At 37.3% G+C, this 72,089-nt stretch overlaps 4 protein-coding genes and 2 long non-coding RNA genes across 6 annotated transcripts; 2 read left to right on the forward strand and 4 right to left on the reverse strand.

Annotated features, from left to right (window-relative positions):
* The first annotated feature begins 5,124 nt into the window (after positions 1-5,124).
* On the forward strand, positions 5,125-6,146 carry LOC115761737 (skin secretory protein xP2). The gene is made up of 2 exons (XM_030703623.1): positions 5,125-5,308; positions 5,367-6,146. Exons 1-2 carry the CDS (start codon positions 5,212-5,214, stop codon positions 6,053-6,055), a joined length of 786 nt encoding a protein of 261 aa, XP_030559483.1. The 5' UTR covers positions 5,125-5,211; the 3' UTR covers positions 6,056-6,146.
* Positions 6,147-6,549: 403 nt separating this feature from the next.
* LOC115761680 (ATP-dependent DNA helicase 2 subunit 1) lies at positions 6,550-9,023 on the forward strand. The gene is made up of 3 exons (XM_030703536.1): positions 6,550-6,716; positions 6,774-7,308; positions 7,560-9,023. Exons 1-3 carry the CDS (start codon positions 6,597-6,599, stop codon positions 8,777-8,779), a joined length of 1,875 nt encoding a protein of 624 aa, XP_030559396.1. The 5' UTR covers positions 6,550-6,596; the 3' UTR covers positions 8,780-9,023.
* Positions 9,024-9,999: 976 nt separating this feature from the next.
* Positions 10,000-10,503, reverse strand: LOC115761392. The gene has a single exon (XM_030703148.1). It carries the CDS (start codon positions 10,436-10,438, stop codon positions 10,109-10,111), a length of 330 nt encoding a protein of 109 aa, XP_030559008.1. The 5' UTR covers positions 10,439-10,503; the 3' UTR covers positions 10,000-10,108.
* A 14,360-nt stretch (positions 10,504-24,863) lies between these two features.
* Positions 24,864-25,236, reverse strand: LOC115761487. The gene is made up of 2 exons (XR_004017742.1): positions 25,137-25,236; positions 24,864-25,082 (listed from the first exon to the last, which is right to left on the reverse strand). It is a non-coding gene; the product is annotated as an uncharacterized LOC115761487 (long non-coding RNA).
* An 824-nt stretch (positions 25,237-26,060) lies between these two features.
* Positions 26,061-26,523, reverse strand: LOC115761376 (male-specific sperm protein Mst84Dd-like). Its single transcript, XM_030703127.1, has 2 exons — positions 26,425-26,523; positions 26,061-26,365 (listed from the first exon to the last, which is right to left on the reverse strand). Exons 1-2 carry the CDS (start codon positions 26,447-26,449, stop codon positions 26,223-26,225), a joined length of 168 nt encoding a protein of 55 aa, XP_030558987.1. The 5' UTR covers positions 26,450-26,523; the 3' UTR covers positions 26,061-26,222.
* Positions 26,524-27,366: 843 nt separating this feature from the next.
* On the reverse strand, positions 27,367-27,927 carry LOC115761413. The gene is made up of 3 exons (XR_004017739.1): positions 27,827-27,927; positions 27,451-27,766; positions 27,367-27,381 (listed from the first exon to the last, which is right to left on the reverse strand). It is a non-coding gene; the product is annotated as an uncharacterized LOC115761413 (long non-coding RNA).
* Between the last annotated feature and the right edge of the window lie 44,162 nt (positions 27,928-72,089).

Here is a 72,089-nt window from a genome sequence, read left to right on the forward strand (position 1 = left end):
ACAACATGCGAGTACTCATAAGTCGACACTCAGCTGTATTCAAAGTGCGGCATGTGAATGCTGTGAATGTTCTCACAGCTATCACAGTTTTTCGACGGCGCGTTGTTTGCTGATTTTTCACACTTGTTCGGGCTCTTGGCCAGCTGTTGTCCAGCGCCCTTGTCAGCCAGCTGGCACGCCCCTTGCTTCGCTTATTTTCATTTTTTTATTAACTTTTTGCCCATTTTGGTCACGTTTGATAAGCTGCAAGCAAATAATTCATGAATGGGCCACGCGCGTTGCTCTGTGGCCAGCTGTTGCGCCTGCTAATGCTGCCGAGCCGAGCCGAGCTGCTGCTCGTTGATTTTTTAAAATATGATTTGAATGAGTTTATAAGTTTTGTTTATTTTTTTAAGCAGCAGCCAAGTGATGTCGCATTCCCCTTACTCTGCCTCCCCCTCCCCCCATTCCACAACAATTGGCTTACGGGGTTGATTCAATACAATTTGATTGATGTCTTTGCTCGCCAGCGTTTGTAGACAGTCATTAGCTGCGCATTCTCAACTGACGTTGTCTGTATTCTATCCCAACCCAGCCACGCCCCTGCCCCTGACAGTGAGTGGCGCTGACAGCTTGCCAAATTGTCTGCTAAAATTTTAACTCACACACTTACTGATATATTACTATAAAGACGCCTCTGAGGTCGTCACAGCACATACGTAGAACTCAGTCTGACAATAGTACATGCATTATGTTTATTTTTATTTGAACCTTTTATATAATTTAGCTACAGGTACTCTTATTATCTTATTATTATTATTATATTATCTTATTATGATAGCTAAAAAAAAGAATATCCCGATATTGAGATTTTCTTTTAAAAAGTTCTTAAAAGATTTTTTAAATTTAGCCCTTAAAACAAAGATGTAATACCAGCTAGAATAATACATACATCAAATAATAAGCTGCTTAAGAAACTTTCGCGTATTTTGTGTATTTCGACTGATTAAAAAAATTAATAAAATAAATACGACAAAGAAAGTTTTGCGTATACAAACTTTTAATACATTATGTGGGGAAATAGAAGGAAAAAGTTAAGCTAAATGTAAAATATATCAAATTAACAATGAATAGAAAATAAAAGCAGAAAAATAACACATTCAAATTTAAGTCATTTTAATTCAGGTAATTCAGGTGTTGTAAGTAATTCGGGCGTACTGTACACACGTACATATATACACAAATTTGATAAAATTTAAACAAATAAAAATTATAGACTAAAAGATATTTGCTCTACAGCCTGGCTCTTAAGTCCGAAGTTTAATATAAATTCAATGTTTCATTTAAATGTAGATATATTTAATTATGTCTGCATAAAAATGTCTATAGCTATTTATAAGGCTGTAAGTATTTTATTCCAAGTTCGCTAAAGTTTATTTTTGGCACTTGAAGGCACACCTTATGAAGGCCATATACCATGTCACAGACTTTTACACGAGGCTGGGCGTTTGATAAACTGTGCACTCAATTCCAGGCCAGTTCAGCTAGGAGCAAGACAAGCTGAGACAGAGTAAGAGAGAGAGAGAGAGAGAGAGAGAGAGAGAGGGAGAGAGAGAGAGAGAAAGAGAGAGAGAGAGGGAGAGCGTAAAAGAAATAAAGTTAAGTCTCTGCCACATGCGGTCGCGGTCATATTTGGCTTATTATAAATGACTGAATGTGAACTGCCTGTCATGTTTTATCTTTATTTTCGTGCATTTCTGGACACATTTCAGTGGAAGTACTAGGCGGAGCAGAAGGATAGAAGGAGTGGGGGTTGGGAGGACTGTTGCTGCCGGCGTGTCTGCACATTTTCCATTTTCCGATGTTGGTTTTTTTTTTTTGTTTTCTTGCCCTGGCACACAATGTGATGATAATGGCGCTTGCAGGCCGACTGACGTTTCTAACAAAGTGAGTCGCATTAAGGATAATCGAGGCAACTAAAAGCAAAGCCAACAACAACAACAACATGAAACAAAGCAGAGACAGCGACAGCAGCGACTGCTGATGGGGCCCGATTTGCGCGTCATTATCCTTGCAGGCAGCAGCGTGTCTGCTGTGTGTGTATGTGTGTGTGAGTCCTATGGCCGCCAGGCCTGAATGTCCATCAAGAGTGAAGACGCTGCAACGCCCGTTGTCCTTGCCGCATCCTGTGCCTGACATTTTCGTCGTCATCGTTCGGCGTTACGAATGATTTATGGCTAACAGCTCGCCCGCAACAAGAGCTCAAGAGCAGCCCACGCCAACCAAACCAACCGCCACCGCACCACCGCACCACTTGCCCCGCTGACAATGTGAAAATAGCTCTGCAATTGACAATTGTCCTCGGCCAGGTCTTTGAGTTTTGGGCACGACTACCCAACTCGATGGCTATACAAATATTTATTAAGCAAATTAAAGGCGCGCTGGCAAATCCCACGAAACAAATGACTTGAGATTTTGTAGGGCATCCCACCTTCTGGATGATCTGGCACTTTCCCTTTGCCACTTGCCATTTACCATTGGCCAGTCGAATTATGCGCTCTAACGCGCCGCTCGTCATTAGTCAATGTTTTAAGCCCAATTTCAGCCATGGCTAAGAAACACTTGGCTCTCGCTTAACACAGGTCCAGTTGTGTGCGTGTCTTGTTCTGTTTTTCTCGTTTTGGTTTACTTGGCCGCAAAATTATCAAAATTAAATGGAATACCTCACGTGCCATATGCAATGTGCCAGCTGCTGCTGTCCTCAGCCGCCTGTCTCGGCTGCCATGTTGCCAAAAAAAAAAGAAAGAGAAAAAAACCAAAAAATTATAAACATCGCCGCTTACACGCACTCGGGAGGAGCGAGCGGGACAGCAGTAGTGAGGCTTGCACTCATTAAATAATTAAAGTTTTTTTTCCCTCTCCTTTCAGTTTTTGGTAATTCTTTTTGGTCTTAAATCACACCACTTTAAGCTGTGGCCTCTATAAATGGAACGTCTGCACGTACCACACATATGGCCCTTATTTTCACATTTCCTTAGCCTTTCCCTCAGCTTATTGTTATAAGTTTTGAAAGAGCGCATTTCTTATGACAGCCATACAATTGAATTGTCCAAGTAAACTCAATTGCTCTTCAGGCTCTGCACAAAAATCACATGCAATAAATGACGAACTCTAGCAGCTGGAGAGGGTCACGTCAAATGTATATACGACACATTGTAGAATTTGTTTTCTTCCAAATGTATACTTGATTTTTCCTTAAGATACTTTTTGTGTAATTAATATGATCTGTTCGGTTAAAATAAAATATTTCATTTAACTTTGTCATATTTTATACATTTTCTTTGAGAAAATATTCGAAAAAATTATTTTTTGTGTCTAATTAAATCATTTTGGAGACCTTAGCACTTGACAGATTTTAATCCATGAGCACACACTTTAGCATATCATTTTGTGGAGAGTGAAGATTCCGAAATATAGTTTCACATCATGCTATAATTTCGTTCAGGTTCGAGGCGTAGAATCGTAAATTAAGTTGCAACTAAACATATTAACTGTACCCAGTTGATCCAGACCGAGCTTAGCTCAGAGCCCAACCAGCTGCCGAGTTGTGCAAACGAAATTCACAATGTCGGGAACATATTGGGGCAAAATACTGCTGATAGCAGCGCTCCTAATGGTCGACAGTCAAGCTCAAAAGAAAAGTGGAATAAGGCGCGAATTTGGTAACCAAACTCAATTAATCCCAGTTCTTGTAATCCCAAATTCTTCTTAGGGGCCTGGCCAGCGCGAGTGACTCAGAACGTGAAGACTGGCGTACCCGATGCCAATGGTTGCTACAAGAAGACAATCACAACATGCCTAGTGCAACCTTTGAGAACCTAGCGCCGCAAAGTAGACACTAAAACTTTGTATAATAGTAATCTGTGAACCGATTTTCAACGTGCTGTTTTATTTGCCAGCAATGATTAATAAATGGCAACGCCATCTAGCGGGCAGTTGGCGCAGTTACCGTTCATTCAGCAATTAGGGAAATATTCATTTTTCGGAAAAATAGGCCCTCCTAAGGGGATAAGCCATGTTCACGTGTCAGAGTAGAAATGAGGGAGCTAAGAGTTTCTAAAAGCAGGCTAAATACTTGCTTGTAATAAACAGTTTAAAATAATATATAACTAGGAAGAATTGCCTTTTTACTTCGCAAATAATTGAAATCTCAGTGTCATAGCAACGAGCTCTTAACCATGCATAGAAGCATTTAATTCTCACACACGCACACGAACACACATGTTGATTTAAGTATATTCATATGGTACCCCCTGAGCCCATTAAAAATGGTTAAATAGAGTATATTATATTTGTGCAAAATGGAAATGTATGTAACAGGCAGAAGGAAGCATCTCCGACCCCATAAAGTATATATATTCTTGATCAGCATCAATAGCCGAGTCGATCTAGCCATGTCTGCTGTCTGTCTGTCTGTCCGTCTGTCCGTCTGTCCGTCTGTCCGTATGTATGAACTATAAGAGCTAGAGACTTGATATTTTAGATGTAAGTACTAGTGCCTGCGCAGATCGAGTTTGTTGCCGATAATCGATAACTTACTCCGTTTCCAAGCAATCGATCAAAATCTATATCGACATCCTATATTTTGAGCAATTTCGGTAAATAATAAGACCTAGAGTCACCAGACTTGAATGTAGCTTCTAGAATAGTATATATATTTGCATTTGGTGTTGGAAGAAGAGGGTTCAGGCTATCCCCTAGTCGGGAGCTCCCGACTAGAACCTCTTACTAGTTTTTACTTGAATTAAGTAAAGCAGAAAAAGCTGATCGAGTCGAGTAAAACCTCCACTCTGAAGATCATACCTGTACTGCATATTAAGGTTTATATAATGCGCCTCAAATTGTGCATTTTCAACTTAGCAGCAAATTGTCTAGTGCTAAAGATTGAATTATTAGTGTGGAGAATCTGAAATACTTTAACTGCAACAAAAAAACAATTTCGTTTTGGTTTCTTCCTCGTCGGCCACTCTAACAAACAACTAATGAGCGTGCGATCGAGGCGTGCAATTTAAAATTAAGTCACAAGTTCTTGTGGCTGTCGCACTCGACGAAAACAACTGGACAAATATTTACAAACACAAAACATCATTTCGACTGTGCCCAGTCGATTGAGCTATTTCTTGGCTCAGAACCCAACCAGCTGCCGAATTGAGCAAACCAACGAATTTAAGAATGTCAAGAGCTCGTCTAGCCAAAATGCTGCTGATCGGGGCGCTGCTAATTGTCGGCTGCCAAGCGAGACCCGGGCGTGGACGGAAGCGCGCCTTTGGTAAGGGATTTCAATCGAAACTATGCCCACAGCCTAATCTCTCTCTTGCTCCGCACAGGCGTGGGTCTGCTGGGCGGCGCTTTGGCGGGCGCTGTCATTGGCAATGCGGTGGCCAAGGCGCCGGGCTCGGCGAACGCGGCTGCGCCAGCGCCAGCGCCAGTGCCAGTGGCTCAGGTGGTGGAGACTGGCGTGCCCGATGCCAATGGCTGCTATAGACAGACGATCAAGGAGCCCGTCCCTGGCAATGGCAAACTGTACACAGAAACGGTTCATCTAGTCTGTCCCCACAATACGGCGCCAGCTAATCCGCAGCCAGCGATGGTGGTGCTACCAGTCGCCCAGGCTCCGGCGGCTGCACATCCAGTGCTGGCTGCTCCGGCGCCAGTTGGCCCAGCTGTGGTGGCAGCTGCGGCACCTGCTGTTGCTTACAATCACACGTCAGCTCTGAACTCGACGCATTTGAATGCAACGCATGTGCTTGCCACTGTCCCGGCGCCAGCTGCAGCTCCCGCATCAGCTCCCGCTATGGTTCCTGTTTCGGGTGCAGCTCCTGCTCCGCATTCTTCGTTAACTGTAGTGTACGCGGCTCCCCCGCAGCAGCAGCATCCGCCGCCTGCACAGCCCGGTACTGCGCACGTGATTCTGCTGTCCAAAACAGTTAAGAAGCAGAAGTCTGCGGCTGGTTCCATAAATATATCGCAGGGTCTACTGATTCTGGTCGTTCTGTACTGCTTAATAAGCAAATAAGTTAAAATTTTTCAACGCTGTTTCTTCAAAAACAAACTATCTGAAGGTACCTAAAACCAGTTTCGACAATAAAGCATATGGTTTTCTTGTAGTTTTTACAGTAGCTTTTCTGATTTTTACTAAACATATTTACCAATTTTTATTGAATGAAATCGTTTATTGCGCATTTTAAAATTGGCGCACAGACAGCTTCACGTGTGTTGAAAAAGTTAAATCGCAGCCAACTTACTGCCTGCCCTCAAATTTGCGCGCAGCTAACTTCACGTAAAGCGCAACTATGTGCGTTATGTAAGCTGGTCCAATATGTAAGTATTTGAGACGTAGATGGCGCCAACTAATTGTAGCTATTTGTGGCGCCACCTATTAAAAGATCTAAATATTAATGGGGGGGAACTCAAAGGGCACTGTTAATCTAACATAATTATGTAGAGTTAAAGTTATGCTGTTGACATTTGGTCACACTGTTTTGCAACCGGCGTCGTCTTGTTATTTGCATTGTGAAATTCCCGCAATTAAAATCAAAGAATAAATAAAATTAAAAATGAGCACTTGGAATCCGGAATACGATGTGGAGCTAACTGACTCCGAGGATGAGATTGCAATGAAACGGGACTTTCACGGACGCGAGGCAATACTCTTTGTTGTGGATGCCAATCTGGAGGTGGGCGAAAATTCCAGCTTAATATAAATATTATTAATAAATAATATAAATGGGCAGACAGAGCGCCTGATGGACGCGCTGAAGCTAATACGCGGCGCCTTCATCTCGGGCATGCTGGTAAATGGTAAGGATCTGATGGGACTGGTGTTTGCCAACACCAAACACAGTCCGCCGCCGCAGGAGCTGCAATGCCTGGAAAATATTGTGGTGCCGGCGAACTGCGCCGTCTTCCTGCCGATGCGACAGCTCACCAAGGCCATAGTGGAACACTATCTGGAATTTATGGCCAGCGCAGAGGAGCTGTTCGCCAGCGAATATGGCCTGGCGGAGCCAGATGGACGCGCCAACTTTGCCTACATGATACGCCTCTGCATTGAGCTGCTGGAGAAGTGCGGCAGGAAGCTTAACAATGCCAAGATTGTGTACCTTACGGACGTCGAGGAGCCGCATCCGTCATCCAGCCGCGAGTTTCAAGCCGCGCTGCAAAAGGCCAGCGATCTGGAGGGCAAGGAGTTCGAATTCCAGGTGGTGCCCATGACCGATGACTTTAACTATGAGCCCTTCTACAAGGAGTTCATAACGCTGTCGAGAGGTAAGCAGCCCAAGCCGGGCCACAGGATGTGCGACATCTGTTCCCCTTGCTGGCGTGCAGTTGTAGCCAAAAAGGTTTTAAGATCTCGCAGAGCAAACTTAGCAAATGTTTCACTCGCAACCAATCGCAGTTGTATTGAGCTGCGCTTTTGTATTTGCTGACACTATTCATATACATATATATTTTGATAAGGAAATTAATTGATTGATGATCAAGAGACTATTTAACTGAACTGCCAATATTATTTCCAGCCATTGAAATAGATTCCTTTCGCGTACCCGATGCGCAGCTGCAGCGCGAGATTCTAGAAGATCGCAAGCTCAGACAGGACTTCCTGCGCCGCTGCCTGGGCCACTTCACACTCTCGCTTGGCCCCAATGTGTCCATATCGGCGCAGTACTACAACTACTTTTATCGACACGTCTATCCAAAAAAGGTGCACATCATGCGGCGCGACAACAGCGTCGTGCAGAAGCGTCGTCAGATTATTGTGCGACAGGAGGACAAGGACACGGAGCAGATAACGCATGAGTATCAAATCAAGATGACGGGCGGCTGGTACGAATGCAAAGTGGGCGGTGAAGTTCTTCGCGTTACCACGGAACAATTGAATCGTGTGCGCAACCTGCATCCGCCTGGCATGATGCTTCTAGGCTTCAAGCATCGCTCCGCGCTGCCAGATGTTATCTACAGCAAGCCCTGCAATTTTATGTATCCGGATGACCAGAACATAATTGGCTCCAAGCGGCTGTTTCGCGCGCTGTGGCAGCGTTGCTTGGAGCGCGAAAAGATCGCCATTTGCCTGTTCCTGTGCAAGCGCAAGTCTGTGCCGCGCTATGTGGCGCTGGTGCCTGTGGAGGCCGCCCAGCCGGATGACAAGAACTATCGGTCGCTGCTATCGGGAGATGGCTTCAAGATTGTCTACTTGCCGGAGTCCAAGCATATTCGTCGGATAGATTTGAGCGACTGGAACAAAATTGACAATACGGCAACGGATGAGGGCGTCGATCTCTTTCAAAAGGTCATCAGGAAACTAAGCGTCGACTACCAGCCCAATCTCATCAACGATCCCAATCTGGAGGTGCTGCAGGCCAATCTGCTGGCGCTCGCCTTAAACTTTAAGACCGAACAGGATGGTCTTACCCAGCTGCCCGATCCAGCGTTACAAAACAAGCGCATCGAAAAGTTTTTGCCCACCTATGAGACGATCTTTGAACCCGAAATTGAGCCAGCCAAAAAGCGTACAGCCAAGCCCAGCTCCGACGAGGGCAGCGCACCAAAAATGCCGAAAGTTGAAGAGTCGCAACTAAGCAGCTACGAATTTGTGGAAAGGCTGATCAAGGATAAGCTTCTGGGCTCCTGCACTGCCCACCAGCTGCGCCTCATACTCGATCAGCATTTTGACGTCAAGCCAGCCAAATCTGCAACCAAGGCTGTGCTCATAGAACGCATCGAAACGCTGAGCGCTTAAATTGCTTTGTTGTAGACATTCGTTAGTTGTTAAATTGAAATATGCTCAATGATAATTAGTCTCAGTATTGTTGATTGCAACATGATCTGGATATCAGTGAATTAATTGTTATAAACTTAAAGTTGTCAAGCTGTGTTATAAGAGAAAAAGAAGTAAAGGAAAAAGTGAGATGAGCCTATATATCCCGGATCAAGTGTATATATATAGTATTTTTATGGAAAATACATTCGAAATTATTTTACAAATTGTTAACTAATAAATTTGTATGCTTTATATTTTTTTCTTCTCACGTTGAAAGATTTATTTTTTGCCAAGAAAACTTTGCTTAATGGTTCTTACTTTTGCAAAATACTTTTAATTAAGATGGATTCTAGTCCATGTAGAGAGTCTTAAGTTGGATTATTTTTGTTGCCGGGCATGGTTTAATTCTTCAGTCAGCGTTAACTACATAATTTGACTCTTAACCCGAATAACACCGAATGAGATGTCCTTATGCAATGAAAATGCGCAACTTTTCGGCGACTTTTGGACCAAAAAACTTTGCACTCGCCTTTGTCCAATTCATGAAACAACCGCTAAAAGGTGAAACGTTGGCGGTAGTTGTGTTCCTCGAGTGCAAAATGAGTTAAAAAATTATAAAATGTGGGCAAAATGAGTGTCAGGTGCCGCAGGGGGGGGGGGGGGGGGGGGGGGGTTGTTGGTGGTACACACGCACAGTACCCAGCAAATAGCAAAAAGTTGCAGCACGGAAGTTGCCGTTGGCTTTGGCCAACTTCAAGATGGCCAACATGAATGTGGCCAGCACTCGCCCGCCTTTTACTTTCTTGGCACTTTATTTTAATTTCTGCGGCGCCGCTGCTCGCGCCAAAGTTTCTTTCTTCAGCTTTTTGCGTTCTGCTGCCAGTTTTCTATGCTGCTCACAGCTAACTTCTAGTTAAGTAGAAATTACTTTAGCATGCGGTTTTCTAATACCCATTAAAAAACAAGATGCCAGATCTACCATTTTGCATAAGGTATATACTATTTTGGCAAAGATAATCTAGTTTCGTTTACTTGTCTGTGCGACCTTAGAGATTGTATTAACCGGAGACAGATATAGAAATCCGTCACAGTACTTTCCCGTCTGAATAATTTTAAAAATAAGTGCAGACCTTCTCAGAGAATCTACCTACGGCTTGTTAAGAGATGAATGAAAAATGATGATGATGTACATCAAGTTCTATTATATCCTTCCACATCCTCCCTTCCTACTAACTTTATTTGGTTGTCATTATGTTTAAATACTAAAAGAAAAATTTGGTTGCTTCTGTGGGTCGGTTCTGCGACCAGTTACTTGGTTGAAACGTGCATGTCTTTCAGGACATCGCCAGCCTGCTGATAAAGCTTACTTTCATTCAGATCGGGATGCGCGTCGAGATATTGCTGCAGCTTGCTGGATTGCTTTTGCAACTGTAAATTGCTTTCGTCCAGCAGCAGTTTATATTCCCGTATGTGTGTTATATGCTCCAGTTTCCGATGGCCTGATGCCGATTTTGAGATCGACTTCTTCAGGCGATTCTCCTCGGTCTTGATCTGATGCAAGTGAAACTCTTGACGACTCAGCAAGAAGAGCAGTGTATTGACAAGCCCTTTCAAGTAATGATCGAGGTGATCAGCCATGTCGTTTTACAAATTACTTTTCTTTTTTTATATATTTTAGTTCCCCACTGTTGAAATGTTGTTTGTATAATGAATGGCAGGCGTGCGGTTTACAGCCCGACAGAAAATGTGACAGAAGAGGCAACGCCAGAGTTCAAATACAATTTGTAGTTTGCGTAAATTGCCGTAACAAAAAGAAAATATATATTTCAGCAAAATCCAAAAACTAAAACGAACTTTTGGCAAACTGCAGCAAAAATAAAGTTAAACCATAATCAAGGTAACAAACAGCTAAATGACATGGCCACAAATGCACAACAATAAAACTACGAACAGTCAAGCCCGACGTGCAACGTGAACTGTATTGAGCTATAGCTGGCATTGCAACGAGCGAAGTTGCAATTCCAAACCGACTTTCCCAACTTTGTTTCCTCCATGTTCAGCTGAATGACAAGAAGAAGAACTAGAATTTGGCACATACGCGATTATTTCCAATCAAGTTCTAAGCATGCGAGTAAGTCGAAGCAGCTACTGCAATTGGAAATCGCTGATTGTGTATTAGAATGAAATTAGATGCTAAATTATTATTTGCAAAGAGGTATTATTTCTAAAAAACAAAATAATCGAATAATAAAAGTATTATAGTATATAATTTGTCCTTTAAAAATATATATGTATGTCTTAATTATTATACATCATTATAATATTTAAATATATTCTAATTGCTTTTAAGCATTTAACATTAATAAAATGTTGAGCTCGTATCATTTATTTTTTAAAATTTCTTTATTTAATAGACTATTTTTTAAAAACCTATCATTATGGCTTACATATATCTTAAAGTTAAGAAGCCGCCGGCGCTGCACTGTAAATTTGGTTGCATTATATTTCGAGCAACTTTCAACTAATTTGACTGAAATATCTGGCGTATAAAATGCTGTATACACGATATAGTGCAAAAATTTCCCAATAGCAGACATTCGTTTTCGATACACGAAATGGTGCTTGTTTGATTTGCCTTTGGGTTAATGTTGAATTGAATTTCAAATGGGAATGGGTGTGTGCAATAATTATTTCAATTAACACATTGGCCCACACACATGTCATGCCAGTGTGTTTGGACTTTGTTGGGGCGCTTTAAATAAAATCAATCCTTAATTATTTTAACGACAGCTTTAATTGCTGGGTGGTGTGGCATGCCCCAAAGAGTTTGCCACCTTTACCGTGAAAAACCGCATAGCACGCAAACTTAAAGCTACAAAAGTTAAATAAATACAAGAAATAAACACAAAAGGCACAAAACACACAATGAGTTTAACTATAATCCTAAATATATGTTTGCATGTGTGTGTGTGTGCGTGAGCGTTTCAATTGGGTCAAGCGGAAGTGGCGCTAAAATTCATTTCCGATTTAGTCACACATGTGGCAAAGTTTGGCATAGTATACGGCAGTAGATAGAAGTAAAAATATTCACATAAATAAGTAAAGAAACGAGAAAAATGAGAAAATAAGACAATAATATTCGCCTCACAGACATAAATAGTAATTAATTCGTTTCTATGGTATTTAGTTAACTTAATCGTAATCAAATTATGAATTGATAAGTATTATTAATTTGATATTCCAATAAAATGTAAATTTTGTATAATAAGAGACTGTCAACATAAATATTTATAATTAGTTTTAAAACGTTGACCTTAAATCGTTTCACTAAAATGCCTAATTATGACTTGTATAATTGTCTCAGACGCATATGGGTAAGTATTTTGTAAATTCTAAAGCAGAGTCAAATAGATTTTGCCATTAATCATCATTTTATTTATCTTTCGAATTTAGTTTAGCATTAATCCCAATGAAAATAACTAAGCAAGCTCTTAGGCTGTTTCCACAGTGTTGCCTTAGATAATAATTTTATGTCAATTAATTACAATTACCCCGTAGCTGGCTAACAATTATGTAACTTTGTCAATTGAACAGGTAAGGCAGAGGCAAAACTACATGCAGCTGCCCGAAGATAGCAGACAGTAGTGTACGTGAGTGTGTGTGTGGTAATGTTAATGTAGTTGAGTTCTGCATTTGCAGTGCGTACTTCAGTGCCTGCTTCCGTAAATGTAACAAAAGGTTAAATATTTGCCAGAAGCCGATTGTCAAGGGTATTTGCCGAGCAGACTCGCAATTGAAAGCCTTCCTCAGTCAAACTGTGCACATTTAAATGTAGAAAATTTAAATTTAATCAACTTGCTGGAACCCTGTGGCGTATGCGTAATAAATGTTGCCATAGCCATAAATGTAATACTGCCTCAAAACACAAACAACGTGGAACTCAGCTGAATCAACTGTCCACAATGCAAACAAACAAAAGTGACAACAAAAGATTTGTCAAGTACCCTCAAGAGGGTGCGTGAGAGTGTGTCCGTAAATTGGTCAATAAACTACAAACAAGCAACAAGAGCCAAAGCTGAAGTATATAGTTAAATAATGCTCTCTAAATTGGCCTGAACTTAAGTTTATTCTCTTATTTATGACAAATATTTGCAAAACTTACTTTAAATGTGCCAGCGCCTAATTCGTTTTAAGCTTAATATTTTAACTGAGCTTCAATTTGGCTCGACTTTAATATATTTTATTTATTTAAAATGTTGGCGAAAAATAAAAAAATCCTATTGCGTCGCTTTTGAGCTGCTTTTCGATTACGGAGACATTGAAAAAAAAAATCATTTTCAGCTTAAATATGCCATACAAATACAAATGCAGTGCATAAGCTGCCTATAGACACCTCAGATTAGATGCGTATTAAGCACGCACAAGCATAAAAGCTTACAGCACGGCTTAAGTTGCGACGAAAGAAACGTTGCCTACTTCTTGGCGCAGAAGAAAGAGCCATATTTAAATCATGTAAGAAATTAAAAAAGATGATTGAAAGTGTTTAAGAAATTGAATCAAACGTGCTTAAATGCTGTCAACTTAAACAATATTTAAATTTTAATATATTTCCTTGGCATTCACGAATTCTATGTGCAGCTCTGAAGTACGAGCTTGGGATAAAAATGCTGTGAATTAGAAATATATAAATATAGCCAGCGGGTATTGCCCGGCCTTGCCCGTGGAACGTTTTGGGCTAACATTTTTCCTTTCCACCAAGTACACGTCCGTGGAAAATTGTTATGTACTTCTTCTATTTGAAAATATGTTTAAAGTGCATCGAATTAAGAACCAAATGTTGAAATCAGAGGTATCCGCCCTTGTAAGTCTTCACCAAAAAATCATTGAATCGCACATTTGAGCTAGGTAGCTTTTGTTTGGCGAAAAATGTTAAACACATCTCAAATGATTCTTCATATGGATATTTGGAAATGAATTTGAGCTCGAAACGTCACCCACCACTTTGACCCCCATTTAAACCAAGGAGGAATGCTTGAATGCAAATGAAATTGAACAAAGATTTTTGAAAATAAGTTTGAGGCTGATCAGATGGTAAGCAAATGTTTCATACAACCGTTTTCGCTAATTAAACACTATTGTGGGTGGAAATACAAGTAAGAAAAGAAAAAAAAAATAGAAGAAGAAAAGTGTGAAACATCCCTCAAATGAATTTGAACAAAGATTTTTGAAATTGAGTTTGGGGCCAATCAGATGGTAAGCAAAAAATTTCATACAAACGTTTTTCGCGATTTTTCGATACTTGCGGGTGGAATTTCTCGAAACCCCTTCTTAAAGTGAAAATTTCTGTTTTTTAGCTCTTACTGTTTGGGCTGTGCGTTGATCACCAATCAGTGGGACAAATAATTTTATATATAGAGATTATTTAACTATATTTTCTTGAGAGTAGGCTCAGCATGTGCTTTATCTTTATAAGTTGTCGATTGGGTAACCCAGGCTCATCGGAAATTTTGTCAGTTGTTGATGCTGCTGCTGTATCATCTGCGCTTACACAGATCCTAATTTGTGCGGTTGGAACAAAAACCAGTCCGCAACCGCACTACCCCAACCCACCCACCGACTTACGACTGTCAGCACAACACCTTCTGCCTAGCAACTGCAAATGACTGATATGTGTGCGTGACTGTGTGTGTGTGTGTGTGCGCTGTATGTGTATAGATGAAAACATGGATAGCACAAGAAAAAAGCGCAGCACAGCGTCAAACCGTTGGCGGTTGCGTTAAGCAACAGCTGCCAGCGACACCTTGCAAGAGTTGCCGTTGTAAAGTGTTGAGCGGAAAGAGAGAAAAGAAGCGCCAGAAGGCTGACGTTGCCAATGCCACAATATGTGAGTGCACGCAGCCGCTGCTGCTGTGTGTGTGTGTGCATACCATGCGACAACACACAGACTGACACTAGCACAAATGCATTGTGGTTAAGCAATTTGTGCGAAACAAAATGAAAGTGCTAAGCGCATTGGCCGTCACATGTATCTGCACCCAAACACACCCGCACACACTAACAACTACCCAGCCACTCTAATGAACCAGCCCACAGAATTCGAAAAACTAATGGAAAATTTAGCCGCTCTTATTATGATTAAATGCAAAAAAATATGAGTGTTGTATAGTTCATCGCATTCTCTTTTCACTACCTTGTCAGGTTAAATATCAGCAAGTCATGCAACTGATACTGCTTTTATCAATTGAATGGCATGCTTTAACTTGTATGTTAGTTCAATAAGCATCGTTCCTTTCTTTGCACAAAGAACTTTCGAAAGGAATATATGCTGCTAGCAGCACTTTTTGTATGCAATCGAGTCCTTTTGGGTGCTATCGGTTCGTGTGCAGCAGGTGCGATATGGCAAAGCTGTCGTATAACTGCTGTGCGTATGTGTGTGTGTAGCAGTCGGTTTTTTTTGGTTGCTGCTATTTTGTGGCTTGCGCTAAATTTCATAATTTTTGCTGCCCCTACGGTTCCTGTTTCTATTGCTCCTCTTCCTGTCCATGGTTGTCTCTCAGTCACGTGTCATTCATATCAGAACGCGCCATAAACAAGAGCGCCGGCAATGGCCGACCAGTCCATGCCGGCGCCCCGCTGACATCCTCTGTCCTGCCACACACTGCTGCTCCTCCCGCTGTACCTTCTGCTGCACCTCCTGCTGCTTCTGCTGTTTGGCGTTGGCAACGCGCATCGGTTGCTCGTCCGTTCGCCTTATTTCGATTTATTTTTATGTGCATTGCCTTGTGCACTTTGCATTGCAACTTTTTTTATATATACATTTTTTTATACCATTTTTTCCTTATTTTTGTGGCCCAACCCTTGGACTTGTTAGCTGAAAATATTTTCTCATGCGTAAAATGCATGACAAGCGATGCAGACAGAGACGTTGACGCATTGAAATCCCAGCTGGGTGGTTACTGAGTGCGGGAGCGTTGTTTAGATTGCCGGCTTTGGCTGCCAAATTGTCTGGCTTTGAAAGGGGTGCCCGGGTCTGGGGGAGTAGAGTCGAGGGTGTTGCTCTGTCAGGTGTGTTTAGCGCGCAGGTGTATCGATTTGTTATATGCGTGAACTTGATGAAGTGCCGGGCAATCGGGCAAATCTTTTATGAGGGGTTGCTGAAAAACATTCTCAAACCATTCACTTTGGGGGTTTCTCTTTGTTGCTAGGTGAGTAAATAACTGCTGAAATAAATTGCAAGTATTAAATTCATATTTACGTGAATTTGTTTGGGGATCTGATTGAATTCTTATATACGATTACCAGTTTCATTGACACTCCCTTTTCTTTTCAAATTTTATATATACTTAAAGGCGAAATATTTATCCACTATTTTGTTTGGTGAGCGAACTTCAGGGCGTTTTATCTACATTCCATAGTCTTTTAAGTGTTTTGGAATCGATTTTATCTCTGATTTTTTCTTGAAGTAATTTGTGCTTAAGTTAAAAATGTATAGTTTTTTGACTACTAAGCCTACATCTAAATTAATCCTCAAAGAAATATTACGAGTAATTGAACTGGCAGCCCCTCTATATAGTACCCAATATCTACTAAGTATACAGAATATCCCCATTTAATTGAGCTCAGGTAAAGTCTCGGCAAAGCTTTTGTTGAAACTTAGTTTTCACAGTAATTGATCGGAAATATAAACAACAAAAAAACGAAAACAAAAATACCAACATTTAATTAAATATGCAATGTGAATTAGCCTACAAAACGAAGGCAAAAAACAAAACGGAAAATCAACAGCCAATTGCCAGCACAATATCAATGGATAAAATATGCAACAACAACAAACACACAATTGAAACTTTGCCACGCTGGGAATATTTAAGCGAAGCTGGCAACAACCAAAAAAATAAATAAATGAAAGTTGCATTGGACTGATATAAACAATTATTAAAAGCTACCCACAGTCGGGTTGTTGGCGGGCGGCTCTGTGAGCCCAGGCAATATGCATAACAATGGCATGGCGGCAGCTGATTGTTGCCCACACACCCGCACACCACACACAACCGCACACCATCCATGCTGGACACACGAGTCCCCTTTGGCCAAATAATTAAGCCTGCCATTCATTAACCAAACTTGGACCGGGGCGTTACAGCACAACTGAGCAAAGTTACGGCTACTTTTCTTGCATTGTGTAATGTAAAACAAAAGTTTTTATAGGGCTGGTTTGCGTGTGTATGTGTGTGTGTGAGAAGAAATCAGCAAATCACAATCGACAGGTCAGACTTGCTGTATGTTTGTGTGAGTATTTGTGCAATGCAAATGCTTTCAGCTTTTAGCTAACGTTAAGCGTTGCATACTTTGAGGCAACTGCCCGTTGACCAGACCGAATTAATTTAGGCCTTCAGCCCTTTGGTCATTTGTGGCCAAGTTGAAGGCAAATTGCAAGCTGGCGCTAAACTTGGTCCACAGCACAACTTTGAATCGCCAGTGAAATAAAGCAAAAATATGCCCACTATATATTCGTATAGATGTGTGTGTTTGTGTTAGAAACAAAATGTGCCGCATTAAAGCAGTCAGTGTGTGTGTGAGTGTAAGAAATGGAATGTGACGCATATTTGCGGCTTTGCGGCACATATCCCTTTTTATAGGACACTACAAGATCGACTAGAGACGAATGAAAAGTATTTCAATATTCAACTTTCAAGTGCAGATAGATCAAAAGCTTAAATACTAATTAAATAATTTGAAGTCTTAATTGAATAGTAAATATATTAAAAGGCTTTTTCTAAATTTGCATAAGTTCGCAGTATAGTTAAAACAGGCCAATTAATATGCAAAGATGTAAAAAAAAATTTACCTGCTGTGTGTTGCATTTCTTTGCCCTATTCTGGCATTTTTTACAACAACTACCGCTCAATTTGGCAACACATTCATATGTTGCTCCTTTTGCCACACAGCAACAACAATCGTTGTAGAGCCAACAAAAAGGGAGAAAGTCGAGAGAGAAAAAAAGGGGGAAACACACAAAATAAATGCAACACTTGACGGTACTTTAAGTAGCCACTGGAGAGCTGACCAACACAAGTTTTTGACTTTTTCAAAAGCTTCACGAACAAAGCGTTGCATATGTAATAGAAGGACCAACTGCAGGACAAGGCCAGTAGCTCTGCAAATGTGGTCGCATTGTCCAAGGGCGGTCAAGAGTTTATCAGGGGCACAAGGTTTATGTAACAGGCTACGGCTGCAACAACTTGACACTTTTCTTAGCTCCCAAATGAGCAACAAATAGTGGGCTGGCACAGTGGAGCGTCGTGTAGGTGGCTGCAAAGATAAGTAAGTGCGCGTTGCAAAATGCTCAATCAAGATCAGAGATGCCCAAGCGGCAGTTATTAATGCCACGTTATCAGCAGCGCGTCTCCAACTGTTGCCCATTACTCGCATCTCCCATCTCCCATTGCTTATAAATTTCAATGTCCCTCATGTTGCACGACCACCAACAACAATATCAACAGCAGCAGGAGTAGAAGTAACAGGGGCAGCGGCAGCTGGAAAATTCTGTTGCATAAAAACCAAAAAATTAGCATAATTTCAGACGCTGCGGCGAGCACTTGCCACACTTGCGGCCACAGATAAAGCGCAAAATGAACGCGACTCTTCTCAGTGTCTGTGTGTGCGCTGAATCTTTGCTTGTATGTGCGGCTCGCTTGTTATTTCCGTCGTGTTCTACTTGCTTCATCCGTCTGCCACTAGCTGCATCTGGGTTTTTTGCGATTGGCCATGAAGTTGTTTTGGCTGCTCGCTCCATGAGGCACAGCTACGAATACTCGCACACTTACACACACTCGTCGTGGCATATGATTTGCATAAATGCACAACGGCGACACATTGCTGGTGCTTGAAGATCCTGGACAATGCATCCTTAGAGGCACCAAAAGGGAAGCAGTCTAAAATGTGATGGTTTGCTGCTATGGCACTTCGACAGAGGCACAGAGAGAGAGAGAGAGGGAGAGAGAAAGAGGGAGAGAGAGAGAGAGAGAGAGAGAGAGAGAGAGAGAGAGAGAGAGAGAGAGCGAACGAGAGAGAGAGCGAGGGAGAGAGAGAGAGAGAGAGGGAGAGAGTGTGTGTGAGAGATAGAGAGTGCGACAGAGAGAGAAGAACAGAGAGGAAGAGACAGGAAGGGAGGGAGAGGCTATCCTAATTCTAATAGAAATTACTATAACAGTACCTAAAGAAAACTAAAAATTCGGTAAGCCCTTTGTGAATTTGGGCAAATCGAATAAAAATGCGTTAAGGAGATGAGCAAAGCAATTAGAAGCAAAAGAAAGAATGAGGATTAGGAATGAGAGAGACAGATTATAAAAGTAGGTCTTTTAATATATTATCCCCACCACCACAACACATTAATACCATTAAGCTATTTTAAAATATATGAAAATCACAAAGAAAGGCGTTATTTTAGCAAGTGAGCGTGAGTGAAAGAAATAGGCAAAAGATGGCTTAGCAACCCTTTTTTTCTATTCATTTGTCTTTCTAACAATATTTCCATGAATTCAGAACAAATTTTTTGGTACAGTAAAAATTTTAACAACTAAACTGCCATGTCCTCGGTAGAAGAATCAAGCAATCCGCTACGTTTCCCCGTTCGCGCTGATCCACTGGCCAGTCCTTTTATGGCCAACATTATGCTGGCAACAACGCCGCACATTGTACAGAGCTTGCTGCCACCTGCAACTACAACTGGCAGGGTGCGGGAGTACAGTCAGGTCGGCGATGGTGTTCACATGAGGCAGCAATCATTGCCGCTGCTGCCGCTGGTGGAGCGCGCCCGTCCACGTCCACATACGCTGGTGCGCAAGGTGTCTGTGGTGGGCAGCCATGTGCTGCGCTATGTGGGTCGGCACAGCAGCTTGTCCACGAGGCGTCCCCAATTTCGAAACTTGCAGCGGATGTCGCCTATCGATCAGCAACTGAACTATGTAAATACCTTTAATTACGATCGGGTGGATGACATCGACTGGGTAGAGCACAATGATGAGGCGCCAACATCCAGCTCTGGATTATTGCATATACAGCCAGAATCCTATGCGGTGCGTCTTATGCTGCCGCCCAATTCCGAGGACAACTCCTTGCTGGGGCTCTTCAATTGGAAAATTTACCTGGGCATGCTCTGTATTATAGCCGTGCAGGCTCTGCTTAAACTGGCATACCAACAGATGTATAGCATTAGTTGAGCCCCTAACTGTTACACGATTGAATTTATAAGATGTATAACATGAAATCTAACGGCTTGCTCCCAATTTAATCTTTACGTAGGACTTGGTAACGTTTAACACAGCAGTTGAATCAAATTAGTTATGTTTATAAATGATTTCAAAATTTTTTAAATTAGTTTCATCTACACATTAATAAACCGGACTGACCGCATGAAAGACCAAATACATTTTGGTACATTTATTATACTATGTTCTAGCTACAATTTAGGGTTTTTAAAAATCCCGTAACTTATTATTGGAGTATAAAAGTTAAAATTAAAAGATTTGAACATTTTGAAATATGAATCATTGAATATTTCTTTTTACTTAATTGCCAATTGTATGCAAGCATGATTAATTGAATAACTCTTTTTTTTTCAGTAAAAGTTTTGCTAGCTACTTTATGAAAGATTTTATATAAAATATATTTAAAATTAAAAATTTCAGTCCATATTTTGATATTAAAAAAAAGCTGCGCGTCCTAAGAGTCCTTTGACTTATGATATCAGTTAGCTGGCGTCTCGCTTTTATCCATATGTGCATATGCGCAATATTCATATTACTTATTCATATCGATGTATATTGCGCTTATTAAACGCTTCGACTTGCCTGCCAGGACAGCCAGGAGAGTCTGGGGGCAGCTAAGGCAGGACGAGTCAAGTTCAGTTAACATGAGAGGAAACGTGCAAGTAGAAACAATTCATTTGCCTGCCACTCAGATTCTCAGCAGCTTATTCCCAAAGCTGCGTCATCATGTTGTGTATCTGTGTGTGTTTTTGTGTTTGTGTGTGTGTATGTATGTGTGTGTGTGTGTGTGTGTGTATGTGTGTGTGTGTGTGGGATTACTTGTATACATAGAGGTTGCCAATGATGATGCTAGCGTGTATACACTGGCTTCATAATTCAAAGTGGCAACACTTTTGCTAGCAGCTGAAAACTCAGCTCGACAGACGCCGCACTGCTGGAGGAAATGAATGATGGAAATCATCTCTCCAGGCATTTGGCCCCAACAATCTAATACGTGATATACAAAACAGACACCAGTGCGATCCAAAATGAATTGAAATGTCAGCAGGCGGTCGACGGGGGTATTTGCCTTTTTCGTGGGTTGCACCACTTGCAGCAGCCATTAATAATTGCATGTGCCACATGGGGCGTATGAGCAACTTGGCTTGCAATTTACTTTGAACAACTCAATTGCTGACATCAACAATAGGCCGCGCCCCATGCGCATTCCTTCTTTTTTCCCATTTCTGGGCAGCACTTGTTTCACTTGACATTAATTAAAATCTATCGTTAGCTTATTTCAATGCCAAAACGCTTGTGGCTGCATTCATTTTGCAGTTGCTACAATTACCTGCAGAATGTTGCAGCTTAAATATAAATCCGTTGCCTGACCCTGTCAGGCATTATTGCTGCTGCTTGTCTTCGGTTTCGCTATGCCACATTGCACTCTACTCGTACTTGAGGCATGCACCACAGCAATTATGCATCGAATACATTGCCCCAAGCTTCTAATAAGATTCATTGAGTCTACTACACATTTGCATATGTCAAAAATTCAAAGCAAATAATTGAACGTTGAACTTGATTTACATTCAACCCATATTAAAATAGGTTTAAGATATGTTTGAATCTGGTAAAGATACAAAAAATATGCATGTACAATTGTTTGACAGTCTTAGTCCATACTATTGCATTTATTTTAATATTTAACTAACTACGCCTAAATTTAAAACAATATACACAATGTAGGTGAGTGGTCGAATCTGTTTTCATGTATTTGATCCAGCGTCTTACATCAATTTGTTTACATCAACAGCCTCCGCTGGTCTTACTAAAACCGCCCAACGATCCACATGGCCAGCCACAGCTAAGGAGTGAGAGTGCAAGTGTTCTAGAGTTGGAAAAGATATATCAACTAATTTTATTTAATAATTTAATCGTCTACCTTTCAGAACCGGACCAAAAAACATTTTAAAGATTTAATTATACAGATTTAGATGTTCTTTCGGACTCTGGTGCTAGACTGAATTGAAAATAAAACAAGTAAGAGGTTCTAGCCGGGAGTTTCCGACTAGGGGATACGCGCTCGTTTGTGGTAATAAAGAAAAAATTTAAAAAAAGTTCCCTTGGCAGGGTTCTAACTCGCAATTAGCCGCATTACTTGCCGTCGTCTCTACTCAACAGACACACCAGCCAAAAAAAAAATAGTTTCCTCGGCAGGGCTCGAACTTGCGACAGACCACACTTCTTGCCACCGCCTCTACTCAACAGCCACACCAATCATTAAGTCATTATGAGAAAAAACGAAATTAAATAGCAGCACAGAAAACAATACAATCTTAATTGCAATGCTGCTGATAGAATTCGAGGTAGACTGAAATTGTGTGTGTACATGTATACAGAAATTCTTGGAATTTGTGCTAGCTGCCGCAAACACATGTTTCTTAACCGATCTTAATGAAATTTTCTGCAGTATATCTTATTGTACCTTAGAATATTTTTTTATTCTCAAAAAGTAAATTGCATTAAAATTGTAGCTTAAATTGGTGGGCAATACAAGTTGGGTTATTAACTTAATTTGTATCTATGAGTTAGTAGGTGGGAGGTGGCGATAGGCATAAAATGAAAGGTAATTGATATATATGTACTACTCTAGAAGTAACATATCAATTTGGTGACCTAGCTCATATTATTTTATTATAAAAAGCTAGATTTCGATATTCATATTATCGATTGCTTAGAAACGCAGTAAGTTATCGAATATCGGAAACAAACTCGATCTACGCATGGACTAGGAGGACCTACAGCTAAAATTTCTCTAGCTATTATAGGTTCTAATAGTCTTGCGTTCATACATACGGACGGACACACTTCATACTGATTATTATTTATAGCGTGTTTGTTGCCTGAACATGTTTTTTTAACCGACACTTCCTTTTTATACCCTTGCAGAGGGTATTATAATCTTGTCGTGAAATGTGTAACGCATAGAAGGAGACATCTCCGACCCCATAAAGTATATATATTCTTGATCAGCATCAACAGCCGAGTAGATAGAGCCATGTCCGTCTGTACGTATGTCTGTTTCTATGCGAACTAGTCTCTCAGTTTTAAAGCTATCTCCGTCTTTCTGTAGCACGCAGCACATATGTGAAAACCAGCTGGATCGGACCACTATATCATATAGCTGCCATAGGAACGATCGGTCGAAAATTAAGTTTTTGTATGAAAATACATTTTATTTATCAAGATATTTATTTATTTTTATTTATTTATTTATTTATTTATTTATTTATTAACGGTCGACAAAACGAGTGTCTTCCTCATTATTCAATAGATTTTACAATAGAATTTTATGCTAAAAGCCTAGTTAAAGGATACAATTTTCTAAATAGCATCACCGACCGATGGAGGTGTTTTATTTGCCAGTCCGGCCAGCTGTGCCCCTTTTCACAGCTAATTTTGTCAGTGACGCTATTAGAGCCTACATCTAAGCAGAAGGTTGTAAGTAGGAAAAAAGTGTTTTCAAGTAACATTAAAATAATCTTAATTTGCTATATTAATAAAGCAAATACAATAAATAGGAAAATGAAAGTAAGAAGATTGTTAATAAAGTAAAGCAATGTAAGTTAGATAAAGAGTGTTAAGTAGATAGGACAGAGAGAAAAGTAATGGGAAATCACCGACCCGGTGGGGGAAAATTTTTCAGCCTGTCCGGCAAGCTATGCCCCTGCTCATAGCTGGGAATGGTCAGCGACTTCCCGAAGGTATCCTGAAAGCAACGATTTTATTAAGGGTAGAGACAGTTCGGTAGAGAAAACGTGATGCAAACTATTATAATTTTTACATAGCACGCGAAAAGGATTGTGCATAGCGTAGTCTGTTGTGCACGTAGATAGTAAAAAGGGGCGATAATTTCTGGTTGGTCTAGCCGGAACAGAGAATTGAAGACGCCCTAGCAGAAAAGGAGAATCTATGTCGCCAATAATCAACTTATGTAGAAGGACAACACCGAGAATTGTCCTACGGTTGGTTAACGACGGAAGGTTGAGAAGAAGTAGTCTGCTGGAGTAGGACGGCAACCGACGATTAGGGTCCCAATTTAAACCTCGTAAGGCAAAAAGCAGAAATTGCTTCTGAACAGATTCAATACGATCCTGGCTGTTGTTATACTGTGGAGACCAAATGCAAGAGCAGTATTCAAGGACAGGATTTTGACCAAACTCGGCAATTATTAGTTTTACTAAGCTCCTTATATATATGCAAAATCCTATTAAGATCGGACCACTATATCATATAGCTGCCATAGGAACGATCGTTTGAAAATTAAGTTGTATGAAAAAACATTTTGTTTATCAAGATATCTTGACCAAACTCGGCATTAACTATTTTCCCTGTGCTTCTTAGATACGGGCAAAGCACTATAAGCATTATGAAAAGGTTGGGTCCGCAAGGGTATTAGATCTTCGGCGTGCCGAAGACAGCCTTTCTTTCTCGTTATTTTTTTTAATGCATTTCTCCGTGCTTCAAATGCATCAAACAGGCCGGTGATTTGATTAAAATGTTATTTTAATATTTTATAAATGATTTAAATCGTTTGATGTATATGTTGTAATATAAGTATTGTAGCAGTCAGGGTCAGATATATTCGTAGCCCCAATAAAAAGCGTGAAAACACCTAGAGATACAATTCGAAACAGTTAAATTGTTTTAACATTTTTTATTTCACAGGGCCAACTACTTAACTTGTCAACATCACGATTATTATGACCATGGAGGTGCTAAGGTTTCTAATGCAATGAAAAATACATTTATTTTAAGCTTTAGTCCATAAATAGTTTATTTATATTTAACATCTATTTTTGTGTATTAGTTGTCCGAATTGACTTTAAGAGACGTCCTTCTTCATGCATTGGTCCATGTCCAAAGGGCAACAAACTAGCTGTTGACTTTAGCAGCCCCGCTGGTATCACACGGGCTGCTCAAAGATCCACAGGGCCAACCGCAACCCAGGATCATGTTGTGCAAATGCTCTATGGGAGAATGATCAGGAAAACTTAATATTTGAAAAAAATACATATATTTACCCTTCTGAACTGGACCAATAAACATTTTGAAGATAGAATTTTACAATAAATTTATATGTTGCTAGCTTAGAAACACTTTCCAGATTGAGACTCAAATGTATTGTTGGGACTTAGGTAGCTAAAATATATGATTAAATTTTCAAAGGTGCTTCGACCTCTATTTTTTGTTAAAATTTATGAACAGCAGCTAGACTTTCTTGGACTTCTTTAATATATGCAATATAAAATGGGCACAAACCATGTCAGACTAGATTGGATTAGATCCGAAAAGAACGACTCAAATTGTGGTTATGTTTGCAAATCCTGGATTATCATGGGTGTATCAGATTTGCTATTTTAGAATAGTCTCCTTTACAAATTGGCATATTGGCTAAGCCTATTGGCAACGACAGGTACGACTAAAAGTGGCGGTCACTTTCGAGGAAAGCCTTTAAAGGACTAATGATGTGCAGTTCAGTTCCTCTTAATTTAAAATACAGAGCAACATGACCAATGTATGCCGCATTACACTAGCTACCTGGTCCAAAATGATTTATAATTAAAAGGTTGGTTTTTGACATGTTGCCTAAAGGGATTTCGAAAACGTTGCCGGATCTCTATGCACTGGTCAAAGCGCAGCATCCGCTGGGTCCCCGGATTCACTAAGTGATCCATAGATCCTACCACAACCCAGGTAATGTACTTTTTTTTTTTTTTTACTAATTATATTTTGTTTATTAAGAAATCTGGTATCCTGTTACAAGGTAATGTACAAAAGTAAGAAAAATTCTGGCCTCGGTATGTCGAAAGACCTGAACGAGGGAGGGGCTTTGGGTTGTGTCCCATCTATTGGATGTGACCTAATTCTTTGATATACCGCTGGTCAAGCGCTGCCCAGGAACAACTATGACTGTTGCCATAGGATTAGCATTGAAAAGGGGTGCATTTTTGGTAAGTCTCACTTCGATTATTTATTAAACATTCTTCACGTTAAACAACAATGCCTTAAAATAGCGTTGGCCAGTGGATGTCGTTTGTGGTATATTTTCTTATGGATCAAGGCAACTGTTGCGCATTGGTCCAAGTCCAACACCTCCAGCTCGAATATCACCAGCCGCAGCCACCACAGCAGCCACCACAGCAGCCACCACAGCAGCCACCACAGCAACCTCCACAGCAGCTATCGCAGCAGGGCCCACTCAGTGATCCACAGGGCCAACCACATCCTAGGATCATGTTGTGAAGATGTTCTATAAAAATAAACAAAAATAATAAAAGATGATCTAGCTTTTATCAAAAGTATTTTTACCTTTCTGGACCGGACCAATGAACATTTTGAAGATTTTAATTTGGAAAAAAATTAGGTGTTATTCCTTTGCTCACTAGGGTAAGACTAGAGAAGTTGAGCAAGGAGCGGGCTTGGGTCGAACAATTTGTGATTAGTTTTTCAAAGCTACTTAATCACAAGTTTTAAGTCAAATATTTGATATAATGGAATATGGAAGTTAACTCATTTTTTCCCAGAGCAAAATATTAAGGCTCATATGATGCTTTTAGTCGCACTGACATTGGGAAAAATTTGGTATGCACTTTAAAAATAATTATTAATTTTGAACTGCTTATACGATACTTACCGTTATGTAAGCCAGCAAAAAATCATAGCAATTCCATGAAAACATTTATATTTCTCTTAACTCTTCTACTGCGAATGAAAGCAGAGGCAATTGGCTGGCCAATGCCAATGGCAATAGCTTTTACTGATTTCCATTCCTCTCCTGGAACTGGAACTTCAGTTCCTTAAAGAGCCAAGTGGGATATTCGGACTGTCAATGCTTACTTATAAAGCTTATTTATAAAGCCCAGCGCTGGATGCAAAAGAAGTCAATAAAAATATTGAAATAGCGAGTAAAGGGAAAAGAACAAAGATATTTTTGTATTTTTTATTTTGACAGCCAATTACTTGTTGCTAGAAAATATTGTTACAATGGGTTTCTTGAAGAAATGTCAAAATGTAAACGAGCACAGACCGTATACCATCAGTAACTCAGAGCTGAGAGTAGTTATCGAATCTAATCCGCAAAAATTTTAAGCACTTAAGAATGAGCACTTATCTCCTACATTTTTATTCCATAATGCTTTTAGACGCCAAACCATATTTTGTCTGGCTTCTAGGACTCCTGCAGACTGATGTGCATTAGTTCAGTTTCAAAGGACAGCATCCAGCGCAGCAGAATCACACAGCGATTCACAGAACTTTATCCAAGACCTACCTTAGGTACAAGAAGTATTTTAATTGAAATTATTTCCAAGCATTCCTTTTTGGACATGCACTGACCTGTCACGCCCCTAACGGAGACCCACTAAAACCCACAAAAACAAGTTAAATAACGTCTCACAACCATTTATTAAAGATATTCTTCATGCCGAGATTTTGCTCTTGCTTGCAGATGTTAATTGTGGTTTCATTTGCTTCGCAAAGATCCTGGCAACTGATGTGCATTGGTCCAGGTCTAAAGGTCTCGTTCAAGATCAACAACAGCCACCGCAACCGCCGCAGCCACCGCAACAGCTGCCACAGCACCCACCGCAGCAGGGTCCACTTAGTGATCCACAAGGCCAACCACAGCCAAGGATCATCATGTGGAGGTGCTCTTAGCAAAGGAAACAAATTTAATTTAACACAAAAACAACTATTAAATCACACATTTTACCTTTTTGAACTGGACCAATGAACATTTTGAAGATTAAATTTAAAAAATAAAATGTAGGTGTTTTACTTTGGAACGATGTCGTAAGACTGAAGTCATAAAAATTGGGACAGTACCTAGGTGGAAAAACTCATGATTGATATTTCAAAACTACTTTGATTTTAATTTTTACTAGCTACTTATTTTTTGAGTGCTTCCATTATTGCAGATAGATTTGTTTTTTTCGTTATATCAGTGCTTCAATTGAAAACAAGTAAGAGGTTCTAGTCGGGAGCTCCCAACTAGGGAATACCCTGAACCCTCTTATTCCAACACCAAATGCAAATATATCGACTCGGCTATTGATGCTGATCAAAAATATATGTACTTTATGAGGTCGGAGATGCTTCCTTCTGCCTGTTACATACATTTGCATTTTGCACAAATATATTGTATTACCCTTTTCACACATTTTTATGGGTTCAGGGTATAATAAGGAGATTCACATTTGGATGAAAGTTCTATATGCAACATCTGCCTTACCATGACCATATCCATGCTTTCGTGCTATTCTTGATGACTCAATCAATATGAAATAAAAAATAAGGCGATTAACATTAGGACGAGAGTTATATAAGCTAAAACTGCTTTCCCTTTACCATATCCGTGCTTTTGGCTTATTCCTGATCACTCAATTAACCACTTGTGCTAACTTTATATACTCTGTTTATCTGATTTACTGACTAACTATAATTGGTAAGTTTAATTAATAAATATTATGTTTATTAATGTTCAGCGCGTTTAGCTAAATAGCTTGTAAAATGTGCATAAATACCTAAGTTAAAGCACACTTTTTGTAGTATTTTTATCTTAAAGTAAATTATATATTAATTAAACACTTTTATTTTATGCATCAACAAAACAATTTTTTTGTATAATTTAAGAGTATTAAAGGATTTATTAATATTCATCATCAGCATCATATCCAATTTCCTTTTTAGTTGGAGTCTTTTGCTGATTATTTTCATTGCTTTGATTACATTTAGCTAATTCTGCCCATTCCTTGATGCACTTCCTGCGCTTGACTGTTATACCGTTATACACATCCACACATCTCTTGCGCTTCTTCTTCATGGCACCCCGCTCGACTTCTTCGTAAGTCCAGTAAAGCTTCACCTCCAGCGGATACAAGCGGGCATTTTCGCTTTTCCGCTGAGACTCGCTTAGTTCCGGCGCTGATTGTATGCCCTCCGAATCGCTTGACTCATAACATTCAAATGAAGCTCCATTTAAAATGTTAGGGGTGTCAGAACCATCCTGGAAACTAGATAATGCCGACAGCGCCTGTGCTTCGGGATCACCCAGTACCAAGTTCGACATCTTGTCCAAACATTCGTTCACCGTCACGTTCATTTTTTTTGTTGTTTTTTATTTTGTTTTTTTTTTTTTTTTGTTTTTGAGTGTGAGCTCTAAGGCAACCAAAACAAAAATGATATGAGCAGGGGTAATATATTTGGTTAAACGTCAGAAGTTCGGTAGAGTTGCCCAGCTATTGGAAAGTCAATTATTTTTGTTTTTAAAGAGTTGCCAAGTAAAGGTTCAATAAGAAGATGCAAAAAAGAAAGTAGGTACTTACATAGTATGTGTTTTAAAATGTTTATTCACTTATTAAAAAAAAAAAATAATTGAATGAAAATATGCTTGCTAAGTTTCAAGTCTTCAGTTAAAAATAAGACACACATTTCTGAAAATCTATCGAACTTAAACTGCAAAACTGGCTGAAATCACTTGGCCAACCTTCGAACAATGACAAAAAGCAATCAGCCTCAGATGGTCAGGAGGTGAATTGTTCGCGTTGTGCTGTCTTTTTGTGGACCTTCAATACGCTTGCGTTGCAATTTAAATAATGCATCAAATGAATTAAGTCACCCGGCCAAATGGCTCTCTTCCAGCGTTTCCAGCTGCTAGCGGTGAGCTGGGCGGTAAAGGAGGTGTGGTGTTTGAGCAAACTAAGCTAAAATAAGTATTTAAGCCAAATGGAGTAAATCCATTCACAGTTACCATAAAAAACGAATCATGTTAACAATGAAATGAAATGAAGCACAGACAAAAAGCCAACCAAGTTTAGATGGCGACTGATTCTTCTATATGTATATAAAAATAAGAAGAAATGTGGAGGCAAAATCGAGAAGGTGTCTATGGAATACCCTGAAATGCATAGAATTGCATGACAATTTAATTTTCATCAAATTTTTCATAAACATGAATAGATTAATATATGGTACTTCTTATATAACATTAAAGTGATAATATTTTAATTAAGTTTTATCGTACTCTTATTTAAAGCTCAAAACAGATATATAAATAAATATATTGTAATCGAATATACGCAGATATTTAATTGTAATTATGTATTAGAATTAAAATAATATATTTATATGTGTTACATATGCATACGGATTGTTAAGAAATATTGGCTATCAATTTCTTAATCGACGGCCATATGATTTAATATTCTATGAATTAACATCTGTTTGCATAATTCCTGACAAAGTTATAAAACTCTCAGCAAGTGTATTTGAAGAAGTATTAAACTCTCTTTAGCAATAGTTGTAAGATGGATTTTATAGAAAAGGCAGCAGACAAAACGCTTAAGCAACTGGAGCGTGAGAGAGAGGGACGGTGAGGGGAAATGGACGGACGTGTTTCTGAGGCGACATGCGAGTGGGTACATATATACACACATACATATATACACACATAATGTTTTTGTATATCGATATAAAGCATGTGTGTGCCTGTAGCGCGTGTGTCATTGATATATTGCTTGAGCACGAGACGGGCGACTCGTCGATACAGGAAACACACACAGACACTGAAGACGCCAATAAAAGTGGCAATGATGCAGACGAGTGTGAGGATAGCAATGTGGGAGAGAGAAAGACACAGAGGGAGAGAGGGAATGTCGGGCAAAAAACTTATCAAATCGAAATGTTATCAAATGTGAAGTACCAGCAGGCAGCAGGGGGTTGCTTTGAGTGAATGTTGCGGTTAGGCAAGGTTGTCTATGCGACTCAAATAAAACCTGTTTTTCTTGCGACTATTGCAACTCTTTATGGCCACAAACATGATTATATCAATTGGTACGCCACATTTGGCTGTGGCAGCTTAATTTGCAACTCGACGGATGTGCCACGTGCGCGAATCACGTATACGCTGGCGCTGGAGGGGACACCAGATATGTGACATGTGTAGCCAAATTACCGAAACTAGCGGCAACCTGCACCTAAATAAAACATAATATATGTGTACGCCATCTAATTAAATGTATCCGCATGTAATTTTGCAGTTTAAATTGCGCAAAAAGGTAGAAAAACTAAGATACATACCCCGCACACACACACACAGCCGGAAAAGGGCTGTAGCCACATTGCGGGGTAAAAGTATGCCATCTGCTTAGAGCTGGAGGCAAGTTGTTGTTCTCTGCGACGGCATACTTTTGTGCTGAACTGTTTACACACGGCAGCCCGGCAGCCCACGTTAAGGGCACACACCCACACGCACACACACGTATGCACATTTGAAAGGCAGCTTCCGACAAAATATTTCAGTTGAAAATTTTTAATGAGCTCGAAATTGTGTGGGGGTGCAAATAAAAATAATACGCAACAGCAAATAAAATCAAATACGTAAGAAATACTTTTCGAATTGATTTTAATTGCAAAATACTGCTACATATAGAACATAATGGCCAATCAATAGGTACGTGCTTTGTTCCATAGGTTACGGGCAATACAAAAACTACATATCCGTATATTTAAACATATATTTGTATATATCTTGTATTTGCAAACGTTGCAAGGAAGAATCTGCATAAAAATATAAATAAATCAAGTGTTATATAAATGATACAATGGCTTGTAATATGCACTGAGAGAAAATGAGCATTAAAAATTATTTAAATTACTACTTATTTCTGGTTAAATTGAATGAATAAAAGATAGCTTTTAATATTAAAAAAATATATTTGAAGTCGAAGTCATAATTATACTTAATTTTGATCTGCATACTGTGCTACTTTTGCAATCAATTCCTCTCCGTGCAACATACATACATAAATATGGCACTAACATTATCCACCCGGCCCCCTCTTAGGGGTGTGCGGTATGTGTGCTTATAAATCTCGAAAGAATAACATGGCAGCAGTCAGCAGCAGCAACAGGACCTGCAGCATTTAAATAACGACCAGACATACATATATACATATATGTATAAATTGTACATATGTACACAGCTAATGCTGACGAATCTGGTGTGTGTGACGTCGTGAGCTGCAGTTGTTTTTTTTAGGAAAACATATTTTATTTATTTTTTTTTAACTGGCAGTGTCAGCAGCCACAACTACAACAACATTCAGTTTGAGCGTCTGTCTGTCATTTTGTTTTAATTTTACAGATTTACTCAGATTTGTTCAGTTCGGCGACGACTGAAGCACTGCAACCCTCAGGCAGCCATCAATGCTGCATGTTTTCAAAAGTTGTTAACGGTTTTTCAAGCGAACCATTCATATATTCATAACTTACCCACGCCCACACTATATTAAATATGTATGCATAGACATGCTGATATTTTGTCTCTGAGGGTGCGACACGAACGCTAAGTGCCTCATACCTTCCCCGTCTGTGTCTCTACACGCTCAATAAATACGAAATGCACATGTTCATAAATAAAATATTTTAACATATATATGATTATTTTATTTTTATAGAACAACTGTTAACGCGTGCATAGAGTTTTGGGATTTCCACCAAAATGTAAATAAAACAAGTAAGAGGTTCTAGTCGGAAGCTCCCGACTAGGGGATACCCTGAACCTTCTTCTTCAAACACCAAATGCAAATACTATTCTAGAAGCTATATGTCAAGTCTGGTTACTCTTGCTCTTATTATTTACAAAAATTGCCCAAAAAAACTGGATTTCGATATCGATTTATTGATTGCTTGGAAACGGAGTAAGTTATCGATTATCGGAAACAATCTCGATCAGCGCAGGTACTAGGAGGATCTACATCTCTAGCTCTTATAGGTTCTGATATCCTTGCGTTCATACATACGGACAGACCAACGGACGGACGGACAGGCAGACAGACGGACATGGCTAGATCGACTCGGCTATTGATGCTGATCAAGAATATATATACTTTATGAGGTCGGAGATGCTTCCTTCTGCCTTTTACATACATTTACATTTTTCACTAATACAATATACCCTTTTACCCATTTTAATGGGTTCAGGGTATAATTAGTTGGCTCGACATTCGCATCCGTTGGCATAAGCGAAAACAGCTGGATTATTTTATATAGATATAAGAAGAAAGCCCTTTTTCTTTGAGCTATAAATATTGCAAAGAAATTAAAAATAATGAAATATGTTTAAATATATTTTTCTTTTTTATTTTAATTAGGTTAAATTCGTAGGATATATTTTAATAATGTATGTGATATTTTAAATTTTATTTTAATTTGTTAGCGCTTTATGATGGTATTATATTATATATTTTATAGTATTATTTCTAATATTTACTATGAAGTAAAACAACTATGATAACAGAAACGTTAATCTAAAAGTATATGTTATTTTTAGAATATTTTTTAGCAGTATCCTTGCCAAACGTTAGCTCAACTCTTCAACCCATACAAATACATTGAAGCTTTTCAACGAGTGTTATTGATCCATTCCATAGCCTTGTGTATTGCTATCTAAGTACATTTTTAACGAACAATTTCCCGTTTCCTCATTTGCACGCTTCAAAGCCGCTTCAAAGTCGAAGGGTGCAAACGCTTTAGTTCCGTTGGACGCATCCGCTACACAATTACACTCCAGACCCATCCCAATTAGTGAGGCTGTTAAATATTTTGCTTTACATTTTGCAACGGAACTGAATTTGTCAAATTGTCGTCAGTTGTCAACTTAATTAGCACACAATTGTTTGTTATAGTATATTATTAAATGCCCAAATTGCTGACAAATGCAAACATAATTAGGTGGATTTTGTATTTATCAGCTGAATGAGGCAGTCCCATATTTATATATGTATATATATATATATATATATATATATATATATATATATATATATGTGGAGCATCGATAATAAGGACATTTTTTGTATGCTGCGTTGGTTATGGGGACAATTCGCTCTTTTGGGGACTGACCTTAAAATTTTTAGGACTGGAATGTCTCTTTTGGGGACTTTTCATAATTCTTCATAATTCTTAGTTCTTAGAAGAAACCTAAGGGTTAATAAAAATAACAATACCTTTTCTTAACATTATCCAACCAGCACTTTGCCTGTACCTCAAATACTATAATATTTATATTATCTTAAAGTTGGTCCACTTTATGGCGAGAAGATTTTTCGGGAACACAGATTTTAAATGCGTTTGCTGACATCTGCATAACTATGATGTAATCTGATTAGGTTTATTTTGCATGCATTTGATCATTAAAAAAGAACAAAACACAATTCGTACGCTAGTTCTCCCATAATATATGTTTTTTACTAATATGTATATATCCTCATTTGGTCGATGTGGCAACTCTACGAAATGAAAATGAAATGAAACAAACTCCATTTAGGGTAACGTGTTTTATGAGGACTCAGTTCCCGAAATACTCTCAGTATATAACACAAAAATTGTTCGTTATAATGTACTTTATATATAAGGTAAGTTTTAGGGACAAAAACGCAACGTGTATTATAAGGACACAGGAACGATGAGATTTGGTTCAGTTCACACTTCAATTTAGTAAATAACAGTCAAATAGCTGTCCCCAAAAACATACTGATTTTATATAAATATAGAGACTCATATATAGAGGTTATGAGGACTAGGGAACAGTGAATTTCGATAAAACTCACTAAACTAAATAAATATAACGCGAAACCACATAAGACTCAGCAATATTTTATTAAATTTATACATTTTAAATTTAGTGGCAGACTGGCTTAATTGCAATTAAGAGTCAAATTTATTTTGAATGTAGTTTTGGATCACTTTAGGTTAAAGTAAAATTAATAATGTGAATTAACATAAATGACGTTATTAAATACATGCATTTAAAATGAATTTTTTTTTAATTCCAAAATTTTTTAACATAAATTAATATTAATATACGAAAAAGTATAATCCACTTATTTTAAATATGGTCAACATATTTATTATTTAATCTATTTGCGGAGTTCCTTGATTTAGCCTTGCGCTGATTATCTATCCATGTTTTTACTTGCGCCGGTGTCCTACATTTTAGATATGTAGAATTATTTATAACTGTGTTGCATTGATTAAGTCACGGCAATCCTTTAAGCGACAACAGGTCGCCAAAAGCCTGGTATATTTCTTCACGCTCTTCATTCGACCACCGGTTTCTTATCGTTTTTCCAAATGATGATCCTGTTAAATAATAGAGTTTAATACAATTTAGTGTGAAAAAGAATAACGTTTTAGTAATATAGAAAAATATTAAAAACTTTGCAGTCGGTTGCAACCGTCGCAATACTCAATCATAGACCAATAACAGATTAATACAGCCTACCAGAACAATTTATTAGGTGATATCAATTTTAAACATTCGCCACGCACCCAGTCAATCGTAGGCAAATAAATTTTTATCGATCTTCAGAGTAGTCCATCAATAGTATTCATGAAAAAGTTAGTCAAGCTCTAAGATTGTGTAAGATTTGCGATTGTGCAATTTAAAACGATTTTTAGGATTTACAACGCCCCCAGTGGTCGTCATTATATAATTGTAGCACTTTACCTATCGTGGATATATACGTGTATATATTTCAAGCCCAAAGTTTCTAACTTCAATGGGCCCGCAAAATAAGCACGATATATTTTTTTACTTTGCGAATGAGGATAAATAGGACAGACTAATCGCAATACATGTAAGCACGTGACAAAAATATGTAGGTTGCAATTCAATACTCACTACTTGGACGCTTTCCTTTTGCATTGGATTTTTCTACAATTTCATCATCGGAAATATTAAATTCGCTTTCTGATCGCTGTTCAGAATAATCTGATTCCGAATCCTCTAAAGGATCATCTGCAAAATACATTTTAAGTATAATGTAAAAACATTGACAATAGGGCTTATTGGATAAGTAATTATTAGATAAGTTAAAATATTATATTCTACACAATAACTACACTTAGTATCACTCACAACCTTGATGAATATATTTACTCACTTTCTTTTAACTGATCAAGGGCTACTGTGTTTTCATCCTCAACATTATTTCCAAGAGCTGCCATAAGCATCTGGGATACTTCGGCAATCTCCGCTACTGTTACAGGGATTCTGTAGATTTCTTTGTGTATATCTTTATGATGACCCATAAAATTGGCAAGCCTATCAATTTGGACATCTTCGACGTTAAGCATCGATGTATAGGTAGCTAAATGCTTTCGAAGCATCGTTCCCCTTAAGGCCCCTGGGCAGCGAGCCCCACACTCCAGGGCAAATCTTTTTAGAATGGGGCAAGCCCGTACATACTGCTTTGCTAAAGGCTTGGCGTTAGGCACGCTAAATATGTAATCATTATTTTTCTTAACACCAGCTCTTTTACGATATTTAAGAATAGTTTCAATACAATACTTGTCAAACGGTGTGAGCAGCACTGGCACAGTTCGATTTAGTTTTCCACGGATTGTGTATTTTTGAGCATTTTTGAGCAATTTCTCTAGTTTCTTTCGTGAGACGGTCGAAGTTTTCTTTATCCACATTTTCATCGATGGCGTGGCCTGTTAGATAGTTCTCAATTGTTAGTCTTTCAATTTCACCAGCTCTACGGCGGTTAAAAATTTGAAGGCCAATTAGTGTGCTTTGTATTAACGATGTCCATGACAAAAAATCAAACTTAATTTTCAGCACACTAAGAGAATTTTCAGACTTTTTTATCACATAATCAAAAAGTTTTTTGATGTCTTCTTTACATGGTAAGATAGTTGGTAGGGCTCTTTTTTTCTTTGACTGATCTTCTATAGCTTTTTTGTTTATAAAAAGAGGGATTTCGGTTTCCCATAGAACAAGAAAATCATTAATTATTTTTTTTTTTCATAATTTTGTGTTTTAATGCAATGAGTCCATAATATTTTTGCGCACTTTTTAATTAAAGTTGTAAGGTTCGTTGCGACTGAAGGTGTTTTAAAAAACAACAAAGAAGAATCCCACTGAGCCACTTTTCTGATACAAGATATCATTAAATCCAAATGTTTGGGATTAATGGCGTCTTTAAGTTCCTGTATCTCATTGGGTTCAGATTTTTTTATTTCATATAATAGTCTGCTTAGCAATCTCATGTTTGCTCTGATCATATCGTACTGAAGTTCGCCGTGCTTCATAGATTCTGCGTTTGCGAATAAAACAATCAATTCATCATATATCAGATTCCGAGAAATTGGATCATCATTTAAAACAGGCATTAATTTTGTGCGCACAACGTCGTTTGCACTTTTATGCATAAAGCCGGTTTTGGAGCGACCTTGTTGCTTAAACAAGCAAGTCACGAGTTCCTTTCTTATGATCGCTGCCTTTGCAATTATTAATATGACTTCGTATTGTGCTTTTGGGAAAAAATCCAGAACATCCCTTGCAACATATGAAATCAACAACTTCATTTTTAGAATTAACTCGCTTTTGACGGGGCACGATTAGAGTTCCATTATTTAACGATGCATCGATATTATGGATATAATCACCATTTTTTCTAATTTCATCAATAAGTAATCTCCGAGTTTTGTCATTTTTCGGCAGGCATATGAATTTTTGTACTTGCGGCTCATTTTTATGAACAAGCTGCAAGTGACGAGCGAATTTTGTTTGCAACTTATTGCAAAATAAGCAAAAATGTTTCTTACAATTTTTTTGGGTTTTCGCAGTTTGAATAATCAAATCCCTGACATCACTTAGTGGAGTTTCAGTTGTGTAAGTAAAAACTTGTTTATTGGTTGAATTATTTAAAATGCTGGACTGGTTAGTTATATCCGGAGTATAACTGGAATCGAATCCATGAGTGGAATCTGGACAGTTAGTATTAAGCGATTGAAATGTATCATTTATCGTTGAATGATTTTGATTTTTTGCCGATGAATCTAGCCTATCATAGCCAAATTCGTTAAGTAGTTCCAAAGATCTTCTATTAGTCGATGAATTTTTAGTTGTATTGATAAATTGTTCGGATGCATCTATTTGAATATATTTAATAATAAATATATAACGAGGAATCCATATTAATTATTACTGGACATAATTCAATATTTTAAGTAAATATTTCGTATCTAATATAGTAGCACCAGGAGCTGTGCCTATATACATATTTAAGAACATTTATTTTACTTAACTTTCAGACCTGTAAGGATGTGATAATATGACATAGTGTATACCTCCACTTCACTTGCAGTTAATTAATCATTCGGATGTGTCTCTATTACATCTTATATTTTAATGTATACAATTATTTTTTTTTTACAGCAGAATGAACGTTATTAAAAAATGTATATCTGTACTGATCATGATAAGCATTTTATTTATATATAGATAAATATTTATATTTTTCATTACCTTTACTAGAAACATATTAATATGAGACGAGAACAAGACAGCTGATAGGAACACAAACTAGCTGGAACGAACACGAATCAGTTAACAAACTATAAATTGGGTGATGTCAAGTATATAAAGTTAGCATTAGTAAATAAATATTAAAATAAGCAAAAAACGGTTTAGATATGTCGGGAGGCATATAGCTTAAAAGAGAATATACTAATCCAAGTAACGCAATGACGGATTGTTTCTTTGATATAGTAATTTTATGATAAGTTAATCAGATCTTACCAATATGAAAAATTTTTAATTCATAACATATAAGGTATTGAATCTTTTAATGTATATCTTCAGATTCTGGCTTTGAAACTGTGCTAATCAAAATTATACACATTTAACGCTTAAAATTGTGAAGGATTGCATTTATTTGCTGTGTCACTATTTGACTTATCTTTAAAAGTCAAATTTAACATTAGAATTTTAAAGGGACATTAATATTGCAAGTACTGGATTTATCTTCATTCGTTGCTGATTCACTTTCATTTAATTTAGTGCCTGCTTCTAGTGTCTATAAATATTTTAGGTATAAGGGAAAGTTTCCTTTCAATAATTGTCAAAAGGTGTGAGCAGCATCAGCACAGTTTGGTTGAGTTTTCCACGGATAGTCAACCTTGTGTATTTTTTAACAATATCTCTAGTTTCTTTCGTGAGACAGTCGAAGTTTTCTTTATCCACATTTGCATCGATGGCGTGGCCTGTTAGATAGTTCTCAATTGTTAGTCTCTCAATTTCACCAGCTATACGGCGGTTAAAAATTTGAAGGCCAATTAGTGTGCTTTGTATCAACGATGTCCATGACAAAAAATCAAACTTAATTTCCAGCACACTAAGAGCGTTTTCAGATTTTGTTATCACATAATCAAAAAGTTTTTTGATGTCTTCTTTACATGGTAAAATTGTTGGTAGGGCTCTTTTTTTCTTTGACTGATCTTCTGTAGCTTTTTATTTATAAAAAGAGGGATTTCGGTTTCCCATAGAACAAGAATATCTTTAATAAATTTTTTTTTCATAATTTTGTGTTTAATTGCAATGAGTCCATAATATTTTTGCTTACTCTTTTATTAAAGTTGTAAGGTTCGTTGCGACTGAAGGTGTTTTAAAAAACTTCGAAGAACTGAGCAACTTTTCTGATACAAGATATTAAATCCAAATGTTTGGGATAAATGGCGTCTTTAAGTTCCTATATCTCATTGGAATCCGATTTTTTATTTCATGTAATAGTCTGCTTATCAATTTCATTTTTGCTCTGATCATATCGTACTGAAGGTCGCCGTGCTTCATAGAGTCTACGTTTGCAAATAAAATAACGTCACTTGCACTTTTATGCATTGGGCAGGTTTTAGATCGACCTTGTTTAAGCAGTTCAAGTTCAGTTTAAGTTCGTTTTTTATGTTCGCTGCCGTTGCAATTATTTATGACTCCGCATTGTGGTTTTGGGGAAAAAACCAGAACATCCCTTGCAACATTTGACAAAATATTAGTCTTTAGAGTTAACTGGCTTTTGACAGGGCATGATTAGAGTTTCGTTATTTAATTATGCATCGATATTATCGATTTTATCGCTATTTTTCCAAATCTCAATAATAAGTTATCTGCGAATTATATCATTTTTCAAGGGTCATAAAAATGTTTTTACTTGCAGCTAATTATTATGTACGAACTGCAAGTGACGAGCTAATTTTGTTTGTAATTTATTACAGAAAAAGCAAAAATAAAAGTTACAATTTTTTGGGTTTTCGCAGTTGGAATAATCAAATCCCTTACATCACTTAGTGGAGTTACAGTTGTGTACGTTGAACCTTTTTTTTGTTGGAACACTTTATATAGTGCTGGACTTACTTATATCCGCAGTATAGTTGGAATCAACTACTTGGGTGGAACGTAGATAATTAGTACCAAGCGATTGATATGTATAGAATGCTTTTGCTTTTTTGATGGCGAGACTGGCCAACAAGAGGCCAGGCAAGGCATAAGTATTTTATTTATACATTTATTTCTTTTACATATTAATATAAGACGGACACAAGACAGCTGAATCAAACACATAATAGCTGGAGCAAACACAAAACAGGTAAGAATCCATAAGGTGAGTATTCTCAAGTATATAAAGTTAGCTTTAGTTAAAATATACAAATTAGCAAAAACCGTCTAATAAGGATGTACGTCAGAAGGCATATGGCGTACAAGAGAATATTCTAATTTAAGAAATGTAATGACAAATTGTGTATATTACATAGTATTTTTATGATAATTTCCTCAGATGTTGCCAATATGATTAACTCATAATACAATTTAAGACTGAACACTCAATAATAAATATATCACAATATATAACTCTGCCAGAAATTTTATGCAAATGATTTTTTATTTAGTCCTATTGGGCTTAATTTACTTATTTGCATACATACCGAAAGCTTCAAATTGGCCCGGGTTGCACTTATTTGTTGTGTCACTTTCTAAATTAAAGTCTGCTACTGGCGCGCCTTTAAAAGACAATGTTAATTAATTAATTTTAATATGACGTTAGTGTTTTACTTACTGGATTTATCTTCGTTAGTTGTTGATTCACTTTCACTGAACTTAGTGGCTGCTTCTAGTAATTCTATAAATATTTTATGGTTTATTAATTTAAAAGTAACAAAATTGTTATATATGTACACACCATTATTAAGTTTCTGACATTGCTTCTCCAATATTTCTCGATCTTCTAAAGAAATATAAGAACATATACATACAAATACATATAATTATTGAAGGGAGAAATGTCAAGCCCAACTTACCATTCGAATCAATAATCTCCGCTTCAAAACTGCCTTTGCTGAATTTTGCAATGCAAATTTTACACCCTTTGTCTATTTTAATTTTTTTTTTTGGCAATACATAATATTGCTCGCACTTAATTAAGAAATACATCCTCTCGCACGCTTTCCAGAAATTTAATGGCGCCAAGTTTTCGAGCTACGCGACGAGTCAACACACGACAAGTCAAGTCATTTCTGTAAATATACTTTTAAGGCAGCTCTGCACTATCAAATTGAATACTCGAAACGCGTTAATTTTGCTCGTTTAATGGTAATCGATATTTATGCAATTAAAATAAGAGTAAAATAAGATGTGAGAAATATATTTGATTGATGATGGATGGTGATCACGAAAGCGGTCATAAAGAATAACTTCTAGCGGAAATAACTGTTTTAATTGGGAAAAAAATTAAGCCCATTTTTTGTTAATAGATTCTTATTTTCATGCTACTATCGGTATCTTACTTACATGTGAAGCAAGGTTTGTATTACGTCATAATACAAATAGAAAATACATTTTATTATTCATGCATTATTATTAAACATTTCATGTTGCTTAATTAAACTAAGTTAATAATAATGCTTATAAATATTAAATAATTATTTCACTAAATTACCTATAGATGCCCGATTAATTGTAAGCATTTTTAACTAAAGACTCTAACTTAAAAATACGTTTTACATATATGGGCCTTGTTCGTGATTTGAGTTAATAAAAAAACCAAGCTTATAAATAAAATATTTGTTTTATTTTTTTATACTAAAATCACGTACAAATATATTTATAACAAAATTTTATTAGGTAAGAGTCGATAGTTAAATTTTCTTACGATAACTTGACTTTGGTCAAGATATCTTGAAAAAAAAAATTATTTTTTCTTACAACTTAATTATCGACCAATCGTTCCTCTAGCAATTATACGTTAAAATGGTCCGATGTTGACATGATTTTGCGTATATATGAGGAGTATAGTATAACTAATAAGTGCCGAGTTTGGTCAAGATGTCTTAAAATACGAAAAAATTTGTCATACAACAACTTAGTTTTCGACCGATCGTCCCCATGGCTGCTATATGTTAAAATGTTCCTATGTTGACATGATTTTGAGGAGGAGTTAGTCAAACTAATAGGTGCCGAGTTTTGTCAAGATATCTTGAACAACAAAAATGTTTTCCATACAACAACGTAATTTTCGACCGATATTTCCTATGGTGTGTAACAGGCAGAAGGAAGCATCTCCGAGCCTATAAAGTATATATATTCTTGATCAGCATCAATAGCCGAGTCGATCTAGCCATGCCCGTCTGTCTGTTCGTCCGTCCGTATGTATGAACGCAAGGATCTCAGAACCTGTAAGAGCTAGAGATTTGAAATTTTGTGCTGTTGGACCTCCTAGGTCCCGCGCAGATCGAGTTTGTTTCCGATATTCAATAACATGCCGCGTTTCCATGTAATCGATAAAAATCGATATCGAAGTCTGATTTTTTGAGCAAATTGGGCAAATAATAAGAGCTATAGTCCCCAAATTGACTCGTAGCTTGCAGAATAGAATGTATATATCAAGTATCTTTTCGTTTTATATATATCACCCCCTCCCCTTTACTGTGTTGAAAGAAGATGGTTTAGGGTATTCCCTAGTCGGGAGCTTCCGACTAGAGCCTCTTACTTGTTTTAACATATGTTCTGCGTGCATAAGAAAGAGGAACTTTTGCAAAGTTTCATAAAAATAGTTTCAAAACGGAAAGACTAGTTCTCATAGAAACAGACAGACGAACAGGCGGACATGGCAATATCGACTGGGCTGTTGATACTGATCAAGAATATATATACTTTATGGGGTCGGAGATGTCTTCTTCTATGCGTTACATATTTCACGACAAAATTATAATACCCTCTTCAAGGGTATAACAAGGCCTATACATAAAATATTTGTTTTATTTTTCAATAAACTCAGAATACATAAAATGCCCAAATATATTTAAAATATATTTTATTGAGTCTTTAGGTAAATTTTCTTACAATTAATCGAGCATATATCGGTAATTTAGACAAACATGTATTTTATAAATATAAGCATTATTATTAACTTTGTTTAATTAAGCAACATTATAACATATAATTGCTAGAGGAACGATTGGTCGATAATTAAGTTGTAAGAAAAAATAATTTTTTTTTTCAAGATATCTTGACCAAAGTCAAGTTATCGTAAGAAAATTTAACTATCGACTCTTACCTAATAAAATTTTGTTATAAATATATTTGTGCGTGATTTTAGTATAAAAAAATAAAACAAATATTTTATTTATAAGCTTGGTTTTTTTATTAACTCAAATCACGTACAAGGCCCATATATGTAAAACGTATTTTTAAGTTAGAGTCTTTAGTTAAAAATGCTTACAATTAATCGGGCATCTATAGGTAACTTAGTGAAATAATTATTTAATATTTATAAGCATTATTATTAACTTAGTTTAATTAAGCAACATGAAATGTTTAATAATAATGCATGAAGAATAAAATGTATTTTCTATTTGTATTATGACGTAATACAAACCTTGCTTCACATGTAAGTAAGATACCGATAGTAGCATGAAAATAAGAATCTATTAACAAAAAATGGGCTTAATTTTTTTCCCAATTAAAACAGTTATTTCCGCTAGCAGTTATTCTTTATGACCGCTTTCGTGATCACCATCCATCATCAATCAAATATATTTCTCACATCTTATTTTACTCTTATTTTAATTGCATAAATATCGATTACCATTAAACGAGCAAAATTAACGCGTTTCGAGTATTCAATTTGATAGTGCAGAGCTGCCTTAAAAGTATATTTACAGAAATGACTTGACTTGTCGTGTGTTGACTCGTCGCGTAGCTCGAAAACTTGGCGCCATTAAATTTCTGGAAAGCGTGCGAGAGGATGTATTTCTTAATTAAGTGCGAGCAATATTATGTATTGCCAAAAAAAAAAATTAAAATAGACGAAGGGTGTAAAATTTGCATTGCAAAATTCAGCAAAGGCAGTTTTGAAGCGGAGATTATTGATTCGAATGGTAAGTTGGGCTTGACATTTCTCCCTTCAATAATTATATGTATTTGTATGTATATGTTCTTATATTTCTTTAGAAGATCGAGAAATATTGGAGAAGCAATGTCAGAAACTTAATAATGGTGTGTACATATATAACAATTTTGTTACTTTTAAATTAATAATACATAAAATATTTATAGAATTACTAGAAGCAGCCACTAAGTTCAGTGAAAGTGAATCAACAACTAACGAAGATAAATCCAGTAAGTAAAACACTAACGTCATATTAAAATTAATTAATTAACATTGTCTTTTAAAGGCGCGCCAGTAGCAGACTTTAATTTAGAAAGTGACACAACAAATAAGTGCAACCCGGGCCAATTTGAAGCTTTCGGTATGTATGCAAATAAGTAAATTAAGCCCAATAGGACTAAATAAAAAATCATTTGCATAAAATTTCTGGCAGAGTTATATATTGTGATATATTTATTATTGAGTGTTCAGTCTTAAATTGTATTATGAGTTAATCATATTGGCAACATCTGAGGAAATTATCATAAAAATACTATGTAATATACACAATTTGTCATTACATTTCTTAAATTAGAATATTCTCTTGTACGCCATATGCCTTCTGACGTACATCCTTATTAGACGGTTTTTGCTAATTTGTATATTTTAACTAAAGCTAACTTTATATACTTGAGAATACTCACCTTATGGATTCTTACCTGTTTTGTGTTTGCTCCAGCTATTATGTGTTTGATTCAGCTGTCTTGTGTCCGTCTTATATTAATATGAAAAAGAAATAAATGTATAAATAAAATACTTATCCCTTGCCTGGCCTCTTGTTGGCCAGTCTCACCATCAAAAAAGTAAAAGCATTCCATACATATCAATCGCTTGGTACTAATTATCTACGTTCCACCCAAGTAGTTGATTCCAACTATACTGCGGATATAAGTAAGTCCAGCACTATATAAAGTGTTCCAACAAAAAAAAAGGTTCAACGTACACAACTGTAACTCCACTAAGTGATGTAAGGGATTTGATTATTCCAACTGCGAAAACCCAAAAAATTGTAACTTTTATTTTTGCTTTTTCTGTAATAAATTACAAACAAAATTAGCTCGTCACTTGCAGTTCGTACATAATAATTAGCTGCAAGTAAAAACATTTTTATGACCCTTGAAAAATGATATAATTCGCAGATAACTTATTATTGAGATTTGGAAAAATAGCGATAAAATCGATAATATCGATGCATAATTAAATAACGAAACTCTAATCATGCCCTGTCAAAAGCCAGTTAACTCTAAAGACTAATATTTTGTCAAATGTTGCAAGGGATGTTCTGGTTTTTTCCCCAAAACCACAATGCGGAGTCATAAATAATTGCAACGGCAGCGAACATAAAAAACGAACTTAAACTGAACTTGAACTGCTTAAACAAGGTCGATCTAAAACCTGCCCAATGCATAAAAGTGCAAGTGACGTTATTTTATTTGCAAACGTAGACTCTATGAAGCACGGCGACCTTCAGTACGATATGATCAGAGCAAAAATGAAATTGATAAGCAGACTATTACATGAAATAAAAAATCGGATTCCAATGAGATATAGGAACTTAAAGACGCCATTTATCCCAAACATTTGGATTTAATATCTTGTATCAGAAAAGTTGCTCAGTTCTTCGAAGTTTTTTAAAACACCTTCAGTCGCAACGAACCTTACAACTTTAATAAAAGAGTAAGCAAAAATATTATGGACTCATTGCAATTAAACACAAAATTATGAAAAAAAAATTTATTAAAGATATTCTTGTTCTATGGGAAACCGAAATCCCTCTTTTTATAAATAAAAAGCTACAGAAGATCAGTCAAAGAAAAAAAGAGCCCTACCAACAATTTTACCATGTAAAGAAGACATCAAAAAACTTTTTGATTATGTGATAACAAAATCTGAAAACGCTCTTAGTGTGCTGGAAATTAAGTTTGATTTTTTGTCATGGACATCGTTGATACAAAGCACACTAATTGGCCTTCAAATTTTTAACCGCCGTATAGCTGGTGAAATTGAGAGACTAACAATTGAGAACTATCTAACAGGCCACGCCATCGATGCAAATGTGGATAAAGAAAACTTCGACTGTCTCACGAAAGAAACTAGAGATATTGTTAAAAAATACACAAGGTTGACTATCCGTGGAAAACTCAACCAAACTGTGCTGATGCTGCTCACACCTTTTGACAATTATTGAAAGGAAACTTTCCCTTATACCTAAAATATTTATAGACACTAGAAGCAGGCACTAAATTAAATGAAAGTGAATCAGCAACGAATGAAGATAAATCCAGTACTTGCAATATTAATGTCCCTTTAAAATTCTAATGTTAAATTTGACTTTTAAAGATAAGTCAAATAGTGACACAGCAAATAAATGCAATCCTTCACAATTTTAAGCGTTAAATGTGTATAATTTTGATTAGCACAGTTTCAAAGCCAGAATCTGAAGATATACATTAAAAGATTCAATACCTTATATGTTATGAATTAAAAATTTTTCATATTGGTAAGATCTGATTAACTTATCATAAAATTACTATATCAAAGAAACAATCCGTCATTGCGTTACTTGGATTAGTATATTCTCTTTTAAGCTATATGCCTCCCGACATATCTAAACCGTTTTTTGCTAATTTTAATATTTATTTACTAATGCTAACTTTATATACTTGACATCACCCAATTTATAGTTTGTTAACTGATTCGTGTTCGTTCCAGCTAGTTTGTGTTCCTATCAGCTGTCTTGTTCTCGTCGCATATTAATATGTTTCTAGTAAAGGTAATGAAAAATATAAATATTTATCTATATACAAATAAAATGCTTATCATGATCAGTACAGATATACATTTTTTAATAACGTTCATTCTGCTTAACGTAATATAAAAATAATTGTATACATTAAAATATAAGATGTAATAGAGACACATCCGAATGATTAATTAACTGCAAGTGAAGTGGAGGTATACACTATGTCATACTATCACATCCTTACAGGTCTGAAAGTTAACAAAAATAAATGTTCTTAAATATGTATATAGGCACAGCTCCTGGTGCTACTATATTAGATACGAAATATTTACTTAAAATATTGAATTATGTCCAGTAATAATTAATATGGATTCCTCGTTATATATTTATTATTAAATATATTCAAATAGATGCATCCGAAGAATTTATCAATACAACTAAAAATTCATCGACTAATAGAAGATCTTTGGAACTACTTAACGAATTTGGCTATGATAGGCTAGATTCATCGGCAAAAAATCAAAATCATTCAACGATAAATGATACATTTCAATCGCTTAATACTAACTTTCCAGATTCCACTCATGGATTCGATTCCAGTTATACTCCGGATATAACTAACCAGTCCAGCATTTTAAATAATTCAACCAATAAACAAGTTTTTACTTACACAACTGGTGTCAGGGATTTGATTATTCAAACTGCGAAAACCCAAAAAAATTGTAAGAAACATTTTTGCTTATTTTGCAATAAGTTGCAAACAAAATTCGCTCGTCACTTGCAGCTTGTTCATAAAAATGAGCCGCAAGTACAAAAATTCATATGCCTGCCGAAAAATGACAAAACTCGGAGATTACTTATTGATGAAATTAGAAAAAATGGTGATTATATCCATAATATCGATGCATCGTTAAATAATGGAACTCTAATCGTGCCCCGTCAAAAGCGAGTTAATTCTAAAAATGAAGTTGTTGATTTCATATGTTGCAAGGGATGTTCTGGATTTTTTCCCAAAAGCACAATACGAAGTCATATTAATAATTGCAAAGGCAGCGATCATAAGAAAGGAACTCGTGACTTGCTTAAACAAGGTCGCTCCAAAACCGGCTTTATGCATAAAAGTGCAAACGACGTTGTGCGCACAAAAATAATGCCTGTTTTAAATGATGATCCAATTTCTCGGAATCTGATATATGATGAATTGATTGTTTTATTCGCAAACGCAGAATCTATGAAGCACGGCAAACTTCAGTACGATATGATCAGAGCAAACATGAGATTGCTAAGCAGACTATTATATGAAATAAAAAAATCTGAACCCAATGAGATACAGGAACTTAAAGACGCCATTAATCCCAAACATTTGGATTTAATGATATCTTGTATCAGAAAAGTGGCTCAGTGGGATTCTTCTTTGTTGTTTTTTAAAACACCTTCAGTCGCAACGAACCTTACAACTTTAATTAAAAAGTGCGCAAAAATATTATGGACTCATTGCATTAAAACACAAAATCATGAAAAAAAAAAATAATTAAAGATTTTCTTGATCTATGGGAAACCGAAATCCCTCTTTTTATAAACAAAAAAGCTATAGAAGATCAGTCAAAGAAAAAAAGAGCTCTACCAACTATCGTACCATGTAAAGAAGACATCAAAAAACTTTTTGATTATGTGATAAAAAAGTCTGAAAATTCTCTTAGTGTGCTGAAAATTAAGTTTGATTTTTTGTCATGGACATCGTTAATACAAAGCACACTAATTGGCCTTCAAATTTTTAACCGCCGTAGAGCTGGTGAAATTGAAAGACTAACAATTGAGAACTATCTAACAGGCCACGCCATCGATGAAAATGTGGATAAAGAAAACTTCGACCGTCTCACGAAAGAAACTAGAGAAATTGCTCAAAAATATACAAGGTTGACTATCCGTGGAAAACTAAATCGAACTGTGCCAGTGCTGCTCACACCGTTTGACAAGTATTGTATTGAAACTATTCTTAAATATCGTAAAAGAGCTGGTGTTAAGAAAAATAATGATTACATATTTAGCGTGCCTAACGCCAAGCCTTTAGCAAAGCAGTATGTACGGGCTTGCCCCATTCTAAAAAGATTTGCCCTGGATTGTGGGGCTCGCTGCCCAGGGGCCTTAAGGGGAACGATGCTTCGAAAGCATTTAGCTACCTATACATCGATGCTTAACGTCGAAGATGTCCAAATTGATAGGCTTGCCAATTTTATGGGTCATCATAAAGATATACACAAAGAAATCTACAGAGTCCCTGTAACAGTAGCGGAGATTGCCGAAGTATCCCAGATGCTTATGGCAGCTCTTGGAAATAATGTTGAGGATGAAAACACAGTAGCCCTTGATCAGTTAAAAGAAAGTGAGTAAATATATTCATCAAGGTTGTGAGTGATACTAAGTGTAGTTATTGTGTAGAATATAATATTTTAACTTATCTAATAATTACTTATCCAATAAGCCCTATTGTCAATGTTTTTACATTATACTTAAAATGTATTTTGCAGATGATCCTTTAGAGGATTCGGAATCAGATTATTCTGAACAGCGATCAGAAAGCGAATTTAATATTTCCGATGATGAAATTGTAGAAAAATCCAATGCAAAAGGAAAGCGTCCAAGTAGTGAGTATTGAATTGCAACCTACATATTTTTGTCACGTGCTTACATGCATTGCGATTAGTCTGTCCTATTTATCCTCATTCGCAAAGTGAAAAAATATATCGTGCTTATTTTGCGGGCCCATTGAAGTTAGAAACTTTGGGCTTGAAATATATACACGTATATATCCACGATAGGTAAAGTGCTACAATTATATAATGACGACCACTGGGGGCGTTGTAAATCCTAAAAATCGTTTTAAATTGCACAATCGCAAATCTTACACAATCTTAGAGCTTGACTAACTTTTTCATGAATACTATTGATGGACTACTCTGAAGATCGATAAAAATTAGTTTGCCTACGATTGACTGGGTGCGTGGCGAATGTTTAAAATTGATATCACCTAATAAATTGTTCTGGTAGGCTGTATTAATCTGTTATTGGTCTATGATTGAGTATTGCGACGGTTGCAACCGACTGCAAAGTTTTTAATATTTTTCTATATTACTAAAACGTTATTCTTTTTCACACTAAATTGTATTAAACTCTATTATTTAACAGGATCATCATTTGGAAAAACGATAAGAAACCGGTGGTCGAATGAAGAGCGTGAAGAAATATACCAGGCTTTTGGCGACCTGTTGTCGCTTAAAGGATTGCCGTCACTTAATCGATGCAACACAGTTATAAATAATTCTACATATCTAAAATGTAGGACACCGGCGCAAGTAAAAACATGGATAGATAATCAGCGCAAGGCTAAATCAAGGAATTCCGCAAATAGATTAAATAATAAATATGTTGACCATATTTAAAATAAGTGGATTATACTTTTTCGTATATTAATATTAATTTATGTTAAAAAATTTTGGAATTAAAAGAAAATTCATTTTAAATGCATGTATTTAATAACGTCATTTATGTTAATTCACATTATTAATTTTACTTTAACCTAAAGTGATCCAAAACTACATTCAAAATAAATTTGACTCTTAATTTCAATTAAGCCAGTCTGCCACTAAATTTAAAATGTATAAATTTAATAAAATATTGCTGAGTCTTATGTGGTTTCGCGTTATATTTATTTAGTTTAGTGAGTTTTATCGAAATTCACTGTTCCCTAGTCCTCATAACCTCTATATATGAGTCTCTATATTTATATAAAATCAGTATGTTTTTGGGGACAGCTATTTGACTGTTATTTACTAAATTGAAGTGTGAACTGAACCAAATCTCATCGTTCCTGTGTCCTTATAATACACGTTGCGTTTTTGTCCCTAAAACTTACCTTATATATAAAGTACATTATAACGAACAATTTTTGTGTTATATACTGAGAGTATTTCGGGAACTGAGTCCTCATAAAACACGTTACCCTAAATGGAGTTTGTTTCATTTCATTTTCATTTCGTAGAGTTGCCACATCGACCAAATGAGGATATATACATATTAGTAAAAAACATATATTATGGGAGAACTAGCGTACGAATTGTGTTTTGTTCTTTTTTAATGATCAAATGCATGCAAAATAAACCTAATCAGATTACATCATAGTTATGCAGATGTCAGCAAACGCATTTAAAATCTGTGTTCCCGAAAAATCTTCTCGCCATAAAGTGGACCAACTTTAAGATAATATAAATATTATAGTAATTGAGGTACAGGCAAAGTGCTGGTTGGATAATGTTAAGAAAAAGGTATTGTTATTTTTATTAACCCTTAGGTTTCTTCTAAGAACTAAGAATTATGAAGAATTATGAAAAGTCCCCAAAAGAGACATTCCAGTCCTAAAAATTTTAAGGTCAGTCCCCAAAAGAGCGAATTGTCCCCATAACCAACGCAGCATACAAAAAATGTCCTTATTATCGATGCTACACATATATATATATATATATATATACATATATAAATATGGGACTGCCTCATTCAGCTGATAAATACAAAATCCACCTAATTATGTTTGCATTTGTCAGCAATTTGGGCATTTAATAATATACTATAACAAACAATTGTATATATATATATATATATATAATATGTATATATGCAAATATACTCGGCTTATCAGCACAAAGGGCTTTACCATGCAAATTCTGTCGAATCAAGCCAAAATATGCTTTGGGGTTTGAATGGTTTTAAGCAGAACCAGCCGTGGTCAACAGTTGATGCAGCCCGCACCTAACCCAAATGGAAGCATCGTATATGTAATGCAACATGTTCAATAAACGTGCATGTTATGATTTGCAGTTACAGCTTTGATCATCAATCGTTCGCTGCGGGCATAGTTTTAGAATTTGGGCACACAGCGTATACGCAGCTTAGGCGGAGAGAAATCCGTAATGCCCGCTGGTTATTAAATGGTTCCAACTCTATGCAGCTTGACAGCTTAACAGGTCGGGTTTCAACTGTAGCCTGGTGTTGCTCCAAGTTGCACACAAACGCACACACAGATACTCACGCACACACACATACACATACACAGTTGTTTCTGATTCTAAACGCGAGTTGACAATACACTGCGCTTCATCAGCTACTCGCAGGCATCGCTCTTCATTTCGCCACACCGATTGCCTTTTTTGTTGCTCTTTGGTCACTTTTTTTGTTCTGGTCCCTTGTATCGCTTTACGTTTTGGGCCTTATTGCTGTGTATTGTTTCCAGTTTACCGTGGGGCAAGGTTCAGGAGGCCATCGATTGTAGATGTGGCGTATGCGCTTTTATTTACAGCTCGTGCTCTATTGATGCGTTTTATATTGTTCCGCTGGGCAGTTGCTTTGCTGGCTTTTGGGAATTGTTGCGGTTTTTTTCAATATAGTTCCGACTAAGACCTGACCGGTTTAATTGAAGAGGGAGTCAAACGGACCCTGGCCCAGCAGCCGTGTGTCAACTGAATAAATCTAAAGGTTAAATTGCGTCCAAAGTGTCGCTGAGAGTATATTTTGATTTGGATATTCCTTGGAAAAGTAAGTTTCTGAACTCTACCCATTTTTGCATACTTATTTTACCATGTAAGATTAATTCCCTGTTAATCATTTTAATTTCCATGCACGATTCAATTTTTTTAAAATTTCCTGTTATTCATTACAATTTTCCTTGATATAAGTTCGTTGGGAGCTCCCTTTGAATTTCCCTTCCGGCTGTGGTGATATTATTTCTTTTCATTCGAATTTATGCTCAATAGTTTGAAGTGTTCCAATTTGTTATATTTTCACAATCCTAAGGACGTTATGAGTTTAATCCGCAAAAACTTCGCGAAAGTGAAAATAACCATTAGATAAAAACAAGTTTTTGCTTACATTTTTAGCCATTTACCTTTGCTTCAAGCACATCAATTTCCAATTACGTTCTCAATATGTTACGACGGTGTGAAATCAATAAACTGGCCACAAAATCTGATGGAAAACCTCTCAGAGAACTATAAGTCAGCTTAACATCTTGAGGTTTAGTCGAGTAGCACAAAACGCATGGCCAGCATATGCAATTAAACCTTAGACCGCACGCCGGGATGTGCTGCAGGAGAGGAGCGGGACCATGATAAAAGTTACAAAAGCGCAAAGCAACAAAAACTATTTCTTGCGAAAAGCGGGAAGCCAGGTTAAAGGTAATGTTGAAGCGAAACAATTTCGCCAGCACTTTGTCGTTTAAACCCTAACTGAACCGAGAGAGCACGTTTAACCCTAGAATGTGGAATAGCTACTGAAAAAAACAGACCAAAAATAAAAAAATATGAACTCAGGGACAAAGCGAGCGCGTACGCGAATTGAACTGGATGTTAACTCAAGATTTTGTTGGGGCTTGTTTTGAAACCATCCGAAAAACGAAAAGCAGGATGAAAAAAAAACTAACCGCATAGGGTTTAAATTTATAACCAACGCGATGCTGTGCTGCAGGGCGCTGTGCGGGGGCGTGGCTAACAAGCAGCAAAATGAAAGCCACTGTGAAATGCATTTTCAAAGTTGTTGGACGCGCAAAAAGTGTGTGTGTCGCCCGATCATGTGACGGCGACGATTTGAGGTCCTGACCCCGCGAGGCATGCCATGCTATTTACCTTTCTTTTTTTTTTGCTGCTCTGGTCAGCTGGCGCCCAATTTGATATAGCAACTGCAAAAATGGCAGCTCACCTTAACCGGCAACTCAACTAAGCTGAGCTCAACTGAACGCTGAACACTTTTTGCCACTTGCAACAAAAACTTGTCACATGTGCGACGCAAAATTTCCGCTGTGTGTTTAGGTCTGCCTTTGTGTAGGATTCTGTATGTGGGCGTGTGTTAGTGTGTGCTGTGCACCCTTTCTTTTTTTGTGTAGCTTTTGGTCGAATTTCAAATGTTGCTTACTCTGCTGAATAGTCGGACATTCGGACCTTGCATGTGCCATAGCTGTTCAAGCTGCTCTACTTTTTATAAAATGTCAGAGGGAGGGGACTATAGATTTGACGTTGAATGTGCATTTCATTTAGTGAAATACTTAGCAGCTTAGCCCTGTATCTGCATCTTTATATCTATGTGTATTTATAGATATCGTCTGGGTCTTTATGTTTGATTCAATGGTTACACAAGTTTAGTCTTTTTCTTTTATGTGCAAATATTTGTCTCATGATTTACTTGTAAATTATGGTATTTTTGGTTCATGCTATGCTGCTTTAATACTATTCTATTCAATAATATTATTCATTTCGATTCATCATCCTGAGCACATCTGATATTTTTTCAATTGTTGTTAAGTGTGTGTTCTAACGTCCTTTTTATACCATGAACAGATTAAAATATAAAAGAGTATAGGGCAAAATACAAATGTATGTAACAGGCAGAAGGAAGCATCTCCGACCCTATAAAGTATATATATTCTTGATCCGCACCAACAGCCGAGTCGATCTAGCCATGTCCGTCGGTCTGTCCGTCCGTCCGTGAGTCCGTCCGTATATATAAACGCAAGGATCTCAGAACCTATAAGAACTAGAGACTTGAAATTTTAGATGTAGGTGCTTCCGATAATCGATAACTTGCTCCGTTTCAAGCAATCGATAAAAATCATTATCGATATCCTTTTTGTTTTGTAATTTTGATAATAATAAGAGCTAGAGTCACCAAACTTGACATATAGCTTCTAGAATAGAATATATATATGCATTTGATGTTGGAAGAGGGTTCAGGGTATCCCCTAGTCGGGAGCTCCCGACTAGAACCTCTTGTTTAATTTATTCAGTGTTGGAATAAGAGGGTTCAGGGTATTCCCTAGTCGGGAGCTCCCGACTAGAACCTCTTGTTTAGCTTGGTTTTAAGAGCTAACAACAACACCCAGTGAAGCTTTAACAAACTTCTTACTAGTTGCCACACTATTATTAAACCTATAAATGTGAAGAACACCTGTGCAGCACACTCATGTCGCTTTAACAGCAACAGCTATAGTATTTTAATGCCAACAGCACGCAATTATCGTATATTTTTCGCTATTTATGCAACTGTTTCTCCACTTGCCACCAATTTTTGCATCTGCTTGCATTAAATATACGAAACAGTTTCATATTTGCTGGCTTATCAGCTGGGATCCACCTCAGAGCCCTCCTACACCTTGTTTGTCTCAATATTTTGTGCATTTGAAGAATAAACAATAATTCCCAATTGATTCTGATAGCTAAGAGCACTGTAAAGCGCGTGATTTGATTGTGAGAATAGTTGGCGACAATTTGAGAGGGAGGAATTTTTCTTTTAGAAAGTTGATATGCTATATCTATATCTCGATTAATTGAAATACATTCTTTGAATCATTTATCATTTTAATCATATATATTTTTATTTATATACCGCTTTAGGTGTGGCTTACGCTGCTTTTAAAAACGTAAAGATGTGTGCGTATGAGTGTGTAGACATATGCAAGCTGCTGAAAGCAAAACAAGTATTGGATATCAGCAGCTTAAATTTTGAATAGCCGGTCTCGCATTGTTGGCTACTTATTGCAGCACAAAAATACCGTGGAGTTATTGCCTTTGCTATTGCTGTTGCTGCTGTCGTTTTGTTTTTGTTGTTGTTGTTGTGGCTTGTACGACACACAAAACGCAATGTTAGACAGACCAATAGACAGACCAGATACAGCACGCAATGTCTGTCTGCCTGACTGCTCCACAACAGAGCAGACACACACACACCCACACGCACATGCACACAATACGTACACTTATGCACATATTTGTGTGTGTGTGTGCGTGTGTTGTGTGTAAAGTACTTTTTCTTGCTGCCTCGCTTGCTAGCTTGGTTTTTCCTTATCGGAAATACGCTTATTCCGTTCAATGAACTGCAAAATATTGTTTACCTCTGAGCTTCATCTACCGCCCCTTTGCAGGAAGCTAAAATTGCGTATACGACTCGTTTTCTCTTATACAACTCCTGTTGCACACAGCTTACTTTTTTTTTTTTTTTTTTTGATTTTGCTGCTGTTGCACATTGACATAGCATTTTGATACATTTTTATTGCATGACCGTTCGAGTCGGGAGCTGAATTTGTCATTAGCGCATACAAAAACAAGTAAGAGGTTCTAGTCGGGAGCTCCCGACTAGGGGATACCCTGAACCCTTTTCTTCCAACATCAAATGAATACATCTCTTCTTTTTTAGAAGCTATATGACAAGTTTGGTGACTCTAGTTCTTATTATTTACCAAAATTGCCCAAAAAACAGGATATCGATATCGATTTTTATCGATTGCTTGGAAACGGAGCAAGTTATCGATTATCGGAAACAAACTCGATCTGCGCGGGAACTAGGAGCATCTACATCTAAATTTCAGGTTTCTAGCTCTTATAGGTTCTGAGATCCTTGCGTTCATACATACGGACGGACGGACGGACGGACGGACAGACAGACGGACATGGCTAGATCGACTCGGCTATTGATGCTGATCAAGAATATATATACTTTATGGGGTCGGAGATGCTTCCTTCTGCCTGTTTCATGCATTTGGATTTTGCACAAATACAATATACCCTTATACCCATTTTTAATGGGCGCAGGGTATAAAAATAATATTGCACATTACTCATGCGCCCCACTGGGCGCAGTCTCAAGTGTGCAACTCTTGAGCGTTGGCTGAATGAAGTTCAGATCAACGAAAGAGTGGAGATTCTGTGGCAAATATTTAAAATATGTTATTTGGCTTGTACGCAAACCGCTTTCAACAAACTTTTAATTTGCAACGCATTTGCTGGTACCAGGTCCGCATTTTTATGTCACTAACCACAACACAAAAACAAGGGCTACACCGGCCAAAGAACTCGTGTAGCACGACAACTGACATATTTTAGGCAGAGAAGTTTGGTACCCTTCTCAATTAAGCTGACGTTGCGAATGCGTAGTGTGTGGCCAAAGGAATATGGTGGAAAGTAATATAGGCAAAAATTATTACCTTGATGACAAAAAGCTTAGCATGCTTTGCTTTTGAACTTTTATAAGGCATAAAGCAACACGTAAGTCCAAAAGCCTTTGTGAATGTTGGACAAATGTATTTTCGCAGAAAACTTGACTTTAAAGTCTAAGTATAATAATAAACTGCCTTACATTTTTAAACGGTGGCTTAGTCTAATTAACACTAACAATTTGTTAGACTTGTCAATCAGAAATTTTCCCTGCTGATTTATAAAAATGTTGATCCGTTTTTATGGTAATTTCAATATTCCCTTTGTCCTCTTAACAAACACTTTATCAAGATCTGGTGTAAAAGTTTTTAACTGCGGTTCGTAAGCAGCCGCAAAGCTGCATATTGAAATTGAAGATTACATGAAATAGGCCGAACAGGCAAAAAGATTGACAGCAAACTCAAGCACTATGTGTGGGCTAATAACGACAAAGCACTTGTATACACGAGTCCCAACTAATAATGGTGAAAATGCAGTTTTCTAAGCATTAACATTTTATTTGCGAATTTCTCAGCCAAATGCTGCGAATTCGTTTGCTTTGCTCTAGGAGTTTATCTGAAACGATCACTTTATTGGACATTAAAAACAGAAACGTGACGGCACATCAACGCCAGTTACATAATATTAAAAAGCTATACAAATGTCACTTAAAAAAATGAACGAAACAAAAAAAAATTCGGCAAAAGTCTTCAGGCAGGGCAGCTACTTAGTCTAAAACATGAGGCCAAAAGTTGGTAGCTTCTGCGTGTGCTTGGAATGACAATAATAACACCACACATACATATACATATGTATATACGTAGGTCAGTATCACATATCCACACATATCATGTCCATCAGTCATAAACTACTGAAGTAGCTGCTGGCTTTGGCATATGCCCACGAAAGGACGATCGACTTTGCTTAACGCCAACATGACATAAAACGTAAATGGCATAAAAAGCTATAATGTCCCGTTACTTGTAAGATAAACAATAACAAACCGTTGACTTGTTTGTTATGGGCGCACAAAGACAAAAGGCCGAATCTGCTGCCAACTCAGTCTGTGCGTGCCACATGCAAGCCTGAAGCTGAGGCGCCCAAAAGCGGAACAGGACACGCCAAGCTTTCGGCCCATTGATGCACGACCGTACTTCGTAGTCCACATGTGGATGCGTGCGTGTCCTTGTGTATATTGAATATAGCAGTTGAAGTGACTGAGTATAAAGTTCGTATAAATTTAAGTAATTTTTATGAGGGTTATTAAGCAGTTCCTTATTAAGTAAGCGGACAGTAAGATTGTTAACATTTGTTGAACTTTAAATAATATTTATAGTTCATTTATTATTTATACTCATGACTACTCTAAGATTTGCATTATACATTTTAATAGACCCTTCCCATTAATTTCGTGACAGTCAAAATACACAAATTGTATCTGTTGTTGTTATGCGAACATATTTTTTATCTGTCTATGGCTACATCATGTTTACAAATGTAAAATTCAATAAAATTTAACGATTATTTGTTTTCGACGATGATATTTCGATTGCTATTAATATATTCTTGCGATGCTTACAATTTCTTTATAGCATTTCGTGCCATTTCGCCTGACAACAACAATGTACAAGCCGACCTCCTTTGCGATGACAAATGGCAACTTAATTCAATTGAGCACATTTTTTGACTCTGAACGTCTTTAAGTCCTCTTTGCGGGTAATGGGTGAAGCTTTGAGCTATATATAATCAGAGTACAACAGCGTAGCGAAGCATATAGATGGAATATAATACGTATTCGCACTGTATACGTATTTGTTTAGTTTTGACATCAGAAAATCGCTGCTCAGGCGTGCAAATTTACATTCACAGCTGGGCAAATAGCCAAAAACAAAAAAGAACCTGAAGCTAAATTTGTTTTAAGTTAAAAGCAGCTTCACAATATTATTTGCTCTGCAATTTAAACATGCATTAAACAAAAACCGTGGCATTGTGTTAGATTGTGGGTCAGCGCAGCTCTAGTTGCACTTGATATAAACATGGAGCATAAATTTATGATTGCAGCCATGTGTTGTGTCCCCTCTCTGCGGTTGTTTATTTGTACGCTGCCAGAAAATGCATTATTGAAATACAATAGATTTGTATCGCAGGTGTGACACCCATTGCACTCTTTCTACGATATGCCCAGCCACTGGCTCAACCCGTTGACCACACTTACAAGTTGCGTTGCCCACAAACCATTGTACAATAACTTATCGCATCCTGCCTGACGACAACCCACAGCTATCCAGTTGCCCATATAACCACCCACCGACCCAGGCAGCAACAGGCCTGCATCATTTTGCGTGTGGTTATTGACAAATGTATATCCAATTGTTTTTGATTCTCTTTCTATCCTACGCGTGAGCTCTCTCTTTCTCTTTTATTTCCCCTTTGGTATCAGCTGCCTGCTACGTGAGGCTTATTACAATTTTCCTCACCTGTGTGTTTGCTTTCATGTTTTATTGAGCTGCAATAATTTCCGTTTTCCTCCCCAATTTTTTCTGCACAGCTCTCTAACACTTCATTGAGGTCAGTTGCCATGTGAGGCTTAAATGTAAATGTTTATTTAAAAAATCAAGAAAAAATGTGCAAAAATGCCAGGTAGCTACCAAATGTTTGGTTTACTCACATATTCGATTAAAATATATGAACAAAACATTAAGTGAATTGTTTTTAAATACTTTTTATACCTTGAATCCATTGATAATGGGTATCAAGGGTAATGGTGATGTGTAAATGTATGTACGCAGCACGAATTTTTTTTCGATAATCGATAGCTTGCTTTTTCTCAAGCAATCGATCAAATTCGATATCAAATCCTGATTTTGTATGCTATGGTGAGATATGTCGTGCGGAGATATGACGCTTTGAAACAACATAACCTCTCCGTTGACCATGGAAAGATTATGTCATTGAAAAACTATTTTTGATCGGCATGATCAACAGCGAAGCTATGCCGTTTTTAGCAACGACGTAACACCGCCCCTTGACAATGACGAGATAATGTTGCTTTAAAACGATATAATATATACATACATACAAAGCTCGACCGATCTTTAAACGACATAACTGCGCCGTTGATCATTGCGATACTAAGTCTTTAAAAGCGACATATCTCGGCCTATCAAAAACTACAAGAAGGGAAGTGTCGCTTATAGAATGGTGGAGATATATTACCCACCACAATTCTTGGTATGGTTGTAGAGCATGAGGCGGTAGGGAGATTGAATGGAGTCAAGAGTTAGAGTTCGTTGACGGGGAAGCAACTTTTTCTCTCATATTTTCTAAATGCCTTTTCAAATAAGCGCGTAGCTTAAGCTGCATTTGGTATTGGTTAAAGATGGTTCAGGGTATCCCCCAGTCGGGAACTTCCGAGTAAGAACTTTTGAGTAAGTCACTCTTGTTAAACAATGTGTTTTACTTTGAAGTGCTTTAAATGTTCCGCCGCGATTGCAGCCTAGTGAATTGAGCATCCAAATGCCGTGCAAATATTTTTTCAATTTCTGATTTGCCTGCCATAAAAATAATCAAATATCAACTATTAATGCTGAGTTATAGTGCAAAAGGCTTTATATATCAAAAGCCCGACCAAGCCTCGTGCACGGCACTCGTCGCGTATACGTAATGCCTGGAATTTATCCCATGTGCACAACGTGACTCAAATCTGAAAATCGAGTCTCGTCCATTTTTATTCGCCAGCATTTTTTGTTGCTTTATTTGCAACGGCTTAGTGTTTTTCTATCAAACATCGGAACATGGCGTAGCAATTGAAATTGCCTTCGACAAAAAACACATACGAAGAGCTACTAAAAAATGGTCCCAAAACCTAACAATTGTAATAAAAAAACCTAATAAATTGAATTAAATTTTAATAAAAAATATAGTGATTTTTTTTAAATGCCACGAAATTGTGTTGTGAAATTTCGACTATACGAAAACAAGTGTAATATATCCTGCAGGCAGACGGAAGGCTGAAGCATAATTAAGGGAATACAAAGGCTATACAATCGAAAAAGTCAAGCGTTAATTATTCAACCGTAATAAAGTGGATGAGATGCAAACAGACTATTCAATCTTGTTCAAAATATGTACAAAAATCGTAGGGTATAAGAAGTGGCTGACCAGCAGATTGGGTCAAGAGAAATCAGATAAGACCTGGGTCACCCAAACAATTACATGCTCAAGAATGTGATCTAAGCCTGAAAGAAAACACCACAATGGCAACCACTATGGTTTGTGGGCGTGCCAGAATAACAAAAACAACAGCAAAAACGACAAGTAAAAAAGTATGAAATGTGAAAACCACAATTTTATCTGCCTCTTGTTTGTTGTTGTCTCTACCAATTTTTTCTGACCAAATGCAACAGCATTTTGTGGTTTCGACAGAACCAAAAAAAAAACGGGGGATTTTCGAAATTGCACAAGAAAAAAGACTAAAAGACGCAGCAATTAAGCTGTATCAAAAGGCAGGGAAGGAAGTTGTGTGGGAATTGCGTTCCTCACAAACGAAAATTGAGTTAGGTCGTATGCCCAAATTAAACGTCAGTCATGGACTGATCGATAAAGAAGCTGGAAGAAGCTAAACGTAGATACCGAATATATATGTGCACAGATGCTGTATGCCCATATTGGGCGCCATTTGCTGAGTCGGTGCTTCAGCCACTGCTTGACCAAACAATGGCCAAGACGAGGAAACAAATTTGCATAACAATTCGTTACAATTTGAATAGCACTTTCTTGAAGCATAACCACATAATGTTGGCCGTTATTAGCGCTAGCCAGGCCCAGATACCCCAAGCTTTGGTCAAGTGAATAAATTCGTAAGCAACAATTTGGACTTAAACAACAAGCAGACAACAGCAGGCGCTGGCGCTGGAGTTGGCATTGGCCATGATTTAAGATGCAACTGCAAGTGGCAATAAATCAAATCAAAGCTTTTTTCTGCACTCTCCCCCGCACGACCATATCATGGGCTGCATATAGATAGAGGCAAATGGCGCACGGATACTACTTGGATCTGAGATGGGCATGCGGGCAGGTGCCCTGTGGCCAACAATAACTTAATTGCAAAGTCATGTTTGCTTTGTGGCCATGTCTTAGTTGTTGTTACTATGTTACTACCTGATGCAGTTGTTGTTGTTGCTATAGGTGCTGCTCTGTGGTTAACTTAACCCAAGCACGCCAAGGGCCAGCTACAGCAGGCAGCTGGCACACACTCCAACATACCGCCCATTATAGGCATCTGTACACGACTGCAAGCACTGCAAGGCTGTCGACATGGTCTTTGGGAGAGTTCCTGCCAAGCAAATTTCTTGGAAATCTGGTGACCAGCTGCCGAGAGCATAACACTGTCAAAACTCAAGTGTGTTAATGTGTCAACGTTTTTGGCTATAACTCTACATTTTAAAGCAAAACTAAGATTAAGCTCTGTTTGATTAACTAGACGCTAGTTTACAGTTACAAACATTGTTGGTTTTAGATCAATATTGTCAACCTGTTTGGGAAATCAATTGTCGGGCTTTGCAATCGCCGAAATCTGTAAGGCTTAATGTATAGGCAAAATGCATATAGTTTAGTCAGAAAAGATAATTTTAATGCCTTATATATCAGGACTGCAATAATAAATTATTTGTGTTTCAAATAGGGAACTCCTAAGAACTATAAATCTCCTTTGAGAATCTGTTCCTGATGTTCCTGTGCCTGTTGAGCTGTGTTCAAATATTTCTGTGATGCGACAATTAACTTGTGTTGAATTTAAGAACTTTTAGTTTCAAGGCATGCCAAAACTGTCCAGAATTTATAAATGCCAAGCACAGCAACAAAAAAAAAAAAAAAAAAAAAAAAAAAAACAAGAAACAAGTGCAAACTGCTATTAGCAGCACATTTAAAATAAGTTCCTCAAATAAAACGAAGAAACCCAAATATATATAACAAATATATTTGGCCAACATTGTGTTGTTGTTGTTGCTGCTGATGCTGATGCTGCACATGGTTGCTGTCTAGAGCATAAACTTTAAAATTGAGTCAGGCCCAGAAAGAAAAAAAAACGTAGCACCAGCAACTTTTAGTTTTATTGTCATTTCAATGTATTTCCGCACTTTTAACCGCAGTCGCACATGCCTTGTGACCCAGCTCTAAAAAATAGAAAAAAAAACGCTGCAAAGAGAACAAAAAGTATTTGAAGCAGCTTCGAAGCCATAAAAAACTGCATTTGGCAGTTGTCGCCAAAGGCAAAGCCTAGGAAGACCTCTCAGTTTCCAGTCGCAATACTCAAATCTTTTTCACTATCCTGTATTGCACTAGAAATAGAAATATGATTTATGAATGGTATAAGGAAGATTCATAAATGGCGATCACAGGAAGAAGTAAGGATATCGGTATATACTTCTGATAGTGTTTAGTAATATGTAAGACACATATATATATTTCTATCAGTCTGAATAATTTTTTTTGTATCTCCTGGATATTTAAGAATTGTATACAGGGCATTTTCCAGTCGGTAACCAATTGAAAACTGTATTTTTTTTTACCAACATTTGCCGCAATGTCGCACAGATTTGCGTGCCAACGACATATTTAAAATGTTGAAAATTATTTATAATTAAAAGTTGGAGACCAGAAAGTTTTTCGGCTATGCCCGCTGCCAGCTTATACGAGCAAGTGCTCCAATCCCGACCCCCTCCACCCACCCCACCTACCCTTCTCATCGCAGACGGGCATAGCTGTAGGCCATGAAATTTTTTAATAAAAGTGCCAGGGCAGACCAGTCCGTTGGAGCCGTGAACGTAGCCGGAATGATTGTTATTTACGCAATGGCAATAATAATCCGTATTTCTGCACGCCCAACTCATATACCGGCAGACGCACACCAACACAGAAACGAAGCTAAATATGAGTCGTCTATCTGTACACATAACCAGCAAAAAATTCAATTTTCCTTTTTCTTTATTCAAAATTCCAACAACTCACAATCAGAGCGAATTTCTGCCTTGTCCGCCTTCACTGCGGCTGCGGCCTTGCCTTTCCCTCTCATTACGATTTATTTTCCATTTGTTTTACTTCTTTTATTATTTGTTTATTTTATATTTATTTATATTTTTCAGGCCTGTTACTTGCACACAGTCATATGTAAATATATATTTTCATATGTGTTAGCAAATATTTGTATGCAGTTTATTGCTTTAGCATATTTGGGTGCTAAGTAACAATAAATCAACTGCGGATAACAGCAAGTAAAATACGAACGAATTAAAAACAAAAACAAACGATCTAAATATTAAAAATATGTGGGAAAATAGTTTTTGTTAAAATTTGTTGCAAGTACATTTCATTTTATAAAATAGCTTAACAAGCTAGAATTACTTTTTATTTTTATTTGATTTGTGTTTACTATTATTTTGTATGCGTATTGTATTTAAAGCTCTCTACGCAATATTTATTATATATTTCGATGGTCTCGTAATTCATTTTTTTAATGTTTTCGTTCACATTTTTATTTCCATTAAATATAAATAAATATATAAGCTCAAACAGGCAGATTAAGGTAAGCTAAAAAGAATTTTTTCTTGATAAAAAATTAAAACAAGTAAGAGGTTCTAGTCGGGAACTCCCGACTAGTGAATACCCTAAACCCTCTTCTTCCAACATCAAATGCGTATATATATTCTACTTTAGAAGCTATATGTCAAGTTTGGTGACTCTAGCTCTTATTATTTACCAAAATTCCCCAAAAAACAGGATATCGATATCGATTTTTATCGATTGCTTAGAAACGGAGTAAGTTATCGATTATCGGAATCGATCTGCGCGGGAACTAGGAGCACCTACATCTAAAGTATCAAGTCTCTAGCTCTTATAGGTTTTGAGATCCTTGCGTTCATACAAACGGAAGGACGGACGGACAGACAGACGGACATGGCTAGATCGACTCGGCTATTGATGCTGATCAAGAATATATATACTTTATGGGGTCGGAGATGCTTCCTTCTGCCTGTTACATACATTTTGCTTTCGCACAAATACAATGTACCCTTATACCCATTTTTAATGGGTTTTATACCCATTTTTAATGTGTTCAGGGTATAAAAAAATAAAAAAATCTTTTATTGTTCACAAGCCTTTTCAGTTGTAACACATTAACATTATTTAAATATTTTATAATTTTAGTTATTATTAGAAAATTATTGACTTGTGATTTAATATTGTAAGAAATCTCTCCAAGTTTAATGCTTACATTTAATTAATTACCTTGGCACATAAATGAAATCCTTGTTATTTTAATTTCATTAAGTTTTATAGCTCTACAAACCTAATTGTCATTAGAAATGCATTTATTTAAATGCCAAGCAATTTAAGTGTCTCCAGTCTATGCCCTACACAAAGCCCGACTATAGTCGAACTGTCCAATAAAAGTCAATAAGCAAACTGTAAGATATGCGTATTTTTCAATTACGTATTCGTAAAGCGACGCCGAACTATGCAAAAGTTCAGCTAAGCAATAACAATAGATATAGCTTTAGATATATCTGGAACTGTGAGTGCATTTGTGTGTATGTGTGTAGTGTAGTATATAACAAAACACAAATTCAAATGGCATTTTATGCAACATGCCCCAGCAAGCCGTGTGCGGACAAGGAGTGAAGCGTAGTGGAGCGGGGCTGGTTGCACTCGTTGAAACATGTTAGCCATGTATTTCATTATGTTACGACAAACTGCCTGACACGGGCGGCTAATAACGGCAACGATGGACACAGACAGTTGTTGTTGCAGTGACCCAATCCAAGTCCTGGCGACGAACCCTGTTCCAATTTCAAGCCCTATGCAAATTTTTGTTGGGAAAAAAGAAAAGTAAAAGCTGAGTTGATGCGGGTCAATAAGCAGTGCTTGCTTACAGAAAAATCAAATTAGTATTAGGCGAAAAAAAAAGAAAACAAAATTAAGAAATAAAATGCTACGACTGGACCATGACAAAATCCTAGCACTTTCCACTGCCCAATCCCAAGCGTCCCGCCCCGTAACCACTTCGTGAACGCTTCCATGCACATGACTGACCAGCACAACTTTAAATAAAAGCCAGCAACTACAGCTCGAACTTAGCACAGTGCCTGTTGGTAAGTCAATGTACTTGTGCTCAAGTCCACTTTGAATGCCATTGTAACGCCCACCCAAAGTTTTGGGCGGGCATTTTTGAGTGCGCTTAGTCAAGCGTTGGCCTTTAGTTTAAAATCAAGTATTTGTTAAGTGCTGCGATTCGATTTTATGACTCGCCATGAACTTTATAGACTGGGTCGCTCGCTCGCTCATTCGCTCGCTAGATTATGATACCAGTTGGGCTTGGGGTCTGGGCTTATTCCATCATCACAGCTCAACTTAGCTCGATAACCAACTTCCATAGCAATTGACGCTATAAACTTGCGCTCCTACGTATCCGTTGTCGTATCCGTTAAATTTTTGCTGCCCACAGGAACTGGAAGTTTCATAATATATATATTTATATTTGATTTTTTCGCTGCTGATGTTAATTTCATTTATTAATGTGCGATTTATTTGAATTATATTATTTAAATAAAATAAAAAATTGTAATCATAAAAAGCAAGCAGAAAACTGCATTAATCATGTGTGTAATAAGCGCAACAAACGGAACAGGATGCGCTCCTGTCAAGTGTTTAAATAGTTTTTATTTTTAAATTTATTTACACATAATTTAAAGGTACTTTTTCTGATAAAACTGTAAGTTAAAGAGAACAGGCTTAATCAAAAGCCTGAATTTATTCCAAAAATTTATTAAATATATTTTGTAAAATCAAACCCATTTATTTAGAAAGTTCAACTATTCTCAACTCAGGTACCATAAAAATAAACTTCATAATAAATGATCCTTTTATAGTTTCTGCTAGCTCCATTAATTGAGAAGAAAACTTTGCACATGAGCTCATCAAATATTTAACAGACATTAAGACATGTTTTAGTCACAAACTTGGCGCGTTATCAATCAAAGCGCGTTGACGAAATCAACACAGGCAACTAAATTAGGCAAGTAGGCCAAGTTGGTTGGGAATGGGCCAAAACAATAAATTGAAACGAAGGCCGCAGCCAAGTGAAATTGTCAACAACTTATCAGCTGTACAAATGAGCTGCTATTTAGCAACTGAAGAGCGGAAGTCGATGGAGGGAGCACTAGCATTCACTTACAGTTCCGTTTCCGCTGCGACGACCATCGCGCTGCTGGTGGCCATTGCTGCTGCTGCTGGCCGCAGCCTAATCGGCGGTCGTTAGTCGCTGCGGGGGCGTTAAGCGGGGTCAACATTCATATTACTGTGCTATTATCATGATGCGTAGTTATTTCTCCTGTTCTTCTTCTTCTTTAAGTTGATTTTGTTGTTTCAAATGCGTTATTGTTGCTCAGACAACAAACAGGCGCATTAATAACAAACGGCATTGAAAGGCCATGTCATCAAATGACCCGCAACAACTGACCCGGCTAGTGGCTGTCACTAACTGAGCGTCTCTCTAACTGACTGTCTGTCTAAACGTCTGTCGGATTGCCTGAGAGTCGCATGATGCTGATTATGGTTGTTTATTTTTGCACGGGCACAATGACAATGCCGTTCGAGCATCATTAAATGGCCAAAAGTCACGCATTTGAAGTTGACGGGCGAAGAATGATGGTTAGAGATGCGAGCGTGTCAGACACGAACACGAAATATAAAACTCCAAAAATGTATTCCCTAAAAATTAAAGCATAAAGCATTATGTTACGTAGTGGATTGTCGTCTCAGAATAAATGGACTCGCCTTTTATTAAAACATCGTCTTGAGTAGATTTAACTTGTATTATGTTGTGCTAGATAAGATGTCGGGCCAAGGCTTGTTAGCAATTATTATAATTCTAAAATTGACTGATTTATTGTATAATGTTTATTGATATGATTGTTTGTTAGGGCATCTAGTTGAGATCGTGTTAAGTAGTGTTAACTTGTGTCATGTCGTGTAAGGTGCTCTTAAGTCGCATCAAATCTTGTATGGACCAGTTGGCGTTGTTATTTTAGGTCGAGTAATATGTATTTACTATATTTATTTCATCGTGTTATGTCGTGTTTGATCTTGCTTAGACGAGCTTGCTTCTGCAAGCTAGTCGGGCTAGTTCCTATTAACTGACAAATTTAATCGCCTCACGCTAAATGCCTACCCTTATTAAGGTAGATGGCTTTGATTGTCCACGTAGAGACGTGATAAGTTGTTTCGAGTCGGACAATCACGCACGAGCGCTTTGTGCTAAGCTGTGTAAGCGTGTTTTCAGTCGAGCGTGTTTTTCGCACGCCAACAAATGACACGCGATCAATTCTAATGACAATTGACGATGCAAGCTGCACAAGTCATTGGCTCTAGCTGCGATTTTAATGACGACTGTTTCAATGACTACCGGTACCGGGATGATTACAACTGCCCCACTACGCATGGCAGCCCTTGCCCATCCCCTCATCAAATGGTAAGTGTAACAGTAGATGTCGATGTTTAGCTGTCATTACGTGTCAGTAAGCCGTGATCAGAAGGGGACCAGGGGCACCGCTTGCAACTGGAGCGGCTGTTGATGACAACTCGTGTTGTTATCATTGGGTTTGTCTTTGATCCCGGCATACAGCTTACAGCTGTCCAGTACTCAATATCAACAAAGGTTCAGACTTTGACTAACGGCTGCGGGACAGCGGCAGCATCAGCAGTCCAGAGGCCCTAGCAAATCCACACATCCGCTTCCGCCAGGTACATTCAAACGCGCAACGGGGGCAAAGTGAGTGTGTAGTGCGTGCCCAGTGTTTGGTATCCAATTAGGCTGTGATGTTGACCAATTGCTGCACTTAAATGGAGAATTTCAGGCTAGCGGGGGATAACCTCTGGCCTCAATTCCGTTGTATTTACAAAAGCATTAATAAAATATACCCGTCGATAACTGCAAGATTATTATTAAGTATAGATATATCAATCCAAAAGTAAGACAAGTATTAAATTATAAATAATTAAACAATTTTATGAGTATTAATTCAAGCGGTTTTAAAGGGTCTTTAAACTAATCTTAAATAGAGAAGCCAAAAACACAAAATTGATTTAATATATTTTATCCTTAAAATATACTCCAGCTTAACTCTTTTATAAATAAAACGAGAAAGAAAGGCTATCTTCGGCACGCCGAAGATCTTATACCCTTGAAGACCCAACCTTTTCATAATGCTTATAGTGCTTTGCACGTATCTAAGAAGCACAGGGAAAATAGTTAATGCCAAGTTTGGTTAAGATATCTTGATCAACAAAATGTTTTTTTATACAAAAACTTAATTTTCGACCGATAATTCCTATGGCAGCTATATTATATAGTGGCCCGATCTTAATAGGATTTCGCATATATATGAGGAGCTTACTAAAACTAATAATTGTCTAGTTTGGTCAAGATATCTTGATAAACAAAATGTTTTTTCATACAAAAACTTAATTTTCGACCGATCGTTCCTATGGCAGCTATATGATATAGTGGTCCGATCCAGCTAGCTTTAACATATATGCTGCGTGCAACAGAAAGAGGGATTTCTGCAAAGTTTCATTAAGATAGCTTTAAAACTGAGGGATTCGCATAGAAACAGACAGACGGACATGGCTATATCTATCGACTCGGCTGTTGATGCTGATCAAGAATATATATACTTTATAGGGTCGGAGATGTCTCCTTCTATGCGTTACACATTTCACGACAAAATTATAATACCCTCTGCAAGGGTATAAAAATAATGATTTTGGTGTTGGTATGGTGTACTATATCTGGGAATGCACTAAAAAACGTAGGAGCTAAGATAATGTCATTAATTCTAATGATTGTTAAAAGGATTCTTAGCCCATTACCATTTATTGTTTAAGGAGCTATTGCGGTGAACTATGATCAAAAATGTCGTATAGAGAAGATTTTATATGCTGTTGCTTTTTAAAGTAAATATTCTCAGTTTCTTTAAAAATCTTGCGGAAAACTCTTAAAACCTGTTGAAAAACAACTGCAAAAATGTAGTTACTCCCATGTTTTACATCGCACTGGAAGCAATTTCGGCGCAGTGCATTGACGTTATTTGAGCCGCTGTTTCGAAGTTTCTTTTTTTTCGCTGGCTTTGGTTTTGGTAGGTGAATTGTTACGCTCCTCGTTGGGTTGGCTGTTGAGGCTGGCTGTTTCCATTGGCAGTCAACTATGGAAATGATAAAACCTAAACAAGAGGCTGCTCTGACAGCAGTAACAACAACAACAACAACAACAACAACAACAACAACAACAACAACAACAACAACAACAACAACAACAACAACAACAACAACAACAACAACAACAACAAAAACAACAACAGCGGCCAGGCAGCCAAAAAGACAATTGGTTACCGCAAGCTGCAACAACAACAGCAACAACCGGCAACATCAGCTGCAACAACAAAAACAATGCTAACAACCAACAACGTTGGTGAGCTTCCGCTTTACTAACTTTTCGCATTGCGCTTTCAGTTGGTGGCATTATGCTCGTTTTTGTTGTTGTTGCCAAATGTTGTTGCTGTTGTTGTAGTCCTGTTAAAACGCCAGCCTGGCAGCATTGTTGCTGCTGTTATTGCTATGCTTTGTTTGTTGCTTCATTTCAATTCGCTGAAACAAAGACTTAAAGTGCCCATTCACCTGATTTTGCTGGGGTTTTTGGTGGGCGCCACGCCTCCAGTGTGAGCAACACTTTTTCGCATTTACAGAGTGTGCGTCCACGTGCCTCGGCTCACATGTTTATTTAAAACAACAATAACAACAGCAGCAACAACAACAACAACAATCGCTTGGCTTTTTAGGGTGTTGGGTGGATCGTAACGGGGCGGGTATGCAAAAAGTTGGCAATTGTTCAGCTTAAATAGGCCTCATTTGAGGCCAGCTTTTGGCGATGTGAGCATATGTGTAAGTGTGTTTGTATTTGTTTGTGTGAGAGTATGTGTGTGTGTGTATGGGCATATGATACACTTTTCTAGCTTCCATAGTGTTTAGCACACCATAGTGTCCAACACACCAGTCATTGAGTGGTGCTCCAAATTGGTGGTGCAAATTGTTCACTGATTGAAGTGTGTTTTATCTGATATTTAATTTATACATATGTGGTAAATAAATCATATTTAAGATTAAATTTATTGTATTCAAGTCTGTGTTAACTTAAATATATGCATACCCTATAGCTGGAAGTGGTATAAAAGATATTTAACCCTGTAACTTAAAAGGGGTATGAGAAAGGTTAGCTCATAAGCTTAGAACTGAAGAAAGCAGCTAATTCAATATTTTACACTACATATTAATCTATATCCATTAAAACAAAAGCACTGCCTAATTTAAGTTGAATTAATACTTTATGGTCGACAATGAGCTTTAATTCTGGTAACCTTTGGTTTGCTTGCTTTCTTTTGAATGCTTTAAAAAGGTGTGCGCATTTAAACAACAGACAGTAGAACATATTTCGAGTCGTATGCCCATGCTCTAAAGCCTGACAAAATTTCTGATCTCAACACATGGTAAGTTCACATCTAGCACTTTTGTCATGAACATTAAAGCTAAAGCAGAACATTTCACAGATTCCTTAGTATATGCCATTACCTACTTCTTGAGCATTTTATGTGCAAAGCTATAAATTTGAAGCGCAACCAAACACACACAACCACACACGCAAACTCATGTACAAACTAGCCGGCGGTATTTATGGCGATTTGCAGCAACAGTTTCAATATGGCGCGCCGATTAAGCGATAGCCCCGGTTGCTGGCGGCTTCTGCTGTGTCCTGAATACCGCGTTTTCAATATCCTTTAACTCACAAGCACAAATACACACACACAAACACACACACCTATATGCACATAAAGACTACACTCTCTCAAT

This window comes from Drosophila novamexicana, unplaced genomic scaffold (genome assembly GCF_003285875.2).
Source record: "Drosophila novamexicana strain 15010-1031.04,08,12 unplaced genomic scaffold, DnovRS2.1 tig00000485-arrow-pilon, whole genome shotgun sequence".
Taxonomy (NCBI): Eukaryota; Metazoa; Arthropoda; class Insecta; order Diptera; family Drosophilidae; genus Drosophila; species Drosophila novamexicana.

Bases quoted from the DNA above. Each gene is read 5' to 3' on its own strand.
- LOC115761392 (XM_030703148.1), bottom strand. From the start codon at position 10,438: ATGGCTGATCACCTCGATCATTACTTGAAAGGGCTTGTCAATACACTG.
- LOC115761376 (XM_030703127.1), bottom strand. From the start codon at position 26,449: ATGTTCATTGGTCCGGTCCAGAAAG. The intron at 26,366-26,424 runs GTAAAAATACTT...TTATTTTTATAG, and splicing joins CATTGGTCCGGTCCAGAAAG to AACATCTTCACAACATGATC.
- LOC115761680 (XM_030703536.1), top strand. From the start codon at position 6,597: ATGAGCACTTGGAATCCGGAATACGATGTGGAGCTAACTGACTCCGAG. The intron at 6,717-6,773 runs GTGGGCGAAAAT...ATAAATGGGCAG, and splicing joins TTGTGGATGCCAATCTGGAG to ACAGAGCGCCTGATGGACGC. The intron at 7,309-7,559 runs GTAAGCAGCCCA...TATTATTTCCAG, and splicing joins GTTCATAACGCTGTCGAGAG to CCATTGAAATAGATTCCTTT.
- LOC115761737 (XM_030703623.1), top strand. From the start codon at position 5,212: ATGTCAAGAGCTCGTCTAGCCAAAATGCTGCTGATCGGGGCGCTGCTA. The intron at 5,309-5,366 runs GTAAGGGATTTC...TGCTCCGCACAG, and splicing joins TGGACGGAAGCGCGCCTTTG to GCGTGGGTCTGCTGGGCGGC.